General features: G+C 43.9%; 1 pseudogene; it reads right to left on the minus strand.

Moving 5' to 3' along the window:
- Nucleotides 1-37030: 37030 nt before the first annotated feature.
- LOC130602344 (uncharacterized) lies at nt 37031-46944 on the minus strand (annotated as a pseudogene).
- Between the last annotated feature and the right edge of the window lie 25145 nt (nt 46945-72089).

A 72089-nucleotide genomic window follows, 5' to 3' on the forward strand; every position in this document is an offset into this window, starting at 1 on the left:
TCCAGTGAGATTAGGTCTAGAGTACAACCAGTACCCCGCTGCAGCTGTCAACAGCTTTGTTTATACTAGCCCTAAATTAAGTGTCCTTTGAGCTTTCTGCGCTCATGTTACCACCATTTCTTAAGCTCCACCTGAAACCAAAGCTGATGTAAGTGGCAGCAACAGAGACATATTTGCATTGCGTTTTACTCAGTTTTAACTTTCCTCGGTGCCTTCTCAATTGCTTAGCATTTTCCTTGCTATTCAGTTTTCAACACTAAATTAAGGATATTTTCAAATAATCTGTGAAAGTATCCTCACAGTAAGAAGCATTACCAAGTTCTGTTGCACTAATCTTTTGTCAGTTCCATGACCAGTGTGAGAAATGTTCTCTCAAAGCTGAGAAGAGGATAGCAGAGACTCAACCCATGAAAGATTAATGGGCAGAAGACAAGCTGTCAGAGATTACTTTCCATAAAATTGAATTGGCAACATCTGCTCAGTCTACTGTAGATAAACAGTAAACTATTTTCTAACTCATTAACTCAGAGGATAAGATATTAAATAAACCCAGGGGCTTCACGCTTTGTTATCACATTTAAGGCTTCTCACACTCACCAAATTAGTTCTTCTGGGCAAGAGAGATCCCAAGAACAGTCTTGCAGTTACATAGCAAACACATACCTATGTAAATTCATGGATCACCAAAGAAAAAACAAAAGGATAAGAAAGGACAAAAGAGTCCCTTCTTCACCTGGCTGTGTTTGTAATTATGAGTCACTTAGGCTAAATTATTAACCATGTCCTCAACAGTGAGGTACGATACATGTAAATCTCCAAACAGGATTCTAATAGAATTATCTATTAAACCACAAACAGGTACCCATCAAATATTTATTAGAAACTTGCATTAATTTAAAGTGGATTGGAATGTCAGCAAACCACTTCACTAATCCCTTTGTTTCAGCTTTTTATACTAAGGGTTCAAAATGAGCCATCAGAATCACACTTATTGATTAGGCACAAATTAGTTGGGTAATCAGAATCAATAAAAATAAAAAGATCAGAATTTACAAAGTAGACTATGGATTTCTCTAAAAAATACACTATTTAAATAAACAAGTTCATTAAATTCAAAATCATTTGATTACAGAAAGCTTTCTAGCTTATTCTACCATAGGTCAGGGGTGATAATTGCCAACTAATTAAATTTTCTTTGTAGCATCAATGAGATTCACTTCTTAAAAGAGAGAACTGTTTTAAAGCACTTGATAGAATCTATAACACTGTAAGTTATCTGTACAGTTGTTAGGTTGGGTTCTCCTACAGCTTACACAGTCTAACATGGCACCACAGCAAAAGCAGCATTTCGAAAAACCAAGCGACAAATGTTCCAGGATACTCAAAATCACACAGAACAGCAGCCATTCACCTTCCAAAAAAAAACAAATGAAGAAATGCTGAGGACAAGTAGAAAGAGCACAGGAGACAAGTAACCAAATGCTGCGTTCTCTCTGTAGGGGTTGTAGATGAGTTATACAAAGCCAGTCTTTATGCCATTACATTTTGTGTCAGATCCCACATTTGACCAGCAGTGTTACATATATTCACAGACACACTTGAGTCATTCCAAAAAAATCCAGGCTGCTTTCTACTGTAGTGTAAACAGCCCCCCTAGTGAAACATTCAAGCTAGCGACCAGGTTAGAAAAGTTAAGGCCCAGTTAGAATTAAACTTGGCTAGGGATCTGAAAGGAGGGGATTCTATAGGCACATTGCGAATAAAAGACAGGCTAGGGACAATGTGGGCCTGCTCCAGAAGCTATCAGGAGAACTGGCTACCCTGGATTTGGAGAAGGATGAGTTTATTAATGACTTCTTTGCCTCAGTCTTCCATGGCACATGCTCTGACCACACCACCCAAGTCTTGGAAGACAGATGCAGGTACTGTGAGAATGAAGACCTTAGGCCCACTATAGGAGAGGACCTGGTTCATGACCATCTTAAGAACCTGAATGTGCACACGTCCATGGGACCTGATGAAATCCATCCACAGGTCCTGAAAAACCTGGCAAATGAAGTTCTGAAGCCACTGTCCATCATATTTGAAAAGTCATGGCAGTCAGGTTCCAATGACCGGAAAAAGGGTAATATAACCCCATTTTCAAGAAGGGGAAAATGGATGATCCAGGGAACTACAGACCAGTAAGTCTTACATTTGTGCCTGGCAAAATCTTGGAGCAGATTCTCCTGAAATCATGCTAAGGCACATGAAAATAATGAGGTGGTTGGTGACAGCCAGCATGGCTTCACTAAGGGGAAATCGTGCCTGACCAATTTGGTGGCCTTCTATGATGGGGCTACAGAACTGATGGACGGGGTAGAGCAGTTGATGTCATCTGCCTGGACTTGTTCAAAGCATTTGACGCTGTCACAAATGATATCTTTGTGTCTAAATTGGAGAGACATCAGTTTGACAGGTGGACCTTTTGGTAGATAAAGAACTAGCTGGATGGCCACATGCTAAGAGCTGTGATCAACAGCTCAGTATCCAGCTGGAGACCAGCAACAAGTGGAGTCCCTCAGGGATCGGTGTTGAGATCAGTCTTGTTCAACATCAACAGGCAGAGAAGAGATTCAGATCAGCCCTGTGGAGAAGGACTTCAGGGGGTTGGGTGATCAGAAAATGAACATGAGCCTGCTTCAGTGTGCGCTCACAGCCCAGAAAGCCAACTGTATCCATGGCTGCATCAAAAGGGGCGTGACCAGCAGGTCAAAGGAGGTGATCCTGCCCCTCTACTCTGCTCTCGTGAGATCTCACTTGGAGTATTGTGTGCAGTTCTGGTGTCCTCAACATAAAAAGGGCATGAAACTGCTGGAACAAGTCCAGAGAAGGACCACGAGGATGATCAGGGGACTGGAGCACCTCCCGTATGGTGATAGGCTGAGAATGTTGTTGCTGTTCAGCCTGGAGAAGAGAAGCTGCGTGGAGACCTCATGGCAGCCTTCCACTATCTGAATGGGGGCTTATAAGGCTGCTGGGGAGGGACTCTTCACTAGGGACTATAGTGATAGGACAAGGGGTAATGGGTTAAAACTTAAACAGGGGAAGTTTAGATTGGATCTAAGGAAGAAGTTCTTTACTGTATGGGTGGTGAGGCACTGGAATGGTTTGCCCAGGGAAGTTGTGAATTCTCCATTCCTGGTAGTATTCAAGTCCAGGTTGGACAGAGCCTTGAGTGACATGGTTTAGTGTGAGGTGTCTCTGCCTATGGCAGGGGGGTTGGAACTAGATGATCTTAAGTTCCTTTCCAACCCTAACTATTCTATGATTCTATAATTTAAAAATCTGTCACAACAGTTTTGGTTAAGGACCACTAATATGGCTCTGAAATACCCAAGTATTTTACTCTGTTCACTGAGCCTGTGCTATGCAAGGCTTGAAGGAGAAAGCCATCTCACTAGACTGTCACAAAGCTAAACACTGTCATTGTTCCAGACAGTTTTACAACTAAATTAATTTAATATAATTCAGAGCAGGACCTAGTAGCGTATTTTATATCCTTCATTTGGCCTAACTCTCCCATCTTCTCCCATAGTCTTCTATAAACTGAATAAAACCTTGGAACTATGAAACTCCTGAAAGAAAAACCTTCCCCTGGATGAAGGAAAAGAAAGCCTGAACCTTTGTGACAGAACAAATCCCATGGGCTCACCAGTATGCCAATTTGACAGTTCTAGGTACGAGCTGGAAGGAGTGCTACGATCAAGATACAAAGAAACAAAAAAATACATAGAAAAATGGAGCAAGAATGCATTTCCAAGTTTAGTCCCGTGGAATCACACCCAATAAGCATAGGTCATAGAAAAGATTCACACCAGAAAATAATAAATAAAACCTCACACAAACCAACAAAATATCGCAGACACACCTAAGAATACAAATAGCTTCAGCATGCAGTTCAGATTCTCTCATTATTTTGCATCATAGTCATCTGCTAATTCTTAGATCACATTTTTCCATAGCACAGAAAAGGAAGACAGATCATTGAGGCCAGCATCCAGGAAGTAATCAATTTGACAATAAAGTGTGACCTTTCCCCTTCAGATCAGTTACTGTTCTAACCCAAACCTTTACTGCTTAGCCAAGGTAGTAAAAAAAGGCCAGAGGAATGGTTTTACATATAACCAAGACAGTGGTAAAGACAGATTAAGAGCTCTATAAACCAATCACAAACATGTTTCCCTATGTATAACTGTGTATCACTAACCAGATTTCAGACAGAATTGCAGCACTAAGAACACCTACTAAGATCAAGCAGAATAATAAAACATGGAACTGCTGGCATGTCAGCAATAAAAGCAAAAAGTATCAGCCACTGACTGCACAAAACTTCATTCTGAAGTATCCAGACAGTCAAGGATTTGAGTCTGAGTGAGATATATCAAAAACACTACTGCCAGTTTGAATCAGCACTTATCAAATGCAACTCCTTAATTCATGAAGTATTCTACAAACTTAGGATCATCAAGAGCAGCCTTCCTAACAAAAGCACAATATAATAGGCATCTACAAAAAATGATGCTAAAGAAAATACTATGCTAAGTGAACTGAAAAGACAACTTCCTAGTAAGGTATGATTAACACACTGTGGGCCTCAGTGTCTCAATGTGACAGATTACATGGACTTTAAAAGTCTGTACAGACTCACAATTTACGGACTTTAAACTACAGATTTGAGTGATCCTACTCCAACTAAACCTGGGTACACGCAATCTAAAAGCAGAAGTCTTGATAGCAAAATACCCAGCCCCATAATCCCTAGTGCCACACATTACCTACCAATGAGGCACAAAGACCAGAAAGTAACTCCTACAAATCATTTGGAAGGATTTGCATAATAAAAGGTGCAGTTATCAAATGTCAAAATATTGCCTATTTTATTTACGGAAGAAAGTTTGAAATCGCAGAATGTTTTCTGAATGAACTCTTTTTAAAAGGAGCAAGACCCCTAGATGTTCAAGCGAGTGATAATAGGTTATGCCTTGCACAAAGCTCACCAAGATGAGCAAAAAGATCCTAATGATCCACTAGTCACTGAATCCAACTTGTATATTTTTTTTACTTCTAGGTTAAAACAAGATTCAGGTTATCGATGGTTAGCTTTAATCCCATTTTAAGGAAGTAGTGTGAAGCATGCCAATTTCAATTTCTTAGGACATAAAATCACCCAAACATCTTCTATTACCCACACTGCCCACCCTAGACACAATTAACTCTCTGACACATATCAGCCATCTCACTATTTAAATGTGCTCAGAGGAATTCCATCCCAATTTTATTCTTCTAAGGTTTCCTGGCTTCTTTCGTAACACTAAAGCATTCTCAGACTTAAGATAGTAAGAAAACCTGCCGACAAGGAAAAGATTCTTATTGCTGAAAATGAACTCTAGTTAATAATCTGTGAGTAACAGAAAAAGTAAGCATTGATAGGTTCCAAGCCACCAATGTTTAAAAGGCCTTATGAAGCAGTGATATACTCTTTTGTGCAATGGTAAGAAAAAAGGAAATAATAATAAAATATATACAAAGGCATTTAGTTCATGTTATTAACAAATTTTACGTCAGTGATTTCCAGCAGTGAAAACACTAGCAGAGGCCCAGACAGTGTTGCTTCAAACAGAAGCTAGGAGAGAAGACTCATAGGATGATCTCTGTGAACTGAAATGTAATCAAACTGAAAACAGCAGTTCATTTGTCTGAATAGAGAAAGGGAAAATGTGCAATATCTTTAATATATGAATGGTTGAGTAGACTAAATGACTGTCACACGGAAAGCTTATTTGTAAACACTGCAGAAAGCCTTACGATTTTACTGTGGTAAATGAATGGTTTCAATCAAACCCTGCTAAAGCAAAAGGCATGGCCCACAGGATTAATTACCAGTCTCTTGACTGAAACAAAGGGCAATTACAGGAAGCTGAAATATGCTCATAATAGCTCAGTACTTGATTATACAGTGCTACAGCAATCATCAAGAAAGGGTTATTGAGGAGGTGGGGTGAGAGTCTATGTGGTCTTCTTTTAATATTACTGCATAGCGAGGGATGGTCTGCCATAGAGGCTAACTTCATGAAAAGCTTAAATGTTTACTTTTAAACCACAAGTATTCTAAGTATTTATAAGGAATTCTAAGTATTACCTAAGAAGGGAAATAAAAAAAATCGCAAGGCAGGAGATGAGGAAGGGAACTTGGTGTGATCTTGTCTACATCTAGCTGCAACTGTAAAAAGCAGCAGACTCTGCTGGAGAAACAAATACTATGTTGTGGTACTGCAGTATAGGCACTGCTCTGCTTGCAGTAATTTTCTGCATTATATTTAGGTTTGTCTTCATAGCTGAGAGCTAAAGCAAGACTAGCAGAACTGTTACTACATTAAAATACACAGCTCAGCTGCAATAGCATTAGAAGTATTTTCACAAAAATCAGCTCAGGATACTCCTAAAGCCAAAAAAGATTTGGCAATGCTCCTTTCCCATTTCAAGTGAGGGTCTCAAAAATTTCTGTCACATCATTAAAATCTCCACTGTGGCAAAACTAGTGAAGAAAACATAATTAAGCTGACAAGAAAGAGCTCATTTGTGGGTTAGATAGTCTGCATTACAGCTACCTTGGGAAAGAGATATGCCATACTCACAGCACACGGTTTTGCAGGAGCACCTCTGGTGACAGAGGTTCCAGAGCACAGGGGAGCAATTCAAGTGCACACACACAGAGTATCTACAGCTCTCAAATTGTAATCCCATCAACTAGCTTATATTACATGAGTTACCCTTTGTAGAATTTATCTTCAGAGACCTATCATCATTTTCCTCAAAGCAGCACTCAAACATGCAGACTCACCATGCAGAATAGACCAAGGCTCTGTTTTAGTTTCACCATAGTCATTCCTACCTCCTAAAGGCTAGAAGCCTGGCAAAGACAGAACTAGTAAAGTGGGAGGCAGTTCAGAGTGTGGTGGTGTAAATCTCAAAATTGCCACATTGCATGAGACAGAAGATCTAGCACTTCCAGTATCCCACCTTTTTACTAAAGGTCCCTACATATGCACAAATAGCACAATAAGAACATGCCTTTCATACCACCAAAGAGGTACTCCCTCTTCGACTCCATCTATCTGTAGTTTTTAGATGCTTCTCTACACTAGAGAATGAAAAGCCAATGAAATATGGTAGTCTTGGGGTGGTGGTTGATGGTTTGAAAGAAGGTTTTTTTTTGTTGTTTGTTTTTTTTTGGGGGGGGGTGGTTGGTTGGTCTGTAGGTTTTGGTTTTTTTTCTGTGTGGTTGTTTTTTTTTTTGGGGGGGGGGGGCCTCCCAGATTGCAGGCACACAGGAGCAGAACAGGACACGTTCCTAAACAGTGATGTACCATTGTACCATTGTATTTCCATTAGGTTCTAACTGGCTTTCCTGCTCTCCATGGCACGACTCCAGGACAGGAAGCCAAATATAATGTGGTCTGTGATGGCCAAAACTTCAGCTGGTTCAAGAGGACCTGCTCTCACTGTCAGTGATTACAATGCAATGTGCCATATTGCTATAGTATTCTTTCAAAGTTCAGCAAACAGACACTGTCAGTAGGGAAACTCCTGCCTGATATTGGTGTTAGATACTCAGCAGTATCTAACAAATACTGCAGAGTATCTAACTCAAATACACAGCAGTATCTAACTCAAATACTCAGCAGTATCTAACAAATACTGCAGAGTATCTAACTCAAATACTCAGCAGTATCTAACAAATACTGCAGAGTATCTAACTCAAATACTCAGCAGTATCTAACAAATACTGCAGAGTATCTAACTCAAATACTCAGCAGTATCTAACAAATACTGCAGAGTATCTAACTCAAATACACAGCAGTATCTAACAAATACTCATTTGGCCTTGTCTTGTACACAGGCCAAATGTAGCTTCTTCTGCTGAGTACCTGCAGACAAGGCAAGACATGTTTGCTTGGGATAGAAGACTCCTGCTTGCCCCATTGCAAGGCAATGATTTTCAGTGTGATAATTGTTCCATAGAAACCTCAAGTCCTCATCCTGCATACAGCCAAGTAGAGGAATACTTTTTTATACAATGTATTGTTTTGTGCACTAAAATAATTTGAGGAATATTGCCTTAAATGCCAAGCATGCTACAGGAAGGAAAAAAAAGTCATATGTGAAATGAGTAATAATTTCACTTCTACTGTATCCACAATACATCAAAGGGAACTAAAGAATTTCCCCACTTCCCATCCTCAAATGAGTTTCAGATGCAGCTTCCCAGCCATTCCCAGAAGTGCTAATGCACAGTATATAACCACCCAGAGGTAGGTTATCTGGTCATACGGAATCTGTGACCTTCATACACGAATGCAGATATGCCTGTGACTGAACTAAAAGACCAGGACAGTTACCTTGAAGGCAGTAAGTCTTTTTCAGGAGACTTTCAGTCCAGGAGCAAGGGAAATGAAGTCCTGCAGTAGGTTAATATGGGTCATATGTATTATGTCGGCAGGGCTGACATTTTCAAGACTGTCTAACGGATCTTAATGTCCAATTCACATATTGCAAATAACGATTTTAATAGTAATACAACATCAACAGGCTCAAACAGTCTCGCTTATTCAGGTGAAACTCCCCATAAAAATGAGAAAATAAGAACAAGCTTCCATACAAATCTGTCGGTTAAATTAACCTCCTAATAACTTTCAGTGATCCAGCTGTTGATTCATTCTGCTCTCTCAACTGCCTTTGAGTACTCTGACTTTCCTCTACAGTTTAATGTCTTAGCCCATGCTTATTCTTAACCCTCATCCTTCTTCTGTGGGTACCACACTTTTCTAAGCTCCCCTTATGTTTACGGACATGATCTAGTCCTTCATTTGAACAACACTGACCTAGAATGCCATCATATCTGCCTTAAACTGTAGTTCAATATTATAATTTGTGAGTTTTGAGATAATATATGTATACTCCAAGGTTTTGGGTTTTTTTTGTGTTTCAAAAACACTCAAAAAAAAACCATGAAAAACCATGCCTGGATGGTGAAATGGATGGCCTCTTAAGCCTCTGAGCACAGGCGGTGCTATACTATATGGTAATGACCCAGTGTTGGGCCTGAATTAAATGTACTTTTCTTGTGCAGCTGAAGAGCAGTAGGAGGGGTAATTTCATCTGATCTTACTAGCACTGACACCCGTCTTTAAAGAACTTCATCAGTACTTCCAATTGCCTGCCTCTTTTACACTTTTTTTCTGAACATACACAATGGCGTGTGTGCAGGCTTTGTGCCTTAACTTGAAGACTCACCCAGTCTCACAAAGTACATGAGGGAGAGAAAGAGTAACAAACCCGTCACAGAGGAGGGTGGTCTTAGGCTAGGGGAAAGGATTAGTTGTTATGGACCATAATTAAATGAAAGGGAGAGGGAGGAGATGCCTGTGTTCATTTCCATCAGACAGGACAACATGCACAGGAGTCCAACATCACAATTAGTATTGTCACTAGAGCACTAATCAGTCACTTCAGAAGCCTTATCTGTCTCCCACACCTCCCTGCCTCAATAGTGTCATCATTTACATTATATGACATAACTAAAAACAACCTAGAGTTTTAATGGCCCACAGAGGAAGAAGCTTTAAGCATTAATGTTGTTTCCCTACCTTCTGCCTCTTTCACATAACTTGTAAATAAGGTTATTAAAACACCAAACATTTTATATGGATTTGGCAGAGGCTGTTTATTCAAAGTCACTCAGACACTCACACTGCCAGTTATAAAAGGGGGCCAGAAGGCCCCACACAAGAAAGGTCACCTTATGGCATCTGCAGAAAGGCAGAGATACCCAAAGTGACTTCCCATTGGAAGTCTGCAACTTTTTAACAGCACAAAGGTATTCACAGTTCAAAGTCCAATAGCCAAGAAATTCATCTGTGGTTCTGCTGATAGCAAGGATGTAGAAACAGGTTAATGCTTCGTCCAGTATTTTTGAATATAGTAACAAAACTGTTTTAATTTCTACCTTGAAAATCACATTCAATTTTTTTTCTTTTCCAAGTAATTGCAATGTTTTCACAAAAAAAAACCAAACTGTTAGTTATGCTAAGTCCAGGAAGGAAAAGAAAAATGTGATAAATAAGAATAGCTTGAAGAATCTTTAGTTGTCAAATAACTCCTCCAACATCCACTGGAAACCCAAGAAATCGTAAAAGCCTTGTTCAAATTAGGGTTCCTCTCTATCTGTTAAATTAGGCTATTAAAGAGGTGGAGAAATTGGCTTGTGACCCACCTCACTGTACTGAACCTTAACTGAAAGGAAAATGTCACTTCAAAAATGTTTCACTTGAAGCGAACTGGCCTTCTTCCAGTGGAAGCAATGTTCAGGGGAAAACCCTGCAGCCTACTCTATCTAGGAGACAGGGATTCTGTATATTTATGCTCATCCTTACCAAAGATTTTTTTACTCATCTGAACATCAGCTATTTCAAAAACAATTCCATGGGTGTTTACGTCTAACAAAAAACCTTCACAGGGATACAAAACAGACTTACATTAACATTCAAAAATTGAACCTGTAGATCATGCTTTCAAGGGCTGAAACCAGGAATCCATAGTATGTTAACAACTTTTCAAGCATCTATTTAATATAAAGAATTCTCTCTGGGTCCATGAAACTAAGTATTAGCTGCATGGGTAGATGTTCCTGATACAAATGAAGACAACAGGAAGGAAAGACTTTGTACAAAAAAAGTCTTGTCGAAAAACAAAAATGTTCTCTAAATAATTGGGCCATAGACACTGTATCAAGACTGGAGAATCATATGAAAAAAAAATATTTAAAGGTGGGAATGTTGAGGCATCCTAAACCTAACTTCTAATATCAACATTTATTAAAGAAACATAATATTGCAAGTGAAGAAGGAAAATAAAATCTCTACAGCAAAACAAAAATATTCAGGTGTACGATCATATTGCTAGACACATAAAGATTAAGCCAAACCCTACTGAGAGAAAAAAATTGCCTTAAAGTCTAAGTTGGTATGCTCTGTATCACATGAATTAAAGTTTTATAATAGTTATAGCAAAGATGAGCAAAACACCATAGTTTCTCCAGATTTGATACATCATTCTCAACATCATTCTTTCTTTTCTTGACACCATATCTAGTTGATATGGGTTTTTTTTTGTATTTCATCATTTCAAACACAGATCTTATTTTTAGAGCACCATAGTATGTCCACTTGTCAGCTAAAACACCTCTAAATTCTCCTTTGCAAATGTCCTAATAACCTTGAAACCAATAAAAGTACCGTTCTAAGGTTGATTGGTATGCAGGAGCAGAACAGATTCAAAGAGGCAAGTTTTGTTATAATCAGACTATTAAGTTTTTACTTTCCACAATACTTCAACAGCAACAATTCAAAATCCAGAGAAGTTCCTTCTTCCATATAAACAGAACTATACAAGAGATTTATTCTTTTTCCTATTGTCATGGTTTAAACCCAGCTGGCAATTCAGAACCACACGGCTGCTCACTCACACCTCCCTCTTCATTTGCCCCCTGCTCCCAAGAGGGATGGGATAAGAACAGTCCAGTAACTAAGGTATAACACAAAACTACTACTGCTAACACCAATAATAATAATGATATGGGAAATAACAAGGGGTTATTTCCCATAATAACAAGGGGTTATGTTTAGCCTGGAGTTATGTTCAATAACAAGGGGTTATGTTCACCACTAACAAGGGGTGAGAACACAACTGCTCACCACCTGCCAACCGATACCCAGACTGACCTAAGCAGCAATGAGGGCCTTCCGAGTAACTTGCCCCAGTTTATATACTGGGCAAGACATGTTATCGTATGGAATATCCCTTTGGCTAGTTTGGCTCAGGTGTCCTGTCTCTGCTTCCACCCCACTTTCTGTGCCCCTCCTCACTGGCAGAGCATGAGACTGAAAAGTCCTTGATCTGAGTAAGAATTACTTAGCAACAACGGAAAACTTCAGTGTTGTTCTCAGACTAAAGTCAAAACCACAGCACTGCAGAAGCTACTAAGAAGGAGAAAAATGACTGCTACTTCTGAACCCAGGACACCCATGTGATACATAACCTCACATACTGAAGTAGCTACCTGCATGGACAGATCATAGAATCACATAATACCAGGTTGGAAGTGGAACTTTCTCTGAAAAAGCACCATCTAGAAAAGATAGACCAGCACCCTGACCACCTGAAAGATAAAAATGAATTGGAAATTTTTGAAAGGTCAGGTATTTTTTTACACTATTAGCTTTTTAGAAATCTTAAGAGACAATCTGATTTCTGTCAACAAATACATAGGCCAAACAAAACATCTGTGATCTAGTTTAACAGCATTAGTTGTAATATGCTATTAACTGTCAGACAGTACCAAAGTAGTCAGAAGTCCAGAAAAATAAAAATGGATGAACTGGGGAAGGGAGAGTAAAACGGAAGGGAGGGAGGACAAAAAACAAACAAACAAACAACAACAACAACAACAACAAAAAACAACAAAAAAACCCAGCCAATTAAGAAATGGATTTTTTCAGTGAAAGCAATTATGTTTTGAAGACAGGAGATGTTTCTTGGTACAACTGTCATGAAGCTACAAAGAAAACTTGACCTCCTATTTATAACTGTTTCAGGGACTCAAAAAGTCCTGCTATGCTGTTTTGGTATTAAACAATATTTCTCAATAGATATTCCTCACTTAAAAGAAGTTAAAGAAAAATGGAATCATAAAATTATAGAATAGTTGGAGCTGGAAAGAACCTTAAGATCATTAAGTTGTAGCCCTTCTGCCATGGTCAGAGACACCTCACACTAGACCATGTCGTCCAAGACTCCATTCAACCCGGACTTGAACACCACCAGGGTTGGAGCATTCATTCCTGTTAGGGTGGTGAGGCACTGGAATAGGTTGCCATGGGAGGTTGTGAATGCTCTATCCCTGGCAGTGTTCAAGACCAGGCTGGACGAGGCCTTGGGTGATATGATTTAGTGTAAGGTGTCCCTGACCATGGCAGGGGGGCTGGAACTAGATGATCTTAAGGTCCTTTCCAACCCCAACGACTCTATGATTCTATGATTCTATGATTCATAACTTCTTTGGCCAATCCATTCCACTGCCTCACCACCCTCACAGTAAAGAATTTCTTACTTATATCTAACCTAAACTTCCCCTGTTTTAGTTTGAACCCATTACCCCTTGCCCTATTGCTACAGTCCCTGATAAAGAGTCCCTCTCCAGCATCCTCATAACCTCCTTCAGATACTGGAAGCTGCTCTGAGGTCCCCACGCAGCTTCTCTTCTCCAGGCTGAACAGCAACAACTTTCTCAGCCTATCTTCATACAGGAGGTGCTCCATTCCCCTGATCATCCTCGTGGCTCTCCTCTGGACTTGTTTCAACAGTTCCATGTCCTTCTTATGTTGAGGACACCAGAACTGCACACAATACTCCAGGTGAAGTCTCACGAGAGCAGAGTAGAGGGGCAGGATCACCTCCTTCGACCTGCTGGTCATGCTTCTTTTGATGCAGCCAAGGATACAGTTGGCTTCCTGAGCTGTGAGCACACACTGAAGCCGGCTCATGTTCATTTTCTCATCCACCAACAACCCCAAGTCATTCTCTGCAGGACTGCTTTGAATCTCTTCTGTGCCCAACCTGTAGCTGTGCCTGGGGTTGCTCCAACCCACGTGTAGGACCTTGCACTTCACATTGTTGAACTTCATGAGGTTGGCATCAGCCCACCTCACCAGCGTGTCAAGGTCCCTCTGGATGGCATTCCTTCCCTCCAGTATATCAACCGAACCTCACAGCTTGATGTCATTGGCAAATTTGCTGAGGGCGCATTCAATCCCACTGTCCATATCAGCGACAAAGATGTTGAACAAGACTGATCCCAGTACCAGTCCCTGAGGGACACCACCCATCACCACTCTCCAATTGGACATTGAGTCACTGACCACAACAGTCTGCGTGTGGCCATCCAGTCAATTCTTTATCCACTGAGTGGTCCATCCATCAAATTGATGTCTCTCCAGTTTAGAGACAAAGATGTCATGCCAGACAGTGTTGAACGCTTTGCACAAGTCCAGGTATATGATGTCAACTACTCTGCCCCTATCCATCAGTTCTGTTGCCCCATCACAGAAGGCCACCAAATTGATCAAGCAGGATTTCCCCTTTGTGAAGCCACGCTGGCTGTCACCAGCCACCTCATTGTTTTCATGTGCCTTAGCATGATTTCAGGAGAATCTGCTCCAAGATTTTAACAGACACAGAGAAAGGGACAGAATAAGCAAGTTCACTCACAACTTTGATATCAAGTCATTTATATTCTTTGTTATAGAATCAGGGAGGTTGTTTTCACGGGAGGTTGTGAGCTCTACAGTATCACTGGCAGAAAATAAATGTTTGGAAGAAAGAAATTATTGCAGGTCAATGTGTAGAGTTAAAGCTTTGGAGAGCTAGTCATTTTGTAGGCTTAAATCATAGGCTTAAACTAACAATAGTGTGTGTGGCTTTAAATCAACATAGTAAAATCCAGCAAACTGTTCAAACAGAAAGGAATGTTTATCTGATGAGGGAAGGAACATCATGGGACTGACAACAACTAAGAAGAAAGTAAATAAGACCATGGATGCTAGCCTTCCGGGTAGCAGAGCAGCACCCAGCATGGAGCGAGACTGGAACGGAACAGAAGCAAGGATATGCCACATTCTAACTCAGCACTAGGACCTTGCGAGCATTCACAAGCACTGAGGTCATTCAGTAAATACAGTGAGGAAGACTATTGATGACCACCAGAGACTCCCACTCAGGAAAAGAGCGCATGTGTAATTAGGATGCCAATATTATAATTAGTTTCTGAAAATCTCATGACTATGTAAATAATTTCCTGGAAAAGCTGTGAATATGTATGAGTATGCTAAATACATGGCTGCTCCTGGCGCTCACCTTTGTGAAACTATTCATGTGTGTGTCCAGCCCTGCAATAAAGAACGCTGCTTTATGCAACTCCACATTGAGTTTTAGAGAATTTCTCCAACCAACTTTTGTGGTAAAAATTTCTTTCAAACAAATCACCAAAAAGTTCTGATCGAGACAAGACAATCTCTTTCCAGTCAGAATAACTTCAGATGCCTCAAATAAGATAATAAAAACCCAAACCTACAAACAAAAAAGTAAACTTATTTGTAACTGAAAATTACAGCAAAAGGCTTCCTGGGGTGCTACTTGAATAACAACTATTTCAGCCACATATTTCTGCAAACACATTGCTAGTGGGACATAAAGCTGTCCTGGGTTCAGCAGTAGCCATCATGTTTCTCCTTCTTGGTAGCTGGTGCAATGCTGTGTTTTGACTTTTGGCCTGGGAACAGAGCTGATAGCGATGTCTTGGTTTGGCCAAGGACTTTGTGAGCCTCATGCTCTGCCAGGGAGGAGGGAAAGCCAGGAGGAAGCAGAGACAGGACAACTGACACGAACTGACGAAAGATGTATTCCATACCACAGCACGTCATGCCCAGGATGTAACTGGGAGGTAGCCGGAAGGGCTGGGAGACTGCAGGGTTGGAGGAGGTATCGGTCGGTGCTTGGTCGGGCCTGGGGTGTGAGTTATCGGTTGGCTGGTGCTGAGGTGTTGTATTCTCTTCCCTTGTTATTTCCTTTATCATTATTATTATTGGTGGTAGCAGCAATGATTTGTGTTATACCTTAGTTACTAAACTGTTCTTATCTCAACCCGTGGGAGTTGCATTCATCTCGATTCTCCTCTCCTTCCCTCCGGGAGCAGGGGGAGGGCAAGAAGTGGGGGGAAGTGAGTGAACGAGTTACCTGACTGGGTTTAAACCATGACAAAAGCTTATAGCAGCATATTATGATCTAGTTCACACTTGGGTATAGGAAAATATCTAAGGAGAGATGAAATTCTTCTTAAAGAAGTTTAATTGTCCTTGTTCAGACATTGGGACCTTTATGCAGTTATAAGAATTTACAAAAAGATACGTGCCACCTTATGGCTTAGTCCAGACCACTATTTCACTTTAGCAATGGATGGCAGCATAGCTGTAATCCGTTGTATCCAAATTGTCACAGAAAATGCTGATGTATATTTTTGCACATTGACGTAACACAGACCCAAAGATCCCAAAGAAACAGCTTATGGCTTTAAGATGACACTATGTAGCCAGTCACAAAATCACCAAACATAAAAAGTCACAAGGATCTCAATGATAACATTTAGTTGCTAGTCAGATAATGGCTACTTGATCTGCATCAGTCTGATCGTCCATTCTAATTCCATGTGCTAGCTTCCTCCAATATTGAACACCAAAATATGTGTTAACATAGCCCATCCAAGAATATTAAACACAACAATAAGGGATGAGGTAATAAACTGCCTTTGAGCTCAGACCCTGAACCTTGGAGCTTGAGAACTATGGGTCAGTGAGTTTTAAACACAAAAGCAGTACAGAGGGAAAAAAAAAAAAGAAAGTGAACTAAAAAGCAAGACCGCAACAATCAAATTGACAGAGCAGAAATACCTGTGTAGTTGTCAGCAAACCAAGAATGACAAGGTTTGGAGACTAAGAGAAAAACAACATATAAGCAAAGCATCTTGTATCCATAAATATCACTTAAACTCTCTTTTTGAGCTGGTTTTGACTTTTCCCACTCCAATCTGCTTCATAAAAACAACACAAACTGAAATATTGAATATGCCTGATACACTTGCTATTTTAAGGTTTATTTTCTTTTTTGAGAGGCAGCTTGGCTGAAAGGACTGTAGCATCTTGCTAATTAAGCCTTATACCACTTTGCCCAGTTCAGTCAGTTAATTATGTTTGAATACCTGTTCGGGTGCCACATATTTTAATACCCAAACGCAAATTAGAACAATTTGATTTTTACTCATCACATCCCATCAGGTGACACCTTTATTCTCTGCATTCTGTTGCTATCACTGCAATCCTTTCCAATCACTTCTAAGTCTTTACTGATAAGCAAGTGGAGGAAAACATTTAGTAGCAAAGAACAGAATCTATCTGCTTCATTGCAGCTACAGAAATATGCCTGAACATTACTGTACACTATACACTGAAAGGCATAGGGGAAAAAGAAAAAACTCTGTAGATTGAATGGCCAACAGCAAGCCGCATTGCTGATCTTCCAGCTTTGAAGCCAGAGCCTGTCAGGAGAGACAAGCTTATCATACTCAGGCTGATTGCAGACTCATTTTGCCAAGTATGGTACCACTAGCAAGAGAAGACAACTGTCTTTTGTCTTCCCCTAACTTCTTCTCGGTAACTTCATTATCAGTGGCATAGGAAGTTTTACTTGCTAAACATGTGTCCTCCTTTTGCTTATGTAACAATTCCTTCTGTCACATGCTCATAATATTCCAACAGAAATATGGCTACTTGTATTCTACCTCAGAGCAGGAAAACAGACATATCAGTATGAAGAAGCTGAGCTAATTTTTTTTTTTTAAAGTAAACAAAATAATCTTAGAAATGCCCTGTAAAGGTTAACTGACCTGGAGACTCTCTCAAAACAGGCCTGAACAATCACAGACAAAAACTGCCAGAAGCAGCCAAATATTTGCAGGCCCTTTCCTGTTGTAGGCAACATTTAACAGAAACCTCAACAGGATACTTTGAACAACCCCTACCTACTACCAAACAGTCACCAGCCGAGGTAAACAAATAATTTTTCTTTCAGTAAATGTTATGATCCATGTAAACATCAAAAGAGGTCTATTCAGATTATGATATTTGTAGTCTTGTTATTAGAGCTAAAAATGAGGCTCTTGGATCTGTTCTTGGATCTCACTCTTTCCACACCCTAACACACTGACCTGCAATTTAGCTAAACTTGTTTCCAACAAGTGATGCCCTGTTGGCTCCCTGGCACTAGCATGCTGTGGTACAGGATGACGCCAGAGCTTAAGTCCCTCACACTCAGAACTGGCAGCAGGGCTCCACTGACCTCATGAATGAACAGTCTCCTTTTCCCATGTTCCTAAATGCAGCTATGGGATTTTTTTTGCTTGTTTTCTCGGAGGGCAAGTGAAGAATGAAGTAGAGGAATGGGAAAGCAACTGCAAAGCCCAAACCGCTGAAGGAGCCAGACCCAGTTTCTTTAGAAGGGTGGTGAGGTTTTATGCTACTGCACAACCTGGGGAGCTCCACTGAAGTTAGCCAGTCAGAGGTACAGCTTTCTCCCTGGCCTTGGGTCTGGTGCTCCCACACAGAGCCTTTGCTCATGACTGTTGCCCCATTTACATGAAGTAAATACAGGATGACTAAATGGAATATTCCAAGTACTGTAACAACAGTTCAGAAAAAGACTTGAACGTGTTGCATCTGCTGAAGCATCTTCAGCTCTGGAGGCTCTATTTTTGGGCTCAGTATTTTAACTGAACTTCACAAGCCCAAATCACCATACTAGCATGCTAGAATGTGTGATTTTTAAACAGCTGAAGATGAAGAACTGGCATTTTTAACAGCTATTTCCAAGTATCCCTTATGGCACAAGAGAAGAAAACCTCTTGATTCCCCACATTTCCCAAAAGCAGGGTTAGGCTGACTCTTGGCAATGGTTTGCTGCATATGTCTGCATGGCACGGAGCACAAAGCTGTGAGATTCAATAGGCAGCAGTTCTGCAGCTGCACGTGTCTTACTGCAAATTAAGTTTCCTCCCTAAGAAGAGACTTTAGCCCAACAGATACTTGCATTTCAGATGTATTGCTAGAAATTTAAGGTTAGTGTAGTATGGTGGTTTTTAACCTAGAAGTCACCTGCACATTTTGGAGACTGCTATATTCAAATGAAAAATATGAACTGTCTGGAAATGAAGTGGCCTTTTACTTGGAATTTTCCATCTTAAAATCCATAGAACAGCTTTATTACAATCAGTATACTCAAAGAACTGATATAGGAACATGTAAGAGAGAAGGAGGAAGAAGAGATCTGTGAAATTCCCCTAAATCAGTTTAGTTTGAAACGAATCAGCTTTGTCTACACAGAACTAGCCCTGAAGGTGTAAAGGAATTTATTTAGTTTATTCATGTTGCAGTGTTTTTGCAGTATTCACACTGCAAAGCATTTAAAAAGTGTTAATTGCTCTTTATCAAAAAATCATCCCCTGCAGCTCTGGTACTACCCCTTTGCTTTCTGCATCTTGTGTGGTAGACTGAAACTTTGTACCAAGTAGCACCAAGTATTAAAGGCACACAAAAGTGATCAGAAGGAAAATTATTTATACCATTACTCTTTTTAAAATTGGGGTCATCACAAACCTAACCCATACCCAGCTTGGGTGGTGAAATGACAGTAAGGATCCCTGACAAATTAGCTTTATTCAATTTATTTCTTACTTGCCTGACTTGTGAAGGAAGGAAACCGGGGAGAAGGATGGACTGGTACTACACATCTTGTGAAAAGGGCCTCCTGTCACAGAGACTCATTTTACATTATAGTTCTGGTAAAACCCACCTTAGTTGCCTACTCTCATCAAAGCAGAAGGCAACTTAAGAGAGCAAAGCAACCAGCTCAGTAGTCTTGGTCTTACCAGAGAGAAACAAGCCAATGCCATCAAGTTACACAGAAACACATTCTCTGACGTTTCCCTTTTGTAATAAAGGTAGCCTGAAGTCTTATTTTTTTCCTCCCAACAGCATGAGCAGGCTGCAGAGAGAGTAAGCAGTGGTAAGAGAATTTGAACTTGACATTTTGGAGGGAAGCAGGCTGCTTTAGTCTTGTAGAATGAAAAGGCGTGTTAGGGACACAGCCTCTTTGTAGTGATAGGACAAGGGGTAATGGGTTAAAACTTAGGGGAAGTTTAGCTTGGATATAAGGAGGAAATTCTTTCCTGTTAGGGTGGTGAGGCACTGGAATAGGTTGCCATGGGAGGTTGTGAATGCTCCATCCCTGGCAGTGTTCAAGACCAGGTTGGACGAGGCCTTGGGTGATACGATTTAGTGTAAGGTGTCCCTGCCCACTGCAGGGGAGTTGGAAGTAGATGATCTTAAGGTCTTTTCCAACCCTAACTATTCTATGATTCTAAACAGCCACTCAAGTGGACTTTCCCATCTCTGGCTTCTCCAAGTATGAATATGCCATTCTGACAAATAATCCTAAGTGTCTGTAAGGCAGTGCACTGATTCAGCTATCCCCAAGCACATGCAAAGTTTATTTTACATTGGGAAAGGGTTTCATGCTTGACGCCAGGCTCATAAGTGAAGCTTTAGAACACAAATTCCATTACTTTTATATTCTGCAGCATCATTTTAATAATTCTGTGGTTTGTTTTTATCCATGTGCCATTATATGATTCTAAAGTATTCTTCCTTGTCACTTTGTTTCCCTTCCTTCTGCCCATGTCTCTGACAGCATCTGTCCTGTCAGTAGCCAGGCAGGCTACTCCTAGGCAATCACTTATCCATAGATTGTAAGTTTGGATTTCAAAGACATCTCAGAAGCCTACTTCCTAACAGATTTCAACCACACTTTGGCTCCTGTGTATTTTAACCTTAATTCCCTAAAAGTATTAGCAACTAATTCTCACTGAGGTCAAAAGAAACTCCATGGAGAAATACCTCTGAAATCAATGGGAAATAGTCACTTTGCAGATGGCAGACATTCACAGGAAAATCCTTAAGTTCCAATATTATTCAGGAAGAAAAAAATAAAACAAACAAAAAACCCCACAAACAAACAAAAGATACCACTATTCCATACATGTGATATGTGAGCTGGTAAAAATATTCAAGAAATGAATCCACAGTCCCATATTTTTATGAAAACACTGCTCGGTTCACTTACCTAAACTGTGCCTTAAGGTTGTCTATTACTCAAGATTTGGCTGCTTTCTTGTTCAGACTGAATGACTGAAATAAAGACTGAGTGATGAGGGATCTGCTTGAGTTGGTCCAGAGAAAGCCATGGAGATACTGTGAGGGCTGGAGCAGCTCTGCTCTGGAGCAGGATGAGAAAGCTGTGCTGGTTCAGCCTGGAGGAGAGAAGGCTCCTTAATGGAGGACCTTAGAGCAGCTCCAGTGCCTAAAGGGGCTACAAGAGACCTGGAGAAAGGCTTTGGACAAGGGCCTGTAGGGACAGGACAAGGGGAATGTCTTTAACCTGCCAGAGGGGAGATTAAGATGAGCTCTTAGGCAAAAGTTCTTCCCTGTGAGGGTGCTGAGGCGTTGATACAGGGTGTCCAGAGAAGCTGTGGCTGCCCTATCCCAGGCCAGGTTGGATGGGACTTGGAGCAAACAGCTCTGGTGAAAGGTGTCCCTGCCTGTGGCAGGGGCTGGAGCTGGATGATCTGCAAGGCTCTTTCCAACCCAAACCATTCTATAATTCTGTGCATATTTTAAGCTTTTAAAGCCTAGCCCCTGGAAAAACAGGAAGGATTCACATAGAATTATAATTTATATGCTGACAAATCACATGCTATCAGTTCAAGTCAATGCAAAAACAGTATTATGAAGAAAATAAAACCAGATATGTGCTCTACTGACATATGCCACACACCAGAAACTTTATATGGTTTCAACTATGTAACTATAGGGGTGAATTTGAAGAAGGTAAAAGCTCTGATATACTGTTTGGCTCTGAAGCATTTGGATTCAACTTATCTTAGAAATGGGTTGAAACATTTACTTATTTAGTTACAAACCCAGTTAAGAGCCTCCACTTTGGCACCCACCTGTAGGGATAGCACCTGTGGTTACAGGATCTATTGCGTAAGACCACCTTTCTCCACTGAGCACAGGCAGCCTAGTGCACGGAAATCTTGAACCACATACGAGGACATTTGACTTGCCACTGCTTGAAATCATGTATACTGTAACACTGAGGAGCACAGTGAGTTAATTCTGCTCAGTCTCATATCTAAAATATTGTAAGTCTGAAAGACTAAGGAGGAAGAAAGATTTTTAAATGCTTGTCCCACGATTTTCAGCTCAAAAGAATTCCTATAGGTGAAATTCTTAAGGTTTTCTTGAAAAGAACTGTCTTTGACTAAATCTTTTCCCTGTTCACTCCATTCCAGTAATGACATCATTATGGTACTGATAAGCCAATGTTAGATGGTGTCCTGGTTTAACCCCAGCCAGCAACTAAACACGACAGAGCCACTCACTCACTCCACCCTGCAGGGAGGGAGGGACTAACTATAAGCATAAAAGAAAGAAAACTTGTAAGTTGAAATAACAGTTTAATAGGTAAAGCAAAAGTCACACACATAAGCAAAGAAAAGAAAGGAATTCATTCACCACTTCCCATGGACAGGCAGGTGTTCAGCCATCTCAAGAAAATCAGGGCTTCATTTCATCCTACAGTGACTTGGGAAGAAAAATGTAGTTCCTCCCAGCATCCCCTCCTTCCTCCTTCTGCCCTGAGCTTGTAAGTTGAGCATGATGTCCTATGGTATGGGATACTCCTTGGGTCAGTTGGGGTTGGCTGTCCCAGATATGTCCCCTCCCAACTCCTTGTGCCCCCCTCAGCCTCCTCATTGGTGAGATGAAGAGCAGAGAATGTCTTGGCTCTGTGTAAGCACTGCTCAGCAGTAACTAAAACATCCCTATGTGATCTACATGGCTTCCTTTACAAACCCAAAACACAACCTCATGCTAGTTATTGTGAAGAAAAGTAACTCTACCCCAGCCAGATGTTATCTCATTTTACAATCCCATTTAAACATGCAGTGATAATGGAAGAAATCCTCCACACACCCCTTCATGGTTATACAAAATTGAGCTGTCATATAAAAGGCATCAAAGTCCAGAGAATTAAAATCCCATAGTGTGTTGAGAAACTTTTTCATGTAACAGAATAAATGTTCACAGAAATTAGAAATAGCAGAGCTCTGAATTAGTGGCATTAATGTTTCTTGCTAACTAAAGGCAATATTCTTTTTCCCCTATCCTCAAAAAAAAGACATATGCTCCCTTTCTATCTTTGAGAAGAACATAATTCAGGCATTTCCATTCAGGATCATACAGTCACAAATGTCAGAAGCAATGACTGTCTATGCCCTTTACTATTTTACTTTCTTTAGGCCTGGATTCCTAGTGGTTAATGTTGCACACATTAATTTAAGTATCATTAAAAAAAGGTATTTTTATCTCTCCTTTGGGAGACTACCTAGTAATATCCTAGCTGACAGGGTACTATTTTGATAGCCCATCTTATTATCATAATGACTGGATAATGATAATTGCATTGCAGAAGCTAAATCCTGATGCAAACTCTATCCAGCAGAGCGCCAGTCTGCCTCTTACAACTTGCTTGATTTGTATTTCTTGTTTGCTTTCCTCACATCAGTTCTAGTTTTAAATGCCCCTCTCACACCCACTGTCTTTCCTTTATGCCTGTAGGAGTGGCACTGAGCAGGCTGCCCCATTCCAAGCTCTGGCTGGACTGAAAAGTAGTTATTTCAGCAGAACTCTCTCTGAAGCCACTTTCTGAAACAGGAGAGTGTTACTAGTTTGTTTCTTACATAGGTTATTAATAACCTAATGATACAGCTCTGTTTTCTCTTCTTCCCTACCACCTAAATTGCTGCTCTGTGTCCTGGGTTCAGCAGTAACAGTCGTTTTTCTCCTTCTTAGTAGCTGGTGCAGTGCTGTGTTTTTGACTTTCAGCCTGGGAACACTGCTGATAACACTGAAGGTTTTAGCTGTTGTTAAGTAATGTTTACTCTGACCAAGGACATTCTGAGTCTCATACTTTGCCAGGGAGGAGGGGAAGTTGAGAAGAAGCAGAGACAGACACCTGACCCAAACTAGCCAAAGAGGTATTCCATACCACAGCACATCATGCCCAATATATAAACTGGGGGCAGTTATCCAGAAGGCCCAGATCACTTCTCGGGTCGGGCTGGGTATCGGTTGGCGGGTGGTGAGTGGTTATATTCTCTTCCCTTGTTATTTCCCTTATCATTATTAGTGTTGGTGGTAACAACAGCGGTTTGTTTTATACCTTAGTTACTGGACTGTTCTTATCTCAACCCATGGGAGTTACATTCTTTTGTTTCTCCTCCCCATCCCTCCAGGAGCAGGGAGAGGAAGGTGGGGAATGAGTGAGCAGCTGCGTGGTTCTGAGTTAGCGACTGGACTTAAACGATGACATTATGATATGGTACACTAAATACCATACTGCCAAGATGAGAGACCCAATGCCACCCAGCCACCTGCTAAGGGAGGTGAAAAATGAGCAGAATCAAAGCTGATCACTTGGACTTATTTGGAAACATTAATGCTTTAAAAAGGTCTAAATTCTTGAACCGAGAGTTCTGGTATTATCAAAACAGAAGCAGGCAGTAAACCCACCAAATTGTAGAGCCTACCTACTCAGGTAGCAATTTGTTGTTGAAATACTCTATGCAAATACATATCCCTTCATTCACTCACACAGCACAGGTTACTTCAAGTATTTGTAAATGGTACATCCTTTCTAGCAAAATCTACCAGTTTTACCCAAATTTGAAACCTATCATCTAAAGAAATGGACCAAATGTGAGATTAGGTCCTACTGAGACCACAGAAGTATGGAATAACTGGACACTTAATTAGACAGTTTAAGTAGTAACTCTTTCCCTTTTCTGTGCTTTACTACTCAACAATATTTTTTTCTTCTCTCTTATGATAACTCACCAACCTTGATATAAAGCATGATTAAAATTATAAGGCATTTATTTGTGAGGCTTTTCAAATTAGTAACCTGTAGTGGTTTAAACACAGGCCATAAGTCAGCCACGCAGCCCTCTTGTTTACTCCCCCCGCCCTTTCTTCCCCCCAGCCCCTTCCCGGAGGGATGGGGAGGAGAAGCGAAAGAATGTAACTCCCAAGGGTTGAGATAAGAACAGCCCAGTAACTAAGGTATAACACAAACCACTGCTGCTACCACCAATAACAGTAATGATAAGGGAAATAACAGGGAAGAGAATACAATACCACCTGTTGATACTGACTGAGCAGTGATCTAACCCTTCTGGGTAACTGCCCCCAGTTTACATCCTGGGCATGACGTGCTGTGGTATGGAATACCTCTTTGGCTAGTTTGGGTCAGGTGTCCTGTCTCTGCTTCCTCCCAGCTTCCCCTCCTCCCTGGCAGAGCATGAGACTCAGAAAGTCCTTGGTCAGACTAAACATCTGAGCAGTAACAAAAAACATTGGTGTTATCAGTGCTGTTCCCAGGCTGAAAGTCAAAAACACAGTACTACACCAGCTACCAAGAAGGAGAAAAAAAATGACTGCTACTGCTGAACCCAGGACATAACCTCAGGAGTAAAGCAATGGAACAGGTGTCCCAGAAAGATTTAGTTACTGTTGAACATATTTTTATAACATGCATGATGAAACTGCCAAAATAGCTTACCAGTGTGCAATCAGCCACATGAAATTTTGGCTATTAATACTCTTCTCTCAAAAAAGAAGTTATTAACATTCAAATACTAACTTCACATTTCTTTAAAACATCGAAAATTCCCAGCATTGTACCAATTAATCTCAGAGGAAAGTAATAACTTAGTCAGACACATTCCATTGCACTTCAGTTTTCCGTAGTCTAAGCCTGGTAACAGGCTGGACTTGCATATTGGGCAATTGTGCCAGAAGACCCATACTTTCTTCCCAACTCCTATTTACTCTGTGTGTTTGCTCTAAAATCACTTCCTGAATTTCTACAGCATATCACGTGGAACAGTTAGACCTCCTGAATCATGGAATTAATAATAGTCTGACACATTTTTCTTTAAGAAGGGTATCTTTTAAGATGGGAATGGGAAAGCACAAAGCCACTTGGATTTCTTCCTTCTTCCCACTATCCCCAAGCATACCAGCCTGAAGCCGGCTCATGTTCATTTTCTCATCAACCAACACCCCCAAGTCATTCTCCGCAGGGCTGCTCTGAATCTCATCTTTGCCCAACCTGTAGCTGTGCCTGGGATTGCTCCGACCCACATGTAGGACCTTGCACTTGGCATGGTTAAACTTCATAAGGTTGGCATCAGCCCACCTCACCAGTGTGTCAAGGTCCCTCTGGATTGCATTCCTTCCCTCCAGCGTTATCAACCGAACCACACAGCTTGGTGTCAACAGCAAGCTTGCTGAGGGCGCGCTCAATCCCACTGTCCATGTCACCGACAACAATGTTGAACAAGACCGGTCCCAATACCAATCCCTGAGGGACACCACTCATTACTGGTCTCCAGCTGGATATTGAGCCATTGACCACAACTCTTTTGCATGCTGCCATCCAGCCAATTCTTTATCCACAGAGTGGTCCACCTACGAAACTGATATCTCTCCAATTTAGAGACAAGGATGTCATGTGGGGAAGTGTTGAACCCTTTGCACAAGTCCAGGTAGACAATGTCAACTGCCCTACCCAGTCCATCAGTTCCATAGCCGCATCGTAGAAGGCCACCAAATTAATCAGGTATTTCCCCTTAGCGAAGCCACGGTGGCTGTTACCAACCACCTCATTATTTTCATCTGCCTTACCATGATTTCAGGAGAATCTGCTCCAAGATTTTAACAGGCACAAATGGAAGACTGACTGGTCTGTAATTCCTTGGATCATTCATTTTCCCCTTCTTGAAAATGGGGTTATATTTCCCTTTTTCCAGTCATTGGGAACTTCACCTGACTGCCATGATTTTTCAAATATAATGGACAATGGCTTAGCAACTTCATTCACCAGCTCCTTCAGGAAGACATGAGGAGCTGCATATTCATAAACAGTTTGTTTACAAGCATGTTTGAACAACTAGCTCTCAAATGCTGCCAAGCACTGCTTCTGCTTTAGAAAAATCTTACATTTCCTCGTGAAATTTCACTATCTGTGAATACCCTGTAGACAAAACCTCAGAAGTTAAAAACCACATAGTGCTACCCAAGAAAAATTATCACAATACTGTGGTGATGGCAGTACAAGGCTACCTGCTCAGCTCTGGAGCACATTGTGACCTGACTCCCACCTGTAAATTTCTGACAGCTTCTGCATATATTGCGTTCAATGTCCAGTTAATATAAATAGAGAGTATGAATACAAGCACAGAGATGTTTGGTTAATTTTGTCTTTCAAATTAAAAAATATTTATTAAACAAACTGAAAAGCAAAAATACATTATACTCTAATTTATTGGACACATGAAGAAGAGCATACTGATATTAATAAATCCACACCACTCCTCCCACAGAGAGGGTTATGATGCATGTTATTTTAATGGGATGACTATTGTCTTTCAGAACTGTTTAGTTATGTCACCATGTACTATTGCTGAATGAGCAAATTACAACTCCAGTAAATGGCACCATCCATATAAGGAAAGTTTCTCCAATTTGAGAGGCATTTACAGCACTGAGACTTATGTTCTCAGCTCTTTGCATGTTCAGTAATAGGTTGCCTTAAATAATATCATCAAAAGTATAGAAAGGTCTCTTTCCACAAATAGAGAAGTCCAGAGTTATTTTTATGGGTCATGTTAATAGCGCTTTAAGTGCCACAAGCAGTGTCCATTTTTAGGAGTCTGAAACTAACTGAATAAATGCAATTTCATGGAATTATTTTCTCATCCTACAGTTACTCCGTGCTTTTAACCACTTTTAAATAATTACTGAACAACCAAAAAGACAAGGTTTTTTTATAAACATAATCTCTTAATAAAAATAAATGAAGTGTACCATGACAGTCACTTCCCAACACCAGACAAAATAAATGTTACACTCTTGAGCTCTAGAAAACCAGTACATATATTTAATAAGTATTTTAAACAGCATGAGGTAGAAGCCACATGTCATACTCTGAAGCAATCTTGTTCACACAAGCAAGCTTAGAGATTCATTTTTTTTAGTACATGAGAGTATTCCTATGCATAAAGTCTTTGCCATTGATAGTTAAATGGTGACAGGAGTCCACCATTCAAAGTAACACCTTTATTTGGGTATTTTCTGGTTCATTGGTACTAGAAGATCTGTCACATAAGGTCCTCCTGACCAAGTGCAAATTTTTGAAGTAATATATAATACATAACCCTATGAATGTTAGTATGAGTCAGGCTCACTTTACTGCCCATACTAGCAAGGAGACGAGCTGGACACATCTGCTTATGTGAATATGCCAACCCCCATAAAAACAGTCTCTCACCACAGGGAGGACTATTTAGAGTGGCTTATGTTATCAGTGTTTTTACTATAATTGAAGAATTTTTAGAAATAGCAGACACATCAGATTGTTTCATCATGATTTTTTAAATAAATAAGTTCTGTGATACAGAGAAAAATAAAGAGAGTGGTGTTCCACATAAGACTGTCTGCCACATCACTTGTTAAATCAGTTGTCTGATGGGACAGCAAGAAAGCATCAAAACTTTGGCAACAACATTTTAATCTCTTGGTGAATTCAGTGACATCAACCTGAAAATGAAATGATCCAGCACTAGCTTAAGATACACTGCTGAAAACTGCTTTTCTGCACAGAGGTATACATTACCCTAAATAGCCTGTAAAATAGTTCAAATTTTGTTTTTTTACACTATGCAAAACTAAGTGCTAAGTAGTTTGAGCACTATACACTGCTTAAGTCTCACCCAAGTCTACAGCATTTTGAGTGAAACACAGAGCCGTTATGTGAAGCAAGTTAATGGTCACTGCATCCCAGTTTATTGTCAGATATTTTTTCTTACTATGACCTAGCTTGATTTTTCATTTCATATTAATCAGAATACCTGGAGAAGTGTCTTACATAGTTGCTTGTAAACTAAATTGGTTGGGAAGGAATATTTACTTCTCTCATAGAAACTAATTTTGGGAAATTCAACTGGAACAAGCCACAGTTATAAAAGCCAATTTTACAGAATGAATTTTTCTCTCCTTATACAAACAAGTCTCAGCTTCCTTTACATGCAAGCATTATATGCAGCTTTCTCAGAAACAAAAGAAAGAATCCACAAGGCTGTAAAATAAAAGACTACTCCAGTGTTTCATTGTCAGAAGGCAGAGTAACAATCACGCATGGAGTAGCTCATAAACACAGAAAGATGCCTTGGCACAAATCCAGAAGAGGTCTTAATTCAGTGTGATGCTATCCTATGTCCCCAAAGTCAAGACTAGGACTCTAACCATATATTTTCAAGAAACACATGCTCAGACTTCAAGTCAACACATCTTGCTAACGCACTATCGAAAAGAACAAATTTCAATACTAAATAGTGGATAAGAATGAGCTGGAAGTATTATTTTAACTTGATGTGGATATGTCAGCATCTAAGACTACATCTTGCAGCCACATCTTTCTACAAGTTTTTTTCCTAAATATGTCACAAAATTAATTTTTATGATTCCTCTCTCCTGGCATGTGCATTGCAGGTCATATTAGAGAAACTGAAACTCCAAGGAAAAAATCCAAACCCTTAAGTATAGAAAGGGTAGGTACTGCATATTAATCACACGAGGGGACTGGAAGGCAATAAAGCTAGTCTGCTTCATTGTCAGCAGATCATTGAAGCAATTCAGTGTCTGCTTTCTTGGTTCAGATTTTTAAGACATATTTTCTACCTTTTCCAAATGACTTCATTAAGCCCCCAGTTATGTCCTGAATTCAAACCAGTTTCCTTCAAGTTCAAACTAAAAACTGGTACAAATTGGCCAGACTGACCTGCTTTAAATGTCTTCAAGATATGTTACTGCACTGCACTGAACCAGTGCTGGTGAGTTTCACATGTCACCTAATCAGACAAGGGAAACAAGCAAGTGAAAAAAAAAAAAAAGTAATATATGTAAATCTGGCACAAATTACAAATATTGACAGCAAGGTGTTCACAGATGAGTACCAAACAGTATCAATTCATAGAGGAGTGGAAGTTTGGTGGTCTGGGTTCTGCCCTATATCTAGCTGCAGGCAATGTAAAATGGTAATAACCATTTCTTTAACAAAGCATTTGGAAAGCTACAAGTAAGAGGAAAGCTACAATGAGATAGGAAAGAGAGCTATCAGTAATAAAGCAGGGAATGTACAACTCTTTCTTGTCCTTTCACAAAAGAAAAAAGGGGAGGAGAGAATTGAAAAGATAAAACGGCTCCTTTTTGTGCTGACAACTTGCGTAATACTATATGACAACCTAGACAGGGACACAAAGTAAGTCCACTATGATTTCAGTTTTACTAAAAATATGCACAGCCTAACTGTCTTAAAGAAGAGATGATCTCTCCTCTCATATAAAGACCCTCTTTGCACACTGAACAGGTCTCTAAAGCTACATGGTACATCTGATTTCAGGAGGGCATATGACAACTTGGCTTATTCGGAAGCCATCAGGACAGCTGCATCACACCACTTTCTTCTTCAGATTATACAAAAATCCAAGAATTGTGCTACAGCAGATTTAAATTAGAGCAGCACAGAGCCTCAACTGTAAGACTCTTACATTTCGGACTTTCAAATTCTTAAATTTGCCCTTTACTTTAAAAAGTCAATGATTTCACCAAGAAAGTTTGATTAGTTTCTTTTACTTTTTGTAATGAAGTGCCATCCTTTTTACACTTGAAAGGATCTTTGTAATAATGCAACATTGATCTTTTGAATACAGATGAGCTAACCTAGATAATAGGATTTGCTACCCAAAGGAAAGGCCTTCTGAGCATATATATCAAAGGCTCCAGTGCCATCAAGTGGATTTTGAAGGTAGGACAACTATTCATGAGCAAATGTTTATATTTGGCATTGCCACAATACTCTCTCATTTCCATTGTATTTACCTACATGTGATCTTTGAATGCAAAGAAAAATCACACGACATAAGTAAGAATGGAATAAACAAACTCGCAAGTGAAAAGCAGCCATAAAGAGGTAATACAAAGAAAGAAGGAGCCATTACGCAGCTTCCATGGATAAGAATTTTGGACCTTTTCTTCTTTTTTCTAGTCCTCACCACAACACGGTGCCTACTTTACTGTAATAATATCTTTATCTTATTCACTGTAATAATATCTTCTGGAAAGAGGGAATGGTTTGAGAAAAATCTTAACAGCATTTTCCTAGATAGAAAGAGAGATGAGGAATTTTTATTTGTTTCAATATCTGACAACAGTGGCCAGTGGAAAACTGACAAGTTACTTGTGTTCCTAACACATTACCACCATTTATCATTTCCTTAGAGTGCCTTAATAGAAATTTTCAGCAAACAGAGCACAGAATATCAAAATACTTGGACATTCTTCACAATTTTACTACAAACTTGTTGCATTCACTTTTTAGACAGTGCAACAAATCTGTATTTTTATTCCTTCATCACCACCTTCCTTCTGTTCATTTACTTTCACAACCACCATGTGACAAGAGCAATTTCTTGTTATGTGATTATAACATGCTTTTATTGCTCAGTCTATTCCATAATCTATAATAATTTCATTTAATTCTTCCCCTTGCAAGTACAGATCAGGTCTATTCTAAGAAAGCAAGCCATGTTGAAAACATGTCTTAAAAGCAATACAGAAGGATTCCACATCACCCATGACCTGTAACAGACAGAAAAATGTTTAGGACAAAATACAGTCACATTAAGGAAGGGGGGGGGGAAAGAAAAAGACATAGATTCGAATGTCTCATCCGAGCTCTTGCCAGGCTGCCAAACCGTTGTAGTAATGGAACAGCAAGAGCTGAACTCAAACTGTGTCTCAACAGCATTTTCAAGCAAATCTCTATTCCAAGCATAAGCAGAGCCTTTGAGGAAGATTACATACAGAACCATTTAAACTGACCTTTTTTAAATCTTTTTTATGATATTAATAGGCTTATTGGGAGTTCATTTTCCACCAGAAAGATTTGTATTGGTCTGGATAACTTTAGTTGGGCTTCTATGCAGAGCAATCAGATTTTGCTGGTGACAGCACATATATGTCGTCATTTCAGCTGCAGCCCTCCAGGCTTTTGGACTACCGAAACACAATCATTCTATATTCAGAACATCAAGCACTTCTGTTAGACCGTGATAGCAGGAAGAAATCTCCCAATTCTTTTCTTTGCAAATGCCTTCAGGCACTATAGATTGGTAGTTTAAGAAGAAAGACAGCCTGAGCCATGGCTTTAACTTGTAAACAGTGTCTTTGAATGAGCAAAGTTCTGAGTTTGTCTCCAGTAAAGCGAACTTACTTTGCTGTTCACTTTAGGCATTTTTGTGCGAGATTTACCAAGTAGGAATGGATTTCCTGACAGTCTCTGCACACTTGCCCTTTACTGAACCAAGCAAAACTGACAGAATTTTGTTTTCAATGTCAGGGTCAAAGAAAAGGGGTCAAAGTGCATATCTGGATCAGGTGCATTTCTTTTCAATCTTATTCAATATGCTGTAGTAAGTGAAAATTAAAACACTAGAATTTCCAGTATGTCAAGAGGCAGAATGAGAAGGCTCTGGTATTTTGTTTCTGGCTACCTTGTTGGTGCACTTCTGTCATTATGCATGAGTGACTGACACTTCCAAATGAAGCAGATGAAGGTTCCTTTAAAAACAAAGATTCTATACATTATTAAAAAGGCATTGTTTATATTTTATTAGATAACCAAAATTAAATCCTGCATGGTGCTTTCTTCCCCAAGATCTCAGTGTATTTTACAAGAAAAATCCGAAACCAATTGTGATCATATTTATTACCGGTTGAGGAAATTACAGTGCAACAGCTGATGCGTAGATAGACTCCACAACTCATTAAAGTTGCAAAGTAGGTATGCTTTCTATTCAGCACTGAGGATCATGGAGGATAAGTCCCCCAAAAACATGCGCACCTTAACATCATTTCCCCTTTACATTTATCCTCTAAGGTTATACATATGCATGAGGTTGCACAACATGCCTATACATATTCATGTCCTATCCCCGCTTCCTATTGTAATGAGCTAAGAAGTCCTTTGCGCCTGCATGGTGTCTCCTAGTGGTCGTGGGCGAGGGTCTCAAGATGAAGTAAATGAGTCTTCCTCGAGCCTGAACTTTTCACCTCTAGTCGTTAAGCATGCTCCCTGGAGGCTTGCTCATTTTCCAAAGATCAGAGTCAATTTCAGCCTGCCTAGGTGTCCAAAGGACTGGAATCAAGTCACGGTCCCTACTTCTTAACAATAGCTATGTCCTTATATCGTGTTCTAGAATACATGGAGGCGTCCAAAGGACTGGAGTCAAGTCACAGTTCCTACTTCTTAACAATAGCTGTGTCTTTTTATCTTGTCCTAGCATTATCATGAATGAGCAATGATATTGTTAAGCAAGCAGCCTGATCTACCCCCTTGTACATTGCAAGTACAATAAGAATTGTACTTGCAAAGCAGTAACATTGTTAAGTAAACGGCTTGACCTATCCCCTTGTACATTGCATGTACCATAAGCATGAGCAAGCAGTAACGTTGTTAAGCAAGTGGCTTAACCCTAACCCCCCTGTACATTTGTTAACCCTTTGCATCAGTCCCCCTTTTTCTATAAAGTTAGCAAATTCTTTTACTAATACATCGATTTTTCTCCTAGTGAGCTTGTATGAAAGGTATCTCTTAGCTCTTTACTATGTATCTTTGACAACGAAGTCAGAGCTGTTACTCGTTACAACATTCTCCAATTCCAAACAAATAACACAACAGAGAGTATGAAGCTTATACCAACTAATATTAAAAGAACAATGATAGGGTGAAGTAACATATTTAGAACGCCAGTTGCGGTGGGTGACCATCCAAAAAGTACATCCCACCAGTGATGATTCGTTGTCTTGCCTTATCCTTAGAAGAACCCTATTTATTTTCTCCATATCATGATGAACAGTAATTAAGGTTTTCTTTCCACTTTCTTGGACCTCCTTTAAGATACCAATTAAGTCTTCTTGTTTTATCAGCTGTCTTATTAATGTGAGGTTCATCCCAATTGGTGTAGGTGATAATTTGTGATCTGTAGTATAATTAGATTTTAGTAACTGGTGGGATACAACTGGTGCTAAATATGTGAAGTCACATTTAATAATTTTAACAAAGTTAGAAATGCAAATATTGGAATGATTTTTAGCAGTTATGTTATCATTATCTATCCTTATAAAAGTACAAGCAGTTCTTAGGCATATGCAGCCTTGGCCAATATATGTAAGTAGGTTTTTGAGTAGTATCTGGATGAGCTTCAAAATGACAGATGCCTTGCTCCACATCAAGGCGTATGTCTTCAACATCAATTGTGTTACTTTCACAAATAAACCCTTGTTGTTCTTGTGTAATGCAAGACTCTAAATTTACAGTCTGCCATTTCTTAACTACCATTCAAGCCCACATTCTATGCTTGAAAGGGTAAAGAACTGTTCCTTTATGGTTTAATCTTAATGCAATAATGGTGTAAATAACATAAATAGTGGCATTTTGTATAGTGAGCACAAAAGCCGTAGCTGTGTTTGTAGTGGGGTTATAGGTGAAATTTACCAGGGTCCACCAAGATTGAAGTTTTCTTTCCAAATCATTAGCATTATCCCAGCCAACTTTTCAAATTCAACAGGAAAAAACACCTTCACTCCCTTCCCTGATAATTAAGGTGGCTATAGACTGCATCCACAGTTGTTTTGTATACAGCTAAGAGCAAAGGATACATTATCCTGAGCTATCCCAAGTGCATCTAGAAGTAATTTATGGTCCTGTTCCTCAGTTCTTTTCCATTTCGGTAGTACTTCTGAGGTCTGCCATTGGCTAGTTCCTAATGCAAATAAGGAAGACTGCAGTGGCTGCCTTAATTTTGTTAATTCGCTGGTTGCAGTGGCCAATTTATTCATTAGTATTTCTGAATCAATCCCATTTAAGACCCCTAAACCTGTTCCTAATATTCCAGTTAGATCTCTTCTTACCCTGTCCTTGAAAGGTGCTTGTTTTTGTAGCCATGTTGTCCAGCCTTCAGAGCACATCTTTATGAAAGGCAAACAACCTGGTTGGATTTTTGAGATATCGATTTGCATTGTTAACTCAACACGCTTAAGGGACCATTGTGGGTTGAACTGTATTTGTTGTTGGCCTGTATTCCTTACTACATATGGGCTTATTTCATAGATTTGGGGTTCAAACTTAATTGGGACTCGGGTGCTAATTTTTGGAGTCTGGATAGTAGTAGTAACTACTTTAATCGGCACTGTAGTGGTAGCGCCTGAGTTAACATGTATTTTAAATTTAAATGATATTCCTCTTGTCTTCTGAGCCCAGAGACAGACTACTTTGACATTCTGTGTTAATGTAAAATTAAGACAGCAATCTGTTTTATTTATTTGGTTACAAATCGTTACCTGTTTATTAGTCAGGCTAGTTATACTAATTTGAGTTAGTTTCCTATAGGTAATTTTATTCCGACCTTTTAGTGTTCTACATACTATACCCTCTTTCTTACAATCTAATCAATATCCTACATTGATTGTCTCTCCCACAGTCCCTTGAATTATTCTTTGGTCTTCCGGTTTAGAAGGAGATGGGTAGTCCATTTGATTACCACGTAAAACTATTATAGACAGGGTTAGATGCTGAATACTTAATTGCAGTCCCATATATCCAGTATATCCAGGGAGGGCTTGACCCCACAGATCAGATCCCTCCCCCCTTGGCGTATAACAATTACATATAAGACAATTTTTAGCATTTCTATCTATCTTGTTCGAATAAATTTTAGTTTTAACATATTGCCTCCTGGTGTTACTTTCCAAGGGGCCTTCACAGTATCACAGTATCACAGTATGCTAGAGATTGGAAGGGACCTCGAAAGATCATCTAGTCCAATCCCCCTGCTGGAGCAGGAACACCTAGATAATGTTACACAGGAATGTGACCAGGCGGGTTTTGAATGTCTCCAGGGAAGGAGACTCCACAACCTCCCTGGGCAGCCTGTTCCAGTGTTCCATCACCCTCACTGAGAAGAAGTTTCTTCTCAAGTTTAAGTGGAACCTCTTGTGTTCCAGTTTGTACCCATTACCCCTTGTCCTATCATTGTCTGCCACCGAGTAGAGCCTGGCTCCATCCTCGTGACACTCCCCCTTTATATATTTATAGACACTTATAAGGTCCCCCCTCAGTCTCCTCTTCTCCAAACTATAGAGACCCAGCTCCCTCAATCTTTCCTCATAAGGGAGATGCTCCACTCCCTTAATCATCTTCGTTGCCCTGAGCTGGACTCTCTCCAGCAGCTCCCTGTCCTTCTTGAACTGAGGGGCCCAGAACTGGACACAATATTCCAGATGGGGTCTCACCAGGGCAGAGTAGAGGGGAAGGAGGACCTCTCTCGACCTACTAACCACCGCCCTTCTAATACACCCCAGGATGCCATTGGCCTTCTTAGCCACAAGGGCACAGTGTTGGCTCATGGTCATCCTGTCGTCCACTAGGACCCCCAGGTCCCTCTCCCCTACACTGCTCTCTAACAGGTCGTTCCCCAACCTATACTGGAACCTGGGGTTGTTCCTGCCCAGATGCAGGACTCTACACTTTCCCTTGTTATATTTCATTAAGTTACTCCCTGCCCAACTCTCCAGCCTGTCCAGGTCTCGCTGGATGGCAGCGCAGCCTTCTGGCGTGTCAGCCACTCCTCCCAGCTTAGTGTCATCAGCAAACTTGCTGATAGTACACTCAATTCCCTCATCTAAATCATTGATGAATATATTAAATAATACCGGTCCCAGTACTGACCCTTGAGGCACTCCACTAGTTACAGGCCTCCAACTAGACTCCGCCCCATAGACTACAACTCTCTGGCTTCTCTCCTTCAGCCAGTTCGCAGTCCACCTCACTACCTGATCATCCAGACCACACTTCTTCAATTTAGCCGTGAGGATGCTGTGGGAGACTCTGTCAAATGCTTTGCTGAAGTCAAGGTAGACCACATCCACCACTCTGCCATCATCCATCCACTGTGTTATTTTCTCATAAAAGGCTAAGAGATTGGTCAAATATGATTTCCCCCTGGTGAAGCCATGTTGACTGCCCCTCATAACCCTCCTGTCTGGGAAGATGTTCCTTGCTGAACCCCATATGGTCTTCCATATAGAATTTCAAAGGGACTCAACCCTTCTCATGTTTTTGGTTTAGTTCTACTCCTTAATAAGGCCAGTGGGAGTGCCTGGGGCCAGGGTAGACTGACTCCCTGGCCTAATTTTACAATTTTTTGTTTAATTAGATGATTCATTTTCTCCACTTGACCACTTAATTGGGGGTGGTAAGGAGCATGAAGTTGCCAATCAATACCCAAATACTTATTAATTTGTTGTAACACATTTGAAAATGAAGTGTGGTCCCCTGTCAGATGACATAGTGGCTGGGACTCCAAAGTGTGGTATTATTTCCTGTAACAGTGCTTTTGTTACTTCCCGGGCCTTTGCAATTCTAGTTGGAAAGGCTTCTGTCCAACCTGAAAAGGTATCTGTTAACACCAACAAATATCTATACCCCCCTTTTCTTGGCAGTTTCGTGAAGTCAGTCTGCCATTGTTGTCCTGGTCCATTACCTCTCCCAGTTTGGCCTTTTTTTGGATTATGGCTGTTTTCGGAATTTGTTTGGAGGCAAAGATCACATTGATGATTTACTTGTTGGATAGTGGTATACAAGTTTCTAGTCATAATTTTTCTTATTAGGTATTTATGTAGGGCACCTATCCTCCAGTGCATTTTTTGATGTTCACTCCTTATTAGGGACCATAACAGGTAAGAGGGGACTATTATTTTTCCCTGTGCTGTGCTAGCCCACCCTTCCTCATTGAAGGTTCTGCCTTGGTCTGTAATTAATTTCTAATATTCCTTATCATAATTTGGCTTACCTTCCAGGGAAATTTTCCCATCTGGAATTAAGGCTCCTTCTACTGTCATCTGACCTTTTGCCACTTCTTTTGCCTGCCTCTCTGCCAGCTCATTTCCCTCCTCCAGTTCTGAGCTCACCTTCTGGTGTGCCTTGATGTGCACAATTGCTACCTTCTCAGGCAGCTGGACCGCTTCCAACAGTTGCACTATTTCTTGTGCATGTTTGATGTTTTTTCCTTGTGAGTTCAACAGTCCTCTTTCTTTCCAAATGGCTCCATGTGCATGCACAATCCCAAATGTGTATCTTGAGTCTGTACATATGTTTATACTTTTTCCTCTTGCTATTTCTAAGGCTCTAGTCAGAGCAATTAGTTCCACTTTTTGTGCAGAGGTGTTTATTGGCAAAGGTCCAGATTCTATTACCTCTCTGCTGGTGGTAACTGCATATCCAGCATGTTGTCTCCCACTGATGACATAACTGCTCCCATCAGTGAACCAGGTTTCTACGTCGTCCAAAGCAGTATCCTTCAGGTCTGGCGGCTGGAGTACGTGGCCTCAATGGTTTCTTGGCAATTGTGGTGTACCGGTTCTCCTTCATTTCCACTGAGGAAAGAAGCTGGGTTGACAATGTTAGTCACTATTAACTCTACATCATCTTGTTCCACTATGATGGCTTGATAGTTCAGGAACCTCTGAGAGGAAAGCCAGTGTCCGCCTTTCATTTCCAGCACTGTGGACATTGTATGGGACACTAGCACAGCTATTTTCTGGCCCAAGGTGAATTTGCGTGCTTCTTGGATATTTAGCACAACTGCTGCAACTGCTCTGAGGCATCCGGGCCACCTTTTGGCTGCTGTGTCTAACTGCCTGGACAGATAAGCAACTGCTCGTCGGTATGGACCCAAGTTCTGTGCCAGTATCCCCAAAGCAATCCCTTGTTTCTCATGGGAGAATAGAAAGAAGGGTTTACTCACGTCTGGAAGTCCTAGAGCTGGAGCTGACATGAGAGCATTCTTCAGCTGGTTGAAGGCCCATGTGGCCTCCTTTGTCCACTGGAGGTTTCTGTTTCCATTGGCAATGACTGCATACGGAGGCTTTACAAGCAATCCATAGTTGTAAATCCACAACCTGCACCATCCCATCTGTCCTGGGTTCAGCAGTAGCAGTCATGTTTCTTCTTCGTGGTAGCTGGTGCAGTGCTGTGTTTTGACTTCCAGCCTGGGAACAGTGCTGGTGATACCGATGGCACTGGAGAGTCAGGGGGTGATCAGCAGGACCCGCTTGCACTTTAACAGCCCCATATGGCCAGTGCTAAAGTCTAATGGAGAATGGAGACTGACAGTAGGCTGTTGTGGCCTGAAGGAAGTCACACCACCATTGAGTGCTGCTGTACTGTACATGCTAGAACTTCAGTATGAACTAGCGTCAAAGGCAGCCAAGTGGTATGCCACGACTGATATTGCCAATGCATTTTTCTCAATTCCTTTGGCAGCAGAGTGCAGGCCACAGTTTGCTTTTACTTGGAGGGGTGTCCAGTTCACTTGGAACCAACTGCCCCAGGGGTGGAAACACAGCCCTACCATTTGCCATGGACTGATCCAGACTGCACTGGAACAGGGGCAAGCTCCAGAACACCTGCAATACATTGATGACATTATTGCGTGGGGTGATACAGCGGAAGAAGTCTTTGAGAAAGGGAAGAAAATAATCCAAATCCTGCTGAAAGATGGTTTTGTCATAAAACGGAGTAAGGTTAAGGGGCCTGCACAGGAGATTCAATTTTGGGGAATAAAATGTCAAGATGGATGTAGACAGAATCCCAAAGATGTGATCAACAAGATAACAGCAATGTCTCTACCAACTAATAAGAAAGAAACACAAGCTTTCTTGGGTGCTGTGGGGTCCTGGGGAATGCACATCACAAATTACAGTTCGATTGTAAGCCCTCTCTATCATGTGACCCAGAAGAAGAAATGATTTTAAATGGGGCCCTGAGCAACAACAAGCCTTTGAGCAAATTAAATGCGAGATAGTTCACGCAGTAGCCCTTGGACCTGTCCTGACCGGGCCAGATGTAAAAAAATGTATTATCCACTGCAGCTGGGGAGAACAGTCCTACGTGGAGCCTCTGGCAGAAAGCTCCAGGGGAGACTCGAGGTCAACGCCTCGGCTTTTGGAGTCAGGGATACAAAGGATCTGAGGCCAGCTATACCCCAACTGAGAAAGAGATACTGGCAGCCTATGAAGGGGTGTCCTGGGTTCAGCAGTAGCAGTCATGTTTCTCCTCCTTGGTAGCTGGTGCAGTGCAGTGTTTTGACTTTTGGCTCGGGAACAGAGCTGATAGAGATGTTTTGGTTTGGCCAAGGACTTTGTGAGCCTCATGCTCTGCCAGGGAGGAGGGGAAGCTGGGAGGAAGCAGAGACAGGACACCTGACCCAAACTGACCAAAGAGCTATTCCATACCACAGCACGTCATGCCCAGGATGTAACTGGGAGTTAGCCGGAAGGGCTGGGAGACTGCAGGGTTGGAGGAGGTATCGGTCGGAGCTTGGTCGGGCTGAGGGGGGCGAGTTATCGGTCAGCTGGTGCTGAGGTGTTGTATTCTTTTCTCTTGTTATTTCCTTTATCATTATTATCATTGGTGGTAGCAGTAGTGATTTGTGTTATACCTTAGTTACTAAACTGCTCTTATCTCAACCTGCGGGAGTTGCATTCTTTTGATTCTCCTCTCCGTCCCTCCGAGAGCAGGGGGAGGGCAAGAAAGGGGGGGAAGTGAGAGAACGAATTACCTGACTGGGTTTAAACCACGACAGTTCTTTTTGGCGCCCAACGTGGGGCACGAAGGGTTGAGATAACGACAGATTTGACTGGATTAATAGTCATTCGTCACAATGCTGATTTATTGGGTATCAGAGTTGTTTCTCTTGATGTCACAGCTTCAGACCGTTGTAACTTACGTAGAGCCGGTATTTGCTGTGATAGTGTTTATCAAGTGTGGGGCCTGGGCTAAGGTTCTTGTCTCACTGTGCTTTATGGCAATGGCTTGTAATACGGGCGGGCTCCAGCAGCAGGGCGGGACGGACGTGGCCGTGGACTTGTACCTGGCCGTCCGGCTGCTCTTCACCGTCCTGGCCCTCACCCTACTCTCCATCTTCGTGAGGCTGCGGGGAACTGAGGGGGAGCGGTCCCGGGAGACGGCGGCTGCTGAAGCGGCCCGGGAGAGCGGCCCCGGGGACCAAGCGGCGGCGGGAGCGGGGCCGGAGGCCGCGAGGGGACGGCTGCGGGTGGAGGAGGCCGGGGCGGTCGAGGAGCAGAAGGAAGCGGCTGCCGAGCAGAGGGAGAAGGCGGCGGAGGAGCCGAGCCCCGCGGAGGAGACGAGCCCCGCGGAGGAGCCGAGCCCCGCGGAGGAGCCCAGCCCCGCGACGGCCGAGAGCATTCCCCGGAAGCCGCCGGCCGAGCCCCAGGAGGATGCAGGAGACCACGCAGCATTTCCCAGCAAGGCAGAGGAGGAAGAGCTGGACTCAGGAAAAGAGAAGCTGGCGGTGGGAGAACCGGCAAGCACAGCAGCTACACCAGCCCCAGTGACAAGTACAGCAGCATCGTTAGAGAGTTCTGAAGGTTTTGAATGGCCTTTGGGTGTCCTTGGGACCTGCCTGCTGATTGTGATGGGGATCAGCATGTTGGCACACACACAGGCTGTGTTCTACCCACAACCATTTTGTCTGATCTCAAAAGTTAAGCAGAGTCAGGTTTGGGTCTTGTCTGGGGTTAGACAACAATATAGGGGGACCAAGAGATTTTCCCCAAGGCTGGAGAGTCATGAGTGGCAGGGTGTGTGGGACAGTATGGGCAAGTATCTAGTCCACTGGGCCCCTCCAGTGCTTTGGAAGCATCGGAGATGGAAGGCAGCTGTATGGAGTCCCCAGCAACAAGCTGCAGAAACTGCTTAAGGGGACAGTGAATTATTTTAAGCCTGGTGGGCCCATGGCACTTCAGGCCATCAGAGCAGAAATGCAACATAGAGATGGACTCATGATCGAGGGGTGGACTTAACAATGGACACTATTGCCCAGGTTATTCACGAGTGTGAACACTGCACACAGTCTCTCCTGCTCTGGAAGACTGTTACAAGAGATGGAGCCTGACATGGACCAGATGGAGGCAGCAGCTTTATAGGGACTGGTCCATGCACTAAGATAAGAGTGCACCGAGATAAGAGTGATGGTATATTGAAAATGTGGGATCTGAGCATGACATGAATGGTATGGAATAAGGGGTGGATAATGTCCTGGGTTCAGCAGTAGCAGTCATGTTTCTCCTCCTTGGTAGCTGGTGCAGTGCAGTGTTTTGACTTTTGGCTCGGGAACAGAGCTGATAGAGATGTTTTGGTTTGGCCAAAGACTTTGTGAGCCTCATGCTCTGCCAGGGAGGAGGGGAAGCTGGGAGGAAGCAGAGACAGGACACCTGACCCAAACTGACCAAAGAGCTATTCCATACCACAGCACGTCATGCCCAGGATGTAACTGGGAGTTAGCCGGAAGGGCTGGGAGACTGCAGGGTTGGAGGAGGTATCGGTCGGAGCTTGGTCGGGCTGAGGGGGGCGAGTTATCGGTCAGCTGGTGCTGAGGTGTTGTATTCTCTTCCCTTGTTATTTCCTTTATCATTATTATTGGTGGTAGCAGTAGTGATTTGTGTTATACCTTAGTTACTAAACTGCTCTTATCTCAACCTGTGGGAGTTGCATTCTTTTGATTCTCCTCTCCGTCCCTCCGAGAGCAGGGGGAGGGCAAGAAAGGGGGGGAAGTGAGCGAACGAATTACCTGACTGGGTTTAAACCACGACAAGGGGTTCGAGCTGCTTCGGAAGTGATTGGCACTGAAGCACAGCTCCTCCTGGCACCCCGGCTGCCCGTGCTGGGCTGGATGTTCAAAGGCAGGGTCTCCTCTACACATCATGCAACTGATGCTACATGGAGTAACTGGGCTGCACTAATTACACAATGAACTCGAATAGGAAATCTCAGTCATCCAGGCATTCTAGAAGTCATCATGGACTGGTCAGAGGGCAAAAATTTCAGAATGTCACCAGAGGAGGAGGTGATGCGTGCTGAAGAGGCCCCACCATATAATAAACTGTCAGAAAGTGAAAAGCAGCATGCCTTGTTTACTGATGGGTCTTGCCGTATTGTGGGAAAGCATCGGAGATGGAAGGCAGCTGTATGGAGTCCTGGATGACAAGTTGCAGAAACGGTTGAAGGAGAGGGTGAATCGAATCAGTTTGCCGAGGTGAAAGCCATCCAGCTGGCCCTGGACATTGCTGAACAAGAAAAGTGGCCAGTACTTTATACTGACTCATGGATGGTGGCAAATGCCCTGTGGGGGTGGTTAAAGCAATGGAAGCAGAGCAACTGGCAATGCAGAGGTAAACCCATCTGGGCTGCTGCACTGTGGAAAGATATTGCTGCCCAGGTGCAGAACCTGGTGGTGAAGGTACGTCATGTAGATGCCCATGTACCCAAGAGCTGGGCCACTAAGGAACACCAGAACAACCAACAAGTGGATAAAGCTGCTAAGATTGAAGTGGCTCAGATGGACTTAGATTGGCAACATAAAGGTGAATTATTTTTGGCCCGGTGGGCCCATGACACTTCAGGCCATCAGGGCAGAGATGCAACATATAGATGGGCCCGTGATCGAGGGGTGGACTTAACAATGGACACTATTGTCCAGGTTATTCATGAGTGTGAAACATGTGCTGCAGTTAAACAAGCCAAACAGTTAAAGCCTCTTTGGTATGGAGGACGATGGTTGAAGTATAAATATGGGGAGGCCTGGCAGATTGACTATATCACCCTGCCGACAACCCGCCAAGGCAAGCGCCATGTGCTCGCCATGGTGGAAGCAACCACCGGGTGGCTGGAAACATATGCTGTGCCCCATGCCACTTCCCGGAACACTATCCTGGGCCTTGAGAAACCAATCTTGTGTCGAAACGGCACCCCAGAGAGGCTTGAGCCAGACAATGGGACTCATTTCCGGAATAACCTTATAGATATTTGGGCCAAAGAGCATGGCATTGAGTGGGTATATCACATCCCCTACCACGCACCAGCCTCTGGGAAAATCGAACGGTACAATGGGCTGTTTACACTGAGAGCAATGGGTGGGGGAACTTTCAAGCATTGGGATACACATTTACCAAAGGCCACCTGGTTGATCAACACCAGAGGTTCTGCCAACAGGGCTGGCCCAGGCCAGTCAGAACTTTTACATATTGTAGAGGGGGACAAAGTTCCCGTGGTGCATGTGAAGAATTTGCTGGGGAAGACAGTCTGGGTTATTCCTGCTTCAGGTGAAGGCAAACCCACTCGTGGGACTGCTTTTGCTCAGGGTCCTGGGTATACTTGGTGGGTAATGCGAGAAGATGGGGCAGTCCAGTGTATACCTCAAGGGGATTTGATTTTAGGCGAAAACAGCCAATGAACTTAATTGTATGCTGTTGCCTGCTGTGTAATACTTTTATAGCTCATCAACTAGATGTCTCCAAATCACCAGCGATTAGCCCTGACTTCCCTCCAACCATCATCCCAACAGAGAATGAACTTTGATAGAACCAGATGAGTTCCGCAGTAAAGGAACCACCAGCATCAGCAAGCAACGACCCAATACTGCACACAGCCTTTCCTGCCCTGAAAGATTGTTACAAAAGATGGAACCTGACATCATGGACCGAATGGACTCAGCAGCATTGTAGGGATTGGTCCATGCACTAAGAAAATGATCTCTTTCTCTTGGTCTGTGTGTATATGGATGTATATATATGGGAGAGCGATGGTGTATTGAAAATGTGGGATCTGAGCATGACATGAATGGTATGGATAATGTCCTGGGTTCAGCAGTAGCAGTCATGTTTCTCCTTCTTGGTGCAGTGCTGTGCTTTGACTTCCAGCCTGGGAACAGTGTTGGTGATACCAATGTTTTCGGTTGTTGCTAAGTGATGTTTACCCTGACCAAGGACTTTGTGAGGCTCATGCTCTGCCAGGGAGGAGGGGAAACCAGGAGGAAGCAGAGACGGGATGCCTGACCCAGGCTAGCCAAAGAGGTATTCCATACTACAGCACGTCATCCCCGGGGTGGGAGATAACTGGGAGTTACCCGGAAGGACACGGGCTTCCGGGTGGGACTCGTTTCTTGGGCGGTGGTATTGTATTCTCTTCCCTTGTTATTTTCCCTTATCATTGTTGTCGTTGATAGTAGCGGTGGTGATTTGTGTTGTACATTGGTTGCTGGACTGTTCTTGTCTCAACCCCTGGGAGTTGCATTCTTTCAATCCTCCTCCCCATTCCTCTGGGAGCAGAGAAGGGGAGAGCCGGGGGGGGGGGGGGGGGGGGGGAGCTCGATTGCTCTCAGCCTGGCACCACTCACTGGGAGTGAGAGAACAAGCTGTCTGGCTGGGGTTTAAACCACAACACTGTCATACCCAGGAAGGTCTGTAGTTCTTTTATTGTCCGGGGTTTTGGGGTTCAGCATATTGCTTCCTTATGATCTTGTCCCGAAGTTTGTTGTCCAGTGCTAACCTCATAGCCCAGGTAAATCACTTTCTGTTTCTCTACCTGAGCCTTTTTCTTAGATACCCTGTATCCCTGAAGTCCCAGAAATTTTAGGAGGCTTACTGTCCAGGTTATGCAAGCTTCTTCTGTCTGGGTGGCTATTAGGATGTCATCTACATACTGCAGTTGCTTCCCTTCTCCCAACAGAGTTTTCCAGGATTCCAAATCCTTGGCAAGTTGCTCTCCAAATCGGGTAGGACTGTCTTGAAATCCCTGAGGCAACACTGTCCATGTGAGGTGGGTTTTGCACCCACTCTTACAGTTTTCCCATTCAAATGCAAAGATTTTCTGGCTGGCTTCGTGGAGAGGGAGGCAAAAGAAGGCATCTTTCAGATCTAAAACAGTAAACCAGGTTAACTCCGGTGTCAAGCATGTTAATAGATATATGGATTTGCTACCATGGGGTAAAGATCCTCAGTTATTTTATTAACAGCTCGTAAGTCCTGTACCACTCAGTATGACCCATCAGGTTTATGAACAGGTAAAATAGACATGTTAAAATCAGACTGGCAGTCCTTTAACAGCCCTAACTGTAGAAAATTTTCAATCACTGGGCTAATTCCTTCCCTATCTTCCTTCTTCAGGGGGTATTGTTTAATCCTGACTGGCTGTTTTCCCTCCTTGAGTTTAATCTGTATCGGGGGTCCAGTTTTGGCCCTTCCAGGTATGTTTGTATCCCATACCCCTGGGAATACATGTTCCAGTATGTCCTCTCTAACTTTTTCCTCTGCCTGATGCATGATTAAGACTAAACAACTCTATGTATTGTTGTTCATTTACTTTTAGAGTGATCTAGCTTCCTTTGAAGGTAATGGTTGTTCCCAAATGTTCCAATAAGTCTCTCCCCAGGAGAGCTTTTGGGGAGTTAGGCATATACAAGAATTTATGAATGCCCCATTGCTTTCCCAATTGATATTTCAGTGGTTTACAAAAATATGCCTTTTCACTTAGACCAGTTGCCCCTTTTACCATAATATAATCATTCCCAACAAGCATTAAAGCTTTGTTCAACACTGAATATGTCGCATCCATATTAAATAAAAATTCTACTTCTTTTCCTGTTTCCCCTAGCTTCATTATAACTAGCGGGTCTGCTAGGGTAGGTTTCCCCAGTCCCCTTCATTCTTCTTTCACATGTGCAACCACCCCTCTTTTAGTTATAGCTTTTCCTTTTGGATGACAATTTTTTTTTGTTCTCTGGGCACTCCAAATGTTCAAATTTTTTGCATAGTGCACACTGATCTTTAAAAAGTTGGGGTCCTTGTCTCCATCCTCCTCATTTCTCTTCTACTACTGCCACCAATCTCCACATTTCCTGCTTATAGCCTTCCTCCCGATTACTAAATACTCACCACGTAGGATCTCTAGGTTCCTTCCCTCTATCGGCTGTAACTTTTGAAGCTTTCTTCTAATGTCCCCAGTAAATTGTCCCAGAAAGAGGGATGTAAACTGTTGTACCCCTACTTCCGATTCTGGATCTAACGGTGTGTTACGACGCATGGTATCACTTAATCGGTCTAAAAATTCTGATGGCTATTCCAAAGGGCCTTGTTTTACTGCGTATAATGCTGACCAATTTATAGTTTTTGGTATAGCCCTCTCAACTCCTTTAACAATCCATTCCCAAGAAGCTTGTAGTCTCTCAAGTTCTGCTGATAGGTTCAGATCCCATTTTGGATACTGGAGGGGGAAGAATTCCCCCACATCCTCCTGTTTTGTCTTATAATAATCCTTGGCTAAATCACCTGCTGTTTTTATTATTAGCTGTCTCTCTGTCTCAGTCATTGCCTCCAGTAGTAGCTGTGTATCATTCCAATCTGGATTATGCTGTTTCACAATAAACTGTAAGTGTTTAGTAACCTTCACAGGGTCATTAGGATAATCCTTCGCCACCTTTTTCCACGCTTTCAGATCCAGAGTAGAAAAAGGCACCTTAATCAACATCACAGTCCCCTCAGATTCTACTGGTTCCCTAAGAGGTGTTTGCAATATGTGTCCCTGCTGTTTTAGCTGAGTTGGTGAGGAGACCAGACTCCCAGGGGAGGGGGGTGGGTGACGGTGTCCTCCAAAGCGACGGTGTCCTCTGAATCTGTATCCACCCATCCTCTTGGTGGAGGCTTGAATAGATCCACTAACTCCTGGTTCACATCATGATGAATTTCATTTTGTTTCATGCACCTCTGACCTATATCACATGATTAACAGCATTGTTTTGGCCTACTCTTATTTTCCTTATTGTCTCTTTCTAATGCCAATACCAACGGATCTGGGAGTGGTATTTTTCCACAATCTCTTTGCCACTTAGGATGATTCCAAAGGGTAAAAGACATATCTGCGTATGATACATTGTTGAAGAATGGCTTAGAAAGAAAGGGCACAGTGGGTCTAGTGACCCTCTGTATCGAGAAAGTCAGTTTTGATGGTTGCGGCCTAGTCTGGTTCAGCGGCCTTGACATCTCTACTGCTACGAGATTGACGTGGCAGTGGAAAAGTACCGACCGCTAATAACCCTAGGTCAAGTTCGGTTGAGGACAAGTATGATAAACAACTTTGAGGAAGTGCCCTCTCAGGAATAAGGATGTTAGCCTGCCGTTAAACCGCAAGTAAACCGCAAGTAGGAGAAGTATATTAATGTAACCTTTAGGCTTGCAGCCTATCAGCAACTGACTAGTAGGCGTAAATCATTGTAAGAGTATAAAAGATGACAAGTTGAATCAATAAACGAAGTCTGCTTATCACTCATATTGAGTCTGATTGCATTCTTCCTCCGCCGATGAAAGATGACACTGCTTGCGGGTCTGGGACTCTGACTCAATAACCACCCGACATTTGGCGCCCGAACAGGGACCCGAAGTCGGTGTCACCACGACGGATCGGCGGACAGGAGCACGGCACCGGGAGCAGCCACCGGTGGGCAAGAGCGACTCAACACTGTTGCGGTGTGTCGACTCCGAGGTCCGGTCCGACTGAAGACTGCCGCTGCCAGGGCTACAGGCTGAGGGGCTGCAGGAACGGGACGTTAGGGTAAGACAGCGCGCTTTATAAAAGATAAGAGGTTATGGATCTAGAAGTAGCCCTAGAAATGTTAGAAGGCTTTTTAGAAAAGCGGGGGGTTGATAAAAGTTGCATTAAAGCACTAGCGGGACTAGTGGCAACAGGGCGTACACAGGGGTGTTTTAGGAGCTCAGAGGATATATTTGAAGAGGAGGAGTGGCGTAAGCTAGGAGATTATTTGTGGGACAGAGTAATAGATGATGACAAAACAGCAAGGAAACTGATGAAACCTTGGCGTGAAATCATTAACAATATAAAACGTTATAAGATTGAAAAAGGTCTTGCGGCAGTCGCCTCGGCAAAACTGGAGCAGGGGGGGCCTTCCCCATCCTCCACAGCCGACTGTGGCCTCTCTACATTCTCTAGTAGCGCCACGCAGGCTCCGACAGGAGGAGGGGTGATGTTTAGTGGTACACGGATACCTCCAGAGCCATGCTGGCAAAAGGTGCCTGTGAGTAAACACTCAAAGGAGCCAAGACAAGAGACAGATAGTGATACGGAGGATAAAACGGAACCGGTCACGGAATCAGATTCTATTAGGAGGCGAGTGACAGGGACGAATTGGCAGAAGGTTATGGAAGATGCGATAACTGAGGAAGGAACAGGGATACTGTCAAGTTTAGCCTTCCCAGTAATGTTCAATATTAACAAACATGGGGATGTGCACGGGGAGCATAATCCAATTAGTTGGAAAATGTTATCACAATTAAGGCAGACAGTAAATGACGCTGGGCTGCATGGGGAGCCAACGAAGCAGTTCATGAATTATATATGGGGAAGCACGCTATTGTGTCCCGAAGACATTAAGGTAATAATGAGAATGATAATGACGCAGTCGCAGATTTTATTGTGGCAAGCACATTGGCAGCGACTCTGTGAAGCCTCAGTGCAGCAGCCCAGAGGAGATAATGATCCACTGAGGGGGTCACTGTTGAACAGCTGATGGGGTCAGGACCCTTTATTACGGTTAGAGCACAGCTGGAGATGGGACCGGAGAGGTGCCTAGAAGCAATGAGAACGGCTAAGGCAGCCATAGAGTTAGTTAAAACGACACCCCCGTCCCCATCATATATGAATATTAAACAGGGAAGAGAGGAGCCTTTCTCTGCATTCGTAGACAGATTGACCAGTGCCATAGAACAATCAGATGTTCCCGACTGGATGCATGGGGCACTACTCAGGCAGTGTGTTTTACAGAATGCAAATTCATCAACAAGGAGTGTGCTAGTGACGTTGCCGGTTGATGCGACTATCGAGATGATGTTAGAAAGAATGAGCAGGGTGCCGGTAGGTGCGCAAGCGATGTTAGTAGAGGCGGTGAAAAATCTAGGGAAAGATTTCCTGCAAGCCCAACAGCAAGCCCTCGTAGCACAGCAGCAAGCGACACAACAAGTTTTTGCTGCGTTAGCTCCGCTGAGGCCTCCAGATAAAGGCGAGCAACGAAAGGGCTCTTCTGGCAGACGACACAATAAATGTTTTCGCTGTGGCCGTGACGGGCATATTCGGCGAGACTGTCGCGCAGGTCAAGTGTGGTGTGAAAACTGCAAGTCGAGCAACCATAATACCGCAGCCTGTTATCGCTCGGGAAACGGCCAGCAGAGCGCGTCGAGCCGCCGCGCCCAGACAACAGTAGCTGCTCCAGCGCTTCAAACTCCCGTGATGCAGCAACAAGGGCCACCGGACCCGCAAGGCCCTCCTGCCAGCTACAACCAGCTACCAGAGGGAGCCTCGGGCTGGACCTGGCAACAGCAGTAGATATTACCTTGATTGACAGCAAACCACAACGCGTCGCATCGCCAGTTTATGGTCCGCTCATCATCAACGGGCAAGCTGTTGGAGCACTATTGTTAGGGCGATCATCTACCGGACTCAAAGGACTAATGATTTTGCCGGGAGTCATCGATGCCGATTACCAGGGACGAATTGACATTGTGATGTACACCTTATTTCCGCCGCTCCATATCCCGGCGGGGAGCCGCGTTGCACAGCTAGTCCCAATAGCACAAGTCACAAAGGGCATGACGTCTCTTAGTAACCAAGAAAGAAATGATCAGGGGTTTGGATCTACAGGGGTAGCGGCTATGCTCACCCTCTCTATGAAAAAGAGGCCAATTGTGACTGCGCAACTATGTGCTCGGAATGAGACTGTGACCCTTGCATTACTTCTCGATACGGGTGCGGACTTGACTATCATAGACAGCAACTATTGGCCCCAGCGCTGGCCCCTCCGATCTTCCACCAGAGGAGTGGAAGGGGTTGGAGGCCATTCATCAGTTCAACAAAGTGTCGATAGAGTCCAGATATACATAGGTGGATGTCAAGCTAACACCTTTGTTACTGTAATGAAATTACCTGAGGGAGTGCAAGGACTCGTTGGTAGAGATGTGCTCGATCAGATGGGAGCAATTCTAACTACCGACCAAGGTCCAAATTTTGGCTGACGGCCACTGCACAATGGGCTTTCCCGATCCCGCTAAAATGGACTACCGATAACCCAGTATGGATCGAACAGTGGCCGTTAAAATTGGAAAGCCTGCAAGCTGCACATCACTTAGTGCAAGAACAGTTCAGTCAGGGACACCTAAAACTGTCTACGAGCCCTTGGAATACTCCAATTTTTGTGATCGGGAAAAAATCTGGGAAGTACCGTCTGTTACACGACCTCCGAGCTGTTAACGACCAGATGCAAGCCATGGGGGCGCTACAGCCTGGTCTACCTAATCCTGCAATGCTGCCGGAATCTTGGCACCTTTTGGTGATTGATCTCAAGGACTGCTTCTTTACCATCAGTTTACATCCACAAGATACCCAGCGTTTTGCTTTTACCTTGCCAGCAATTAATAGGGAAGCGCCTGCTCAGCGCTTCGAATGGACGGTGCTGCCTCAAGGGATGAAGAACAGTCCCACCTTATGTCAGTTGTTTGTCGACAACGCTTTACAACCCATCAGGCAACTATGGAAGGGCGTCTTTATATATCATTATATGGATGATATTTTGTTTGCACAACAGCAGCCATTTGACCAACACCAATTACAGACCTTGCGACAACAGTTAAACTCCAAAGGCCTGGTCGTAGCAGAAGAAAAAATCCAACAGAAAGCGCCGTGGCTTTATCTTGGCTGGAAGATTACGGACTCTCAAATACGTCCTCAAAAGATACAACTTAGGACGGAAATAAAAACCCTCAACGATGCGCAGAAATTGTTAGGAGATATCCAGTGGATTCGCCCGGTAGTTGGCATTCCCACCCATCAGCTTGAGGTTCTTCGTCCGCTACTCAAAGGCACGGATCCTGCTGCCAAGGTGGACGTTACAATGGAACAAGCTACTGTAATTCAGACACTTGCTGAACAGATCACAGAACATTTTGTTTCAAGACGCAGTCTTGCTCTCCCCATCGATCTTACTATTTGGCATACTCACCATCAGTTATTAGGCGCCTTGACGCAATTTAAAAAGAAAAAGGGGGAGAAAAGCGAGCTTAAGATCTTGGAGTGGGTATTTACAAGTTTGCAGCCAAAAAAGTCGATTCAGCCCAAAGTAGAAAACTTAGCAGAGTTAATTAAAAAGGGCCGAACCAGAATTTTACAAATAACAGGAAAAGAACCACATTCTATACAGTTGCCGATATCCAAGGAGGACATTGACTGGTACCTGCAACACAGCCCAGGGCTACGAGACAGCCTGCTGTCAGAATATTCTCCAATTATCATAGAGCCGGTAAAATCACCCATAGTGCAGTGGATCAGTCGCAATGAGTGGATACGGCGGCCACTAAGGAGTGAGACTCCAGTAAAGGATGCGCTCACGGTCTTTACAGATGCAGGCAAGAGGTCTATGCGAGCAGCAATTACCTGGATGGCTGACGGTGAATGGCACCACCATTTGCTGAATGCTGTCCCTGGGGACTCGCTGCAGACGCTGGAACTTGCCGCAGTAACGTGGGCCGTAGAGTACTGGATTACCGTACCACTCAACGTCGTGACAGATTCACTTTATGTAGCTGGGGTGATGGAAAGGATAGAGGATGCTCGAGTAAAAGAAGTTGCCAATCCCAGACTTAATGAACTTTTTAGACAATTGCAGACTGCACTGAGCCTTCGGTCGGTCCCTTATTCGGTCATCCATATAAGGAGCCATATGTGGACAGTGGGGCTAGGGGAAGGAAATGACAAGGCGGATCAATTAGTCATGCATGCAGTACCTTTAAATGACTTTGTAAGGGCCAGGGAAGCGCATAACATATTCCATCAGAATGCACGAGGGTTAAGGTCTCAGTTCAATATCACCATAGAAGAGGCAAAGGGAATTGTGAAAACTTGTCCGCAATGTAGTCATCATGGGCCTGGCCTGGGGGTTGGAGTCAATCCTCGGGGGTTGAGGTCCTGTGAGATATGGCAGATGGATGTTACGCATGTATCTGAATTTGGAAGGCTAAAATATGTGCACGTTACCATTGATACTTACAGTCATTTTGTATGGGCCACCGCACAGGCGGGAGAAAAGGCTATTCATGTGATACGGCACCTAACGAGCTGTTTTGCAGTCATGGGGGTGCCAAAAGAAATTAAAACAGATAATGGTCCAGCCTATACCTCTGAGAAAATGAGAAAATTCTGTCAACAGTGGGGAGTCCGACATGTGACAGGAATCCCACATTCTCCCACAGGGCAGGCCATAGTAGAAAGGATGAACCAAACGCTGAAGCGTTATTTTGATAAGTTTGTAGATGTAAAGGATGTCCATGAACGGGTCTCAAAAACATTGTTTGTATTGAATTATTTATGTATCTTTGGCCCTGAGGAAGAGCCACCAGTCAGAATACATGCCGGGGTGCAGGAACGACGACAGGTTCAGATGAAAGTGTTATACAAGGATCCAGAAACTGGACAATGGCAAGGGCCTGTTGAGGTACAATATGTAGGCAGGGGTTATATGTGCGTGCTTACACCAACAGGACCCAAGTGGATTCCGGCCAAGTGGACCCGCGCGGTTCACCTGAATGAACAGCCCGGAAGCGAGGCGACGTCGTCGTCTGCAGAGTGTACTACGACCGCTGTTGGAACCGATTGAGAGACACTTTGGGGTCCGGTTATCATATAGAACGGAAGAAGAAGCAGAAACATGCCTAAGTTGGGAACTCAACTCCCTTTGTGATAAGTTTGCTCTGCCGCGATATTGTTTTGCTTGCTTGAAAGAAACGCATCTTGCCTGGGTAAAAATCAACTGTGGGAAGTGTCATAAAAGGTGGTGGGTCTCTCAACATCAGTTGAGGCTACTTAATTGTTGCATAGATTGTAGTTGGGAATTGCAGCACAGTAACGATAACACTCCCCTTAGAGCATTTTTTGTGGAAACTGGAGCTCTCTTTTTATCGGCCTACCCAATAATTGAGAACAGAGAGGATCTAAATTTACGATACCTGAAGTGGCGGGTACAACAACAGCTTAATTGTCTTCAGGCCGCAGCCGCCACCACAATCTTAGATTCAAAGTGTGGTCAAAATGTGGGCATCCCCACCATGTGGCAAATTAGGCCTAGTGATTGGGATCGCACTTGTCGCCGCTTCCGTCCCGGTTGTGGAAGCCCGGGGGACGGAAGCTGGCCCGGAGCATCTCCACAGGCCTAACATGTGGGTAACTTGGGCAAAAGAAACCAACACTTCTAGTTTTTGTATGTCCTTAACAGCTGTGTCCGACCCATTTCGCACTTGTCTAATTGGTATACCCTTTTTAGAGCCTGAAAAATTTGTGGGGTATGTAAGCAACGTCTCCTTAACCAATCTAACTATATTAAGACAGGAAGGAAAAAGGGCTAATGACGCTGATGACTGGTGTCACGGAAATCAGACAGCCTGCCGACAGCCCGGGGCTAATCGACAGGTCTGGTGTGGAGGCTGCACCCTTGGTAATATTGCAAATCGAACCTTGGCTTGGATGTCTGTCCGGCTAATCGAACATCTAAATAAGCCCTTACCATGGGACCCACAAGAATTGCATTTAGCAGGATCTGTAAACAAACCAGAGATGGCTTGTGCTTTGGCTTTAGTGCTAAGATAACCGACACCCCAATAGGTAAAGTTAGATGTAACTCTACCACGACGGGCACAATATGTGAGCCACTTAAGGCATGGACAGATGTGTCTGGATCAGGTGTCTATGGGATACAAAATGCCTCTGACGCCCAAGCATGGTGTGGAGGGGCTGTGGGATTAGAAGAAAGTTACCGATATGAACTTTTCCCAGACAGGTCATTAGCCCTGCCTAAAGGAATCTTTTTGATCTGTGGTGATCGCGCTTGGCAAGGCATCCCGCGATTCCCACTTGGAGGGCCATGTTATTTGGGAAGGCTTGGCCTCTTAGCGCCTTCAATGGAACAAATCAAGGCAAAAAATAGCACTCGAAGCAAGCGCAGTGTGAACGCTCTGTCAGACACCTGTCAGGATTCAGTAACCTTGATAGGGAAGACAGAAAATTTGTTTGCCAGTATATTTTGTCCTGGCTGCTCGGCAGCAATCTAATGCTAACCTACAAAAATTGGCATGCTGGGCTGCCAAGCAAGCTAACCTCACTTCTGAAATTTTAACCGATTTGATGAAGGATGTTAGTAGCAATCGCAAGGCTATATTACAGAATCGCGCCGCTATAGATTTTTTATTGTTAGCACATGGACATGGGTGTGAGGATTTTGATGGAATGTGTTGTTTTAATCTATCTGACCATTCGGAGTCTATCCACGCGAGGATCCGAACCTTGCAACAACGAGTACAATTGCTACAGGAAGATAATGGATTTTTTGGAATCAACCTTGGCAATTGGGGTATAACGGGGTGGCTGAAAGGATTATTAATCGAAGGCATACGCTTTTTAATCATAATTAGCTTAATAGGAATTTGTATTTGTATAGCTTTTAAGTGTATCAAAAGGGGGCTCATGAAGGCATCTGATCAGATTTTGATAGCCCAAAAAGAAAAAGGGGGAATTGTTGGAGAATGGCTTAGAAAGAAAGGGCACAGTGGGTCTAGTGACCCTCTGTATCGAGAAAGTCAGTTTTGATGATTGCGGCCTAGTCTGGTTCAGCGGCCTTGACATCTCTACTGCTACGAGATTGACGTGGCAGTGGAAAAGTACCGACCGCTAATAACCCTAGGTCAAGTTCGGTTGAGGACAAGTATGATAAACAACTTTGAGGAAGTGCCCTCTCAGGAATAAGGATGTTAGCCTGCCGTTAAACCGCAAGTAAACCGCAAGTAGGAGAAGTATATTAATGTAACCTTTAGGCTTGCAGCCTATCAGCAACTGACTAGTAGGCGTAAATCATTGTAAGAGTATAAAAGATGGCAAGTTGAATCAATAAACGAAGTCTGCTTATCACTCATATTGAGTCTGATTGCATTCTTCCTCCGCCGATGAAAGATGACACTGCTTGCGGGTCTGGGACTCTGACTCAATAACCACCCGAGTGTTACAGTTTAGGGTCCCATTAAGTGGCCACTTTACCCAATCTTCCAGCTTATAAAGTGGCCACCACTGATTGTAGTATTTAATTAGAGTCCTCTTATCCTCCATTCCTCCCAGCCCTGCAATTTCTTTCCAGTGTGCTATAATTCATCCTAAGGGAATTTTTTTCAGGATTCCCTTACTTTGACCTGCCCCCATTACTTTTCCTGAATTTTCTTTGATATTGCTTACAGACTATTTTCCAATTTTTGTTCATATTTCTCAAGAGATTTTAGTAACTCTATGGCTCCTTACACAGATCTATCAACTTATTTTTGTCCCAACAGAAGGTCAGAGGGATACTTCTGATTGTTTTAACACATCCAGCCACTATGGATGTTTAAAGCCTGTTCTGCGTGCTGCCAGGGTGTGGTAGCTGGCTAACCACTGTGGGACAGGCAGTCGCACGTTCTCTCAGTTACTAAATTGCCTAATGATTACAGACAAACAAATATTTTGTCCGTCTCTGGCTGCTCTCCTCGCGCAGAACACAGAAAAGCGGCTCAGGACTCCCCATTCACTTCGTACTGAAGCTCGTACTCCGAATCTTCAGCACACACTAAGCCTTGCAACGGTGTCACCATCAGAGCTGTTGCTCCTCAGTTTCATGCCTAAAAGTCCATTTGACTCGTACCTCTCCGGAGCTTGCTCTCAGCTGCCAAGCAGCACAGTGAGTAGAGCACAAACATTTGGCATCTGCTCCAACAGCCGAAGAACCAGGAGGAAAAGCTGCTGCTGGGCCTCTTCAACATACAGTCAGCTTTGCAACGGTGTCACCATCATTCCTGTCGCTCCTCAGTTTCCTACCTAAAACTCCATTTGAATTGTACCTCTCCGGAGCTTGCTCTAGTGGGTCCAGCAGCACAGTGAGTGGAGCACGAACTTTTGGCCTCTCCTCCCACAGCTAAAGAGGTAGGAGTGAAAGCTGCTGCTAGTGATCTTCAGCACACAGCTTTGCAACGGTGCCTCCATAATTGCTGTCACTGCTCACTTTCATACCTGAAGGTGCATTTGAATGCAACCTCTATGGACATAGCTGTCTACTGCTCAGCACCACAGTGAGGAGAGCACGAACTTACGGCCTCTGTTCTCACAGCCGAACAGCTAGGAGGGAAAGCTGCTGAAGGAAATTTTCAGCACACAGTCACCTTTGCAATGGTGTCACCATCACGGCGGCCGCTCCTAGGTTTCATAGCTAAAAGTGCATTTGAATGAACCTCTCCGGAGCTTGCTCTCAGCTGCCCAGCACCACAGTGAGTAGAGCAAGAACCTTTGTCCTCTGCTCCAACACCAGAAGAGCCAGGAGGGAAAGCTGGTGCTCGGAATCTTCAGCCCACAGTCACCTTTGCAACAGTTCCTCAATCATTGCTGTGACTCCTCACTTTCATTCCTAAAAGTGCGTTTGAATGGAACCTCTCAGGAGCTTGCTTTCGGGACCACAGCAGCACAGTGAGTAGAGCACGAACGTTTGGCTTCTCCTCCTACAGCAGAAGAGTTAGGAAGGAAAGCTGGTGCTGGGAATCTTCAGCACGCAGTCAGCTTTCAACACTGCCACCACCATTCCTGTCGCACCTCGGTTTCATACTTTAAAGTGCATTTAAATGTAACATCTCCGAAGCTAGCTCTCTGCTGCCCAGCAACACAGTGAGAAGAGCACAAGCGTTTGGCCTTTGCTCTCACAGCCAAAGAGCCAGAAGGGAAAGCTGGTGCTAGTGATCTTTAGCACACAGTCAGCTTTGCAAAAGTAGCTCCATCGTTGCCGTCACTGCTAACTTTCATAACTGAAAGTGCATTTGAATTCAACCTCTCCGAAGCTAGCTCTCTGCTGCCCAGCAGCACATTGAGTAGAGCAAGAACACTTGGCCTCTGCTCCCGCAGCCGAAGAGCCAGGAGGGAAAGATGGTGCTGGGAAAATTCAACACACAAGCAGCTTTGCAAGGGTGCCTCCATCATTGCTGTCAACTGCTCACTTTCATGCCTGAAAGAGCATTTGAATGCAACCTCTCCAGAGCCTGCTCTCTGCTGCCCAGCAGCACAGGGAGTAGAGCATGAGCATTTGGCCTCTGCTCATATACCAGAAGAGCCAGGAGGGAAAGCTGCTGCTGGGCCTCTTCAGCACACAGGCAGCTTTACAACGGTGTCACCATCATTGCTGTCACTGTTCACTTTCATACCTAAAAGTCCATTTGAATACAAATTCTCTGGAGCTAGCTCTCTGCTGCCCAGCAGGACAGTGAGTAGGACATGAAAGTTTGGCCTCTGCTACAACAGCTGAAGACCCAAAGGGGAAAGCTGTTGCTGGGAATCTTCAGCACACAGTCAGCTTTGCAACTATGTCACGATCATTGCTGTCACTGCTAACTTTCATACCTGAAAGTCCATTTGAATTGTACTCCTAGGGAGCTTGCTCTAGGGGGCCCAGCAGCACAGGCAGTAGAGCACGAACGTTTGGCCTCAGCTCCCACAGCCGGAGAGCCTGGAGTGAAAGCTGGCGCTGGTGAAGTCCATTTTAATTGTACCTCTCCACAGCTTGCTCTAAGGGCCACAGCAACACAGTGAGTAGAGCATGAACGTTTGACCACTGCTCTGACACCAGAAGAGCCAGGAGGGAAAGCTGGTGCTGGGCCTCTTCAGCACACAGTCAACTTTCAACGGCGTCACCATCATTGCTGTCACTGCTCACTTTCATACCTGTAAGTCCATTTGAATTGTACCTCTCCGGAGCTTGCTCTAGGGGGCCCAGCAGGACAGTGAGTAGGGAATGAACGTTTGTCCTCTTCTTCCACAGCCGGAGAGCCAGTAGCGAAACATGGTGCTAGTGATCTTCAGCAGTCAGCTTTGCAACGGTGCCTCCATTATTGGTGTCTCTGCTCACTTTCATACCTGAAATAAGATTGGAATGCAACCTCTCCGGAGCCTGCTCTCACCTGCCCAGCAGTACAGTGCTTAGAGCATGAACATTTGGCCTCTGCTCCTACAGCAGAAGAGCCAGGAGGGAAAACTGGTGCTGGGCCTCTTCAGCACAGAGTCAGCTTTACAATGGTGTCACCATCATTGCTGTCAGTGCTCACATTCATACCTAAAAGTCGATTTGAATTGTACCTCTCCGGAGCTTCCTCTAGGGGAAACAGCAGCGCAGTGAGTAGAGCATGAACGTTTGACCACTGCTCCAACAGCAGAAGGGACAGGAGGGAAAGCTGGTGCTGCGCCTCTTCAGCACACAGTCAGCTTTACAACGCTGTCACCATCATTGCAGTCTCTCCTGGGTTTCATACCTAAAAGTCCATGTGAATACAAATTCTCTGGTGTTGCTCTCAGCTGCCCAGCAGCACAGTGAGTAGACCAAGAACGTCTGGCCTTTGCTCCCACAGCTGGTGTTAGTGATCATCAGCACACAGTCAGCCCTGCAACAGTGCCTCCATCATTGTTGTCACTGCTCACTTTCATACCTAAAAGTCCATCTGAATGCATCCTCTCCTGATCTTGCTGCCTGCTGCCCTCAGCACACTGAGTAGAGCAAGAACGATTGCCCTCTGCTCCCACACCTGAAGAGCCAAACGGGAAAGCTAGTGCTGAGAATCTTCAGCACACAGTCAACTTTGCAACGGTGCCACCATCAATGTTGTCACTGCTCACTTTCTTACCTGAAAGAGATTTTGAATGCAAGCTCTCCAGAGCCTGCTCTCTTCTGCCAGGCAGCACAGTGAGTAGAGCAGGAACGTTTGGGTTCTCCTCCCACAGCGGAAGAGTTAGGAGGGAAAGCTGCTGCCGGGAATATTCAGCACACAGTCAGCTTTGCAACTGTGCCACTATCATTCCTGTCGCTCCTCGGTTTCATACTTAAACTGCATTTGAATGCAACGTCTCCAAACCTCGCTCTGTGCTTCCCAGGAGCACAGTGAGTAGAGCACGAACGTTTGGCCTTTGTTCTCACAGCCAAAGAGCCAGAACGTAAAGCTAGTGCTAGTGATCTTTAGAACACAGCTTTGCAAAGTTGCCTCTATCATTGCTGTCACTGATCACTTTCATACCTCAGAGCCCATTTGAATTGTACCTCCCTGGAGCTTGCTCTAGGGGCCACAGCAGCACGTTGAGTAGAGGACGAACGTTTGACCACTACTCCAACACCAGTAGAGCCAGGAGGAAAAGCTGGTGCTGGGACTCTTCAGCACACAGGCAGCTTTACAACGGTGTCCCCATCATTGCAGTCACTACTCTGTTTCATACCTAGAAGTCTATTTGAATACAAATTCTCTGGTGCTCGCTCTCAGCAACGCAGCGGGACAGTGAGTAGAAAATGAACATTTGGGTTCTGCTCCCACAGATGAAGAGCCAGGTGGGAAAGCTGGTGCTGCACCTTTTCAGCACAGGCAGCTTTCCAACGGTGTACATTGCAGGCTCTCCTCGGTTTCATACCTAAAAGTTTATTTGAATACAAATTCTCTGCTGCTCGCTCTCAGCTACCCAGCAGGACAGTGAGTAGGGCATGAACATTTGGCCTCTGCTCCCACAGCTGAAGAGCCAAAGGGGAAAGCTAGTGCTGGGAATCTTCAGCACACAGTCAACTTTGCAATGGTGTCACCATCATTGCTTTCACTACACAATTTCTTACCTAAAAGAGCTTTTAAGTGCAAGATCTCCGGAGCCTGCTCTCTGCTGCCAGGCAGCACAGTGAGTAGAGCACAAACGTTTGTTCTTTACTCCCACAGCCGAAGAGCGAGGACGGAAAGCTGGTGCGAACGATCTTCAGCTCACAGTCAGTTTTCAACTGTATCACCATCATTGCTGTCTCTGTTCACTTTCATACCTGAAAGAGCATTTGAATGCAACCGCTCTGGAGCTTACTCTAAACTGCCCAGCACCCAAACAGTAGAGCAGGAATGTTTGTACTCTACTCCCACAGCAGAAGAGCCAGCAGGAAAGCTGCTGCGAGTGATCTTCAGCACACAGTCAGCTTTGCAACGGTGCCTCCACCATTGCTTCCACTGCTCACATTCATACATGAAAATGCATTTCAATGCAACCCCTCCAGAGCCTGCACTATGCTACCCAGCAACACAGTGAGTACAGCATGAACATTTGGCCTCTGCTCCCACACAAGAAGAGCCAGGAGGGAAAGCTGGTGCTGGGATTCTTCAACTCACAGTCAGCTTTCAACTGTGTCACCATCACTGCTGTTACTGCTCACTTTCATATATGAGAGTGCATTTGAATGCAATATATCCGGAGCTTGCTCTCGCCTACCCAGCGCACAGTGAGTAGAGCATGAACATTTTGCCTCTGCTCCCACAGCCGAATAGCCAGGAGGGAAAGATGGGGCTGGGAATCTTCAACACACAGTCAGCTTTGCAACTCTTTCAACATCTATCCTGTCGCTCCTTCGTTTCATATGTAAAAGTCCATTTGAATGCAACCTATCCGGAGCTTGTTCTCTGTTGCCCAGAAGTGAAAGTAAGCAGAGCACGAACGTTTGGCCTCTGTACTCACAGCAGAAGAGCCAGGAGGGAAAGCTGGTGCTGGGCCTCTTCAGCACACAGTCAGCTTTGCAACGGTGTCACCATCATTGCAGTCTCTCCTCAGTTTAATATTTAAAAGTCCATTTCAAAACAAATTCTTTGGGGGGTCGCTCTCAGCTGCCCAGCAGCACAGTGAGTAGAGCATGAACGTTTGCTCCTTACTCCCCCACCAGAGAGCCAGCAGGGAAAGCTGGTGCTGAGATCCTTCAGCACACAGTCAGCTTTGCAAAAGTTTCAACAGCAATCCTGTCGCTCCTCGGTTTCATAGCTAAAAGAACATTTGAATGCAACCTATCCGGAGCTGGTTCTCTGCTGCCCGGAAGTAAAAGTGAGCAGATCATGATCGTTTGGCCTCTGCTCACACAGCCGAAGATCGAGGAGGGAAAGCTTGTGCTAGTGATCTTCAGCACACATTCAGCTTTATAAAGGTTTCTCCATTATTGGTGTTACTGCCCAATTTCATACATGAAAAGCATTTGAGCCCAATCTCTCCAGAGCTCTCTCTCTGCTGCGCAGCAACACAGTGAGCAGAGCATGAACGTTTGGCCTCTGCTCCCCAGCAGAAGAGCCAGGAGGGGAAGCTAGTGCTGGGCCTCTTCAGCACACAGTCAGCTTTGCAACGGTGTCACCATCATTGAAGTCTCTCCTCGGTTTCATACCTAAAAGTCCATTTGAATACAAACTCTCCTGTGGTCGCTCTCAGCTGCCCATCAGCACAGTGAGTACAGCACGAACATTTGGCCTCTGCTCCCACAGCAGAAGAGCCACGAGGGAAAGCTGGTGCTGGGATTCTTCAGCACACAGTCAGCTTTCAAGTGAGTCACCATCATTGCTGTCACCATTCACTTTCATACCTGAAAGAGCATTTGAATACAACCTCTGTGAAGCCTGCACTCTGCTGCTCAGCAGCACAGTGAGTAGAGCATGAGAGGTCGTTCTTTACTGCACAACAGAAGAGCCAGGAGGGAAAGCTGGTGCTGGGATTCTTCAGCACACAGGCAGCTTTACAACGGTGTCACCATCATTCCTGACACTGCTCACCTTCATACTTGAAAGTCCAGTTGAATTGTACCTCCCCGGGGCTTGCTCTAGGGGGCCCAGCAGCACAGCGAGGAGAGCACGAACGTTTGCCTTCTGCTTCCAAAGCTGAAGAGCCAGGAGGAAAAGCTGGTGCGAGAGATCTTCAGCACACAGTCAGCTTTGCAACGGTGCCTCCATCATTGCTCTCACTGCTCACTTTCATATCTAAGAGTGCATTTGAATGCAACATCTGAGGAGCTTGCTCTCGCCTACCCAGCAGCACAGTGACTAGAGCATGAAGGTTTGTTCTTTACTCCCACAGCAGAAGAGTCAGCAGGGAAAGCTAGCGCTGCAAATCTTCAGCACACAGTCAGCTTTGCAAAGGTGCCTCCATCATTGCTTTCACTGCTCACTTTCATACAGGAAAAGCATTTGAATGCAATCTCTCCAGAGCCTGCTCTCTACTGCACAGCAACACAGTCAGCACAGAATGAACGTTTGGCATCTGCTCCCACAGCAGAAGGGCCAGCAGGGAAAGCTGGTGCTGGGCCTCTTCAGCACACAAGCAGCTTTGCAACGCTGTCACCATCATTGCAGTCTCTCCTCGGTTTCATACCTAAAAGTCCATTTGAATACAAATTCTTGGGTGGTCGATCTCAGCTGCCCAGCAGCACAGTGAGTAGAGCACGAACGTTTGGCCTCTGCTCCAACAGAAGAAGAGCCAGGAGGGAAAGCTGGTGCTGGACCTGTTCAGCACACAATCACCTTTGCATCGGTGCCTCCATCATTGCTTTCACTGCTCTCTTTCATACAGGAAAAGCATTTGAATGGAATCAGTCCAGAGCCTGCTCTCTGCTGCGCAGCAACACAGTCAGCACAGAATGAACAGTGGCGTCTGCTCCCACAGCAGAAGGGCCAGCAGGGAAAGCTGGTGCTGGGCCTCTTCAGCACACAGTCAGCTTTTCAACGGTGTCACCATCATTGCAGTCTCTCCTCAGTTTCATACCTAGAAGTCCATTTGAATACAAATTGTCAGGTGGTAGCCCTCAGGTGCCAGGCAGCACTGTGAGTATAGCACGAACGTTTGGCCTCTGCTCCCACAGCAGAAGAGCCAGGATTGAAAGCTGGTGCTGGGCCTCTTCAGCACACAGGCAGCTTTGCAACGCTGCCTCCATCATTGCTTTCACTGCTCAATGTCATACATGAAAGTGCATTTGAATGCAACCTCTCCGGAGCCTGCACTCTGCTGCCCAGCAACACACTGAGTAGAGCAGGAATGTTTGGCCTCTGCTCCCACAGCAGAAGAGCCACGAGGGAAAGCTGATGCTGGGATTATTCAGCTCACAATCACCTTTGCATCGGTGCGTCCATCATTGCTTTCACTGCTCACTTTCATATGTAAGAGTGCATTTGAATGCAACATCTGTGGAGCTTGCTCTCGCCTACCCAGCAGCACAGTGAGTAGCGCATGAACATTGCCGTCTACTCCCACATCGAAGAGGCCAGCAGGGAAAGCTGGTGCTGGGAATCTTCAGCACACAGTCAGCTTTGCAAAGGTGCCTCCATCATTGCTTTCACTGCTCACATTCATACAGGAAAAGCATTTGAATGCAGTCTCTCCGGAGCTTGCTCTCTGCTGCGCAGTAACACAGACAGCAAAGAATGAGTGTTTGGCCTCTGCTCCTGCAGAAGAAGAGCCAGGAGGCAAATCTGGTGCTGGGCGTCATCAGCACACAGTCAGCTTTGCAACAGTGTCACCATCATTGCAGTCTCTCCTTGGTTTCATACCTAAAAGTCCATTTGAATCCAAATTCTCAGGTGGTCTCTCTCAGCTGCCCAGCAGCACAGTGAGTACAGCACGAATGTTTGGCCTCTGCTCCCACAGCAGAAGAGCCAGGATTGAAAGCTGGTGCTGGGCCTGTTCAGCACGCAATCACCTTTGCATCAGTGCCTCCATCATTACTTTCACTGCTCACTTTCACACATGAAAAGCATTTGAATACTATCAGTCCAGAACCTGCTCTCTGCTGCGCAGCAACACAGTCAGCAGAGAACGAACGTTTGGCATCTGCTCCCACAGCAGAAGGGCCAGGAGGGAAAGCTGGTGCTGGGCCTCTTCAGCACACAGTCAGCTTTGCAACGGTGTCACCATCATTGCAGTCTCTCCTCGGTTTCATACCTAAAAGGCCATTTGAATACAAATTCTCGCGTGGTCACCCTCAGCTGCCAGGCAGCACAGTGAGTAACACAGAATGAACGTTTGGCCTCTGCTCCCACAGCAGAAGAGCCAGGAGAGAAAGCTGTTGCTGGGCCTCTCCAGCACACACTCACCTCTTCATCGGTGCCTCCATCACTGATTTCACTGCTCACATTCATACACGAAAAGCATTTGAACGCAATCAGTCCAGAGCCTGCTCTCTGCTGCGCAGCAACACAGTCAGCACAGAATGAGCAGTGGCCTCTGCTCCCACAGCAGAAGAGCCAGGAGGGAAAGCAAGCACTGGGCCTCTTCAGCTCACAGGCAGCTTTGCAACAGTGCCTCCATCACTGCTTTCACTGCTCACTGTCATACATGAAAGTGCATTTGAATGCAACCTCTCCAGAGCCTGCACTCTGCTGCCCAGCAACACACTGCGTAGAGCATGAAGGTTTGGCCTCTGCTCCCTGTTTGACCTTTTGCTCTCAGCAAAATAAAGCATGTTCAAGAGCATTCTAATGACCCACAGAGGTTCTCAACCCTAACCCGAACCCTAACCCTAACCCTAAACCATTTCTCCCCTGTAACTGCAACAAAGCGAGTGTAATACTATATGTAGAGATATATAGGAATACACAAGAAACGTAATGAAGTGAGCAAAATAAAGCATGTTCAAGAGCATTCTAATGACCCACAGAGGTTCTCAACCCTAACCCTAACCCATTTCTCCCCTGTAACTGTAACAAAGTGAGTGTAATACTATATATATAGATATATAGGAAAACACAGTAAATGTAACAAAGTGAGCACAATCAAGCATGTTCAAGAGCATTCTAATGACCCACAGAGGTTCTCAACCCTAACCCTAACCCTAACCCTAACCCATTTCTCCCCTGCAACTGTAACAAAGTGACTGTAACAAAGTTACTGTAATACTATAAATATAGATATATAGGAAAACACAGTAAACGTAACGAAGTGAGCAAAATAAAGCATATTCAAGAGCATTCTATGGACCCACAGAGGTTCTCAACCCTAACCCGAACCCGAACCCTAACCCTAACCAATTTCTCCCCTGTAACTGTAACAAAGTGACTGTAATAGTATATATACAGATATATAGAAAAACACAGTAAACGTAACAAAGTGAGCAAAATAAAGCATGTTCAAGAGCATTCTAATGACCCACAGAGGTTCTCAACCCTAACCCTAAGCCTAACCTATTTCTCCCCTGTAACTTTAACAAAGTGAGTGCAATAATATATATATAGATATATAGGAAAACGCAGTAAATGTAACAAAGTGAGCAAAATAAACCATGTTCAAGAGCATTCTAATGAACCACAGAGGTTCTCAACCCTAACCCTAACACATAACGCTAACCCTAACACTTAACCCTAACCCTAACGCTAACGCTAACACTTACCCTAACCATAACCCTAACCGTAATGCTAACTTCTAAACCTAACCCGTCACACTAACCCTAACACTTAACCCTAGCCCTAACTCCTAACACTAACCCTAACACGTCACCCTAACACTTAACCCTAACTATAACCCTAACCGTAATCCTAACTCCTAACACTAACCCGTCACCCTAACCCTAACACTCAACCCTACCCTGACTCCTAACCCTAACGCTAAAACTTACCCAACCCCCTAACCCTAACCCTAACTTTAAACCCTAACCCTAACCCCCTAACCCTAACCGTTAACCCTAACCCTAACCCCTAACGCATAAACCTAACATTAGCTCTAACCCTAACCCTAAACCTAACCCAAACCCTAATATTATCCCGGACCCTAACCCTTACCACTAACCCTAATTTCCTCAACCTAACTGTAAACCCTAACCCTAAACGTAACACTTAACCCCAACCATGACCCTAACACAGAATACATGTGGGCCTTAAGTTAAAACCTAACACTACCCCATCCTAAAACAAACACGAAACCTAAATCTAACCATAACCCATAACCTTAAACCTTACCTAACTCCTAATGTAACCGCTAACTCTAATGGCTGCCACCTTAACCCTAACCCGTGACCCTAACGCTAGCCATAACCCCTAACCCTAATGTCTGCAACGTAACTGTAACGCTTAACCCTAACCACACCCTATTCGTAAGAGTAACACATAGTAACCCTAACCCTTACTCTAACCCCTAAAACTAACCCATCGTAAACCTAACACTTACCCTAAACCTAAACATAACCCATAACGTTAACCCTTACCCTAACTCTTAACCCTAACCCTTAACTCCAATGGCTGAAACCTTAACCCTAATCCCTGACTCCAACACTATCCATAAGCCATCCTAACCATACACTTAAACCTAACCCCTAATACTTACCCTAACACCTAACCCTAAACCTAAGCCTAACACATCCTAAACCTTACCCTACCACTAACTCTTACTCTAAACCCTAACCCTTAACTCTAACCCTAAATCCGTCCTAACCCATAACAATAACCTCTTCTCCCATAGGCAAAGAACCTGGCTAGAAAGCTAGTACTGGGAATGTTACCCACAAAGGGAGCTTTGCTACGGTGCAACCCACATTGGTGTCGCTCCCCACTTTCCCACCTAAAAGTCCATTTGAATCCAACCTCTTTGGTGGTAAGTCTTGGCTGTCCAGCAACAGAGTGAGCAGAGCACTAATGTTTGGCCTCTCAGAGCCTAAACTAGACTAATCTAATCTAACCCAACAAAGACTCGGCTGGGCTAGGCTAACCCAGGCTAGGCTAGGATAGACTAACCTAATCTAACCCAGGCAGAACTAGGCTAGGCTCGGCTAATCTAACCCAGGCTAGGCTAATCCAGACTAGGCTAGGCTAGGTTAATCCAGACTAGGCTAGGCTAGGCTAATCTCACCTAGCAGTGCTAGGCTATGGTAATCTAACAGAAGCTAGGCTAATAAATGCTAGGCTAGTCTATTGTAATCTAAAGCAGGCAGAGCTAGGCTAATCTAACCCAAGACAGGCGAGGTTACGGTTAGGGTTAGGGCTATGTAATGTAATCTAACCCAGGCACAGCTAGGTTATGCTAGGCTAATCTAAGGCAGGCTAGGCTAAAGCAGGCCTAACCTTACCCCTGACCCTAACCCTTACCCCTAACCCTAATGTCTTCAACCTAACTGTAACCCCTAACCATAAACCTAACCCTTAACCCTAACCATGACCCTAATTGTAAGAGTAACACATTCTTACCCTAACCATTATCCTAAACCCTAACACTAACCCATCCTAAACCTAAACCATACATTAAAACTAACCATAACCCATAACCTTAACAATTACTCTAACTCTTTTTTCTAACCCCTAACTCTAATGGCTGCCAGTTTAACCCAACCCACTGACCCTAACATTAGCTATAACCCATCCTAACCATAGACCTAACACTAACCCCTAATGCTTACGCTAACACCTAAACCTAAACCTAACACATCCTAAAACTTACCATACCATTAACCCTTAGGCTAAACCCTAACCCTAGCCCCTAACTCTAAACCTAACCCTAAACCTTACCCTTAATCCACCCTAATTTCTAAACCTAATCCTCTACACTCATAGCCAAAGAACCAGGCTAGAAAGCTGGTGCTGCGCATCTTTGGCACAGAGTGTGGTTTGTTACGGTGCCACCCACCTTGGGGGCGCTCCTCACTTTCCCACCCAAATGTCCAATTGAATCCAACCCATTTGGTGGTACCCTAGGCTGCCCTTCAGCACGGCCAGCAGAGCTCTCTAGCCTGGTTCTTTGGCTATGGGAGTACAGGATTAGGGTTACAAGTTAAGGCGGATTAAGGTTAGGGTAAGGTTTAGGGTGATGGTTAGAGTTAGGGGTTGGGGTTACGGTTTAGGTTAGGGGTTATTGGTGTGTTTTAGAATGTGTTAGGCTTAGGTTTAGGGTTAGGTGTTAGGGTAAGTATTAGGGGTTAGGTTTAGGTGTACAGCTAGGATGGGTTATGGCTAGTATTAGGGCCAGCGGTTATGGTTAAGGTGGCAGCGATTAGAGTTAAGGGTTAGAAATAAGAGAGTAAGGGTTAAGGTTATGGGTTATGGTTAGGTTTAGGGCAAGGGGCAGGTTTAAGATGGGTTAGTGATAGGGTTTAGGGAAACAGGGGTCTCATGTGTTACTCTTACGATTAGGGTCATGATTAGGGTTATGTGTTAGGTTTATGGTTAGGGGTTATAGTTAGCTTGAAGACATTGGGGTTAGGGGTAAGGGTTAGGGTCAGGGGTAAGGTTAGGCCTGCTTTAGCCTAGCCTGCCTTAGATTAGCCTAGCCTACCCTAGCTCTGACTGGGTTAGGTTAGATTACATTAGCCTAACCTAGCCTAGCTTGGCTTAGATTAGCCTAGCTCTGCCTGCTTTAGATTACAATAGACTAGCCTAGCATCTATTAGCATAGGCTCGGTTAGATTACCATAGCCTAGCTCTGCTAGGTTAGATTAGACTAGCCTAGCTTAGTCTGGATTAGCCTAGCCTTGTCTAGATTAGCCTAGCCTTGTCTAGATTAGCCTAGCCTTGGTTAGATTAGCTGAGCGTAGCCTAGCTCTGCCTGGGTTAGATTAGGTTAGACTTTCCCAGCCTAGCCTGGGTTAGCCTAGAGCAGATGAGTCTGCCTTGGGTTACATTAGATTAGTCTAGTTTAGCCTGTGAGAGGCCAAGCCTTCGTGCTCTACTCACTCTGCTGCTGGGCAGCTGAGACCTACCACCAAAGAGGTTGGATTCAAATGGACTTCTAGATGGTAAAGTAAGGAGCAACACCAATGTCGGTGGCACCGTAGCAAAGCTCACTGTGTGCTGAAGATGCCCAGCACCAGCTTTCTAGCCTGGTTCTTTGGCTATGGGAGAAGAGGATTAGGGTTACGGGTTAGGATGGATTAAAGTTAGGGTAAGGTTTAGGGTTAGAGTCAGGGGTTAGGTTTACAGTTTAGGGTAAAGGTTAGTGGTAGGGTAAGGATTAGGATGTGTTAGGGTTAAGTATTAGGGTAAGTATTAGGGATAAGTGTTAGGTATATGGTTAGGAGGGCTTTTGGATAGTGTTAGGGTCAAGGGTTAGGGTTAAGGTGGCAGCCATTAGAGTTAGGGGTTAGAAATAAAAGATATAATAAGGCTTAAGGTAATGGGTTATGCTTAGCCTTAGGGTAAGGGTTAGGTTTAGGATGGGTTAGTTTTAGTTTTTAGGGTAAGGGTTAGGGTTATTGTATGTTACTCTTAAGATTAGGGTCATCCTTAGGGTTAAGGGTAAGGGTTAGGGTTAGGGTTAGGCCTGGTTTAGTCTAGCCTGCCTTATATTAGCCTAGCCTACCCTAGCTCTGCCTGGGTTAGATTACATTAGCCTAACCTAGCTCAGTTTGTTTTAGATTAGCATAGCTCTGCCTGCCTTAGATTACAATTAGCCAGCGTAACCTCGGTTAGCCCAGCCTTGGTTTCCTTATCATAGCCTAGCTCTGCTGGTTTAGATTACACTAGCCTTGCCTAGCCTGGGTTAGATTAGCCTAGCCTAGACTGGTTTAGCCTAGCCTGGGTTAGATTAGCGCAGCCTACCCTAGCACTGCCTGGGTTAGATTAGGTTAGACTATTCTAGCCTAGCCTGGGTTAGCCAGGGACACCCGAGTCAGGGCTGGGGTAGATTACATTAGCCTGGCTTAGCTTTTGAGAGGACAAAAATTCATCCTCTACTCACTCTACTGTGGGGCAGCTGAGAGCTACCCCCAAAGACATTGATATCAAATGGACTTTTAGGTGGGAACGTGAGGATCAACACCAATGTCGGTAGCACCGTAGCAAAGCTCACTGTGTTGGTAACATTCCCAGCACCAGCTTTCTAGACTGGTTCTTTGGCTATGGGAGTTCAGGGTTAGGGTTATGGGTTAGCATGGATTAAGGTTAGCGTTAGATTTAGGGGTTGGGGTTAGGGTTTAGGGTAAGGGTTAGTGGTAGGGTAAGGCTTCGGATGTGTTAGGCTTTGGTTGAGGGTTCGGTGTTACGGTAAGCATTAGGGGTTAGGTTTAGGTGTACGGCTAGGATGGGTTATGGCTAGTGTTAGGGTCAGCGGGTTGGGTTAAGGCGCCAGGCATTAGAGTTAGGGTTAGAAATAAGAGTTAGAGTAAGGGTTAAGGTTATGGGTAGGTTCAGGGTAAGGGTCAGGTTTAGGATGGGTTAGTGTTAGGGGTTAGGGTAATGGTTAGGGTTCTTATGTGTTACTCTTACAGTTAGGGTCATGGTTAGGGTTAAGGGTTAAATTTACGGTTAGGGGTTACAGTTAGGTTGAAGACATTGGGGTTAGGGGTAAGGGTTAGGGTCAGGGGTAAGGTTAGGCCTGCTTTAGCCTAGCCTGCCTTAGATTAGCCTAGCCTACCCTAGCTATGCCTGGGTTAGGTTACATTACATTAGCCTAACCTAGCCTAGCTTGGCTTAGATTAGCCTAGCTCTGCCTGCCTTAGATTACAATAGCCTAGCCTAGCATTTATTAGCATAGCCTCGGTTAGATTACCATAGCCTAGCATGGCTAGGTTAGATTAGACTAGCCTAGCTTAGTCTGGATTAGCCTAGGCTAGCCTACTCTGGATTAGCCTAGCCTGGGTTAGATTAGCCGAGCCTAGCCTACCTCTACCTCGGTTAGATTAGGTTAGACTATCCTAACCTAACGTGGGTTAGCCTAGACCAGCCGTGTCTGCCTTGGGTTACATTAGATTAGTCTAGTTTAGCCTGTGAGAGGCCAAACATTTGTGCTCTACTCACTCTGCTGCTGGGCAGCCGAGACCTACCACCAAAGAGGTTGGATTCAAATGGACTTTTAGATGGGAAAGTAAGGAGCGACACCAATCTCGGCGGCACCGTAGCAAAGCTCACTGTGTGCTGAAGATGCCCAGCACCAGCTTTCTAGCCTGGTTCTTTGGCTATGGGAGAAGAGGATTAGGGTTACGGGTTAGGATGGATTAAAGTTAGGGTAAGGTTTAGGGTTAGAGTCAGGTTAGGGTTAGGGTTTAGGGTAAGGGTTAGTGGTAGGGTAAGGCTTAGGATGTGTTAGGGTTAGGTGTTAGGGTAAGTATTAGGGATTAGTGTGAGGTATATGCTTAGGATGGCTTTTGGATAGTGTTAGGCTCAGGGGTTAGGGTTAAGGTGGCAGCCATTAGAGTTAGGGGTTAGAAATAAGAGCTATAATAAGGGTTAAGGTTATGGGTTATGCTTAGCTTTAGGGTAAGGGTTAGGTTTAGGATAGGTTAGTTTTAGTTGTTAGGGTAAGGGTTAGAGTTATTATATGTTACTCTTATGATTAGGCTCATGGTTAGGGTTAAGGGTAAGGGATAGGCCTGGTTTAGCCTAGCCTGCCTTATATAATCCTAG

The sequence above is a fragment of the Pezoporus wallicus genome, unplaced genomic scaffold (assembly GCF_028554395.1).
Source record: "Pezoporus wallicus isolate ANWC-B61680 ecotype Strahan unplaced genomic scaffold, APGP_CSIRO_Pwel_v1 contig_4161, whole genome shotgun sequence".
Taxonomy (NCBI): Eukaryota; Metazoa; Chordata; class Aves; order Psittaciformes; family Psittacidae; genus Pezoporus; species Pezoporus wallicus.